The sequence below is a fragment of the Pempheris klunzingeri genome, chromosome 16, assembly GCF_042242105.1.
Source record: "Pempheris klunzingeri isolate RE-2024b chromosome 16, fPemKlu1.hap1, whole genome shotgun sequence".
In the NCBI taxonomy this organism is placed as follows: Eukaryota; Metazoa; Chordata; class Actinopteri; order Acropomatiformes; family Pempheridae; genus Pempheris; species Pempheris klunzingeri.
In genome coordinates, this window is record NC_092027.1 from 24080808 (window position 1) to 24151357 (window position 70550).

The 70550-nt window shown below is 43.9% G+C and overlaps 5 protein-coding genes and 1 long non-coding RNA gene across 7 annotated transcripts; 2 read left to right on the forward strand and 4 right to left on the reverse strand.

Annotated features, from left to right (window-relative positions):
- Window positions 1-4223: 4223 nt before the first annotated feature.
- On the reverse strand, window positions 4224-6953 carry LOC139215536 (uncharacterized). Of its 2 annotated transcripts, XM_070846524.1 has the most exons (5): window positions 6860-6953; window positions 6694-6716; window positions 6498-6609; window positions 6196-6369; window positions 4224-5188 (listed from the first exon to the last, which is right to left on the reverse strand). In XM_070846524.1, exons 1-5 carry the CDS (start codon window positions 6860-6862, stop codon window positions 4559-4561), a joined length of 942 nt encoding a protein of 313 aa, XP_070702625.1. In that variant the 5' UTR covers window positions 6863-6953; the 3' UTR covers window positions 4224-4558. The 2 variants fall into 2 exon arrangements, with proteins under 2 accessions (XP_070702625.1, XP_070702624.1); XM_070846523.1 differs by lacking the exon at window positions 6694-6716 and having other exon boundaries at window positions 6860-6876.
- A 3685-nt stretch (window positions 6954-10638) lies between these two features.
- Window positions 10639-13063, reverse strand: LOC139215727 (uncharacterized). The gene is made up of 4 exons (XR_011585528.1): window positions 12932-13063; window positions 12734-12842; window positions 12434-12607; window positions 10639-11773 (listed from the first exon to the last, which is right to left on the reverse strand). It is a non-coding gene; the product is annotated as an uncharacterized lncRNA (long non-coding RNA).
- A 2608-nt stretch (window positions 13064-15671) lies between these two features.
- LOC139215432 (uncharacterized) lies at window positions 15672-22692 on the reverse strand. The gene is made up of 7 exons (XM_070846395.1): window positions 22582-22692; window positions 21914-21979; window positions 21654-21691; window positions 18861-18907; window positions 18386-18759; window positions 18150-18279; window positions 15672-17630 (listed from the first exon to the last, which is right to left on the reverse strand). Exons 1-7 carry the CDS (start codon window positions 22591-22593, stop codon window positions 17617-17619), a joined length of 681 nt encoding a protein of 226 aa, XP_070702496.1. The 5' UTR covers window positions 22594-22692; the 3' UTR covers window positions 15672-17616.
- A 603-nt stretch (window positions 22693-23295) lies between these two features.
- Window positions 23296-26404, forward strand: rpl14 (ribosomal protein L14). The gene is made up of 6 exons (XM_070846301.1): window positions 23296-23370; window positions 23986-24087; window positions 24175-24269; window positions 24440-24539; window positions 25565-25618; window positions 26309-26404. The coding sequence occupies exons 1-6, from the start codon at window positions 23368-23370 to the stop codon at window positions 26366-26368; spliced, it is 414 nt and encodes a 137-aa protein (XP_070702402.1). The 5' UTR covers window positions 23296-23367; the 3' UTR covers window positions 26369-26404.
- Window positions 26405-28498: 2094 nt separating this feature from the next.
- LOC139215683 (SNF-related serine/threonine-protein kinase-like) lies at window positions 28499-49207 on the forward strand. Its single transcript, XM_070846714.1, has 8 exons — window positions 28499-28675; window positions 37405-37774; window positions 38098-38316; window positions 38949-39195; window positions 42924-43065; window positions 44564-44776; window positions 45116-45250; window positions 46443-49207. The coding sequence occupies exons 2-8, from the start codon at window positions 37652-37654 to the stop codon at window positions 47737-47739; spliced, it is 2376 nt and encodes a 791-aa protein (XP_070702815.1). The 5' UTR covers window positions 28499-28675; window positions 37405-37651; the 3' UTR covers window positions 47740-49207.
- Window positions 49208-56400: 7193 nt separating this feature from the next.
- LOC139215424 (1-acylglycerol-3-phosphate O-acyltransferase ABHD5-like) lies at window positions 56401-60233 on the reverse strand. Its single transcript, XM_070846385.1, has 7 exons — window positions 60176-60233; window positions 59311-59393; window positions 58690-59086; window positions 58220-58371; window positions 57324-57435; window positions 57051-57231; window positions 56401-56768 (listed from the first exon to the last, which is right to left on the reverse strand). The coding sequence occupies exons 1-7, from the start codon at window positions 60217-60219 to the stop codon at window positions 56601-56603; spliced, it is 1137 nt and encodes a 378-aa protein (XP_070702486.1). The 5' UTR covers window positions 60220-60233; the 3' UTR covers window positions 56401-56600.
- Window positions 60234-70550: the final 10317 nt, after the last annotated feature.

Below are 70550 nucleotides of genomic sequence, written 5' to 3' on the forward strand. Positions count from 1 at the left end.
GTGATTTACCAAAAGCCGACATTAGACCAGAGATGATTTGTCAAACAAGCATGACTCAGATTTTCCAGACATGAAGCACCGGGGGCAACTTCAGAGAAAATATTACAGTCTAACTGCAACCATCTGTGTTTGTGTGTGTGTGAGTGTGTGCACGTAAGTGTGATGCAGCATTCATCATCTGTGTGCACATTGTATGCGTGAGTGCTCACGTAGTAAAGGAGACGTACAAAGGCATCCGATTCCAGGCTAGGTCTTTATATTTCTATAAGGTACAGAGGATTGCCCATTCCAACACACATTAGCGCTGTGAATTACATAATGTTTATACGAACATTTGCATTCTGTCTGAACGTCATCAAATGCCAGTGTTTTCATCAAGACAGGCTGAGAGGTCAGACAGGATTTCCCACACCGGTAGCAGTTGGCTACACAAATATAGACCTGAAAACAAACATGTTATTGGATTGAGGGCCACAGGAAAAGCCAGACAAAGCGCCTGTGACGTCGCAGCTGAAAATAAATCACCTTTCCCATCACTCACCATACTTTTTGTGAAGAATGGCATTTTGTTTGGTTCTCAAGACTTCTGAGTCAGATATGATCTCCATGGCAACGTGAAAATCAACACACAACTACAGACTGGGCTACCTTATGATTAATTAGTTTGAGGACTTTTCAATTCAATTCAATTCAATTTATTTGTATAGCCCAATATCACAACAGAGTGTCTCACAGTGCTTTACAAAGTTCACTGAAATAAACAAGTGTAAGCGAACAAACAATCTAATAAAGAGTCCAGCAGTCGATGAGGCCAATGGATCAGTCCGTTGGATCAGTCCGAGGCATCACCTGCCCTTTATGACCCTCCTTCTTCGGGAAGGAAAAACTCTAAAAACCCAGTGGGAAAAGAGAAACCTCCGGGAGCACCACAGTGAAGGAGAGATCCAGCTCCCAAGGACGGACAGGCTGTAGCCTTGGACAGACGCACATCCATTGGCTGATGGAGAACCACATCAGCGGGACCAGGACCAGGATCCATAGGAACCAGGGAACCACATCAGCAGAACCAGGACCAGGATCTACAGGAACCAGAGAACCACATCAGCAGGACCGGGACCAGGACCCACAGGAACCAGAGAACCACATCAGCAGGGCCAGGACCAGGATCCACAGGATCCACAGGAACCTGAGAGATGAGAAAGTACAGAAACGCTCCGGGGAAGATAGCAAGTTAGAGGCAGACATTTGGCTGACATGAGACATAACGATGGAGAGGAAGAGGAGGAGAGAGAATAGAGGAGCTCAGTGCACCATAGGAGTCCCCCAGCAGTCTGAGCCTATAGCAGCATAACTAGGGGCTGGTCTAAGGCCTGATCCAGCCCTTAAATATATGCTTTGTCAAAAAGGAAGGTTTTTAGTCTACTCTTAAATGTAGAGAGGGTGTCTGCCCCCCGAACCCAAACTGGAAGGAGATTCCACAGGAGAGGAGCCTGATAGCTGAAGGCTCTGCCTCCTGAACTACTTTTGGAGACTTTGGGAACCATCAGTAGACCTGCATTCTGGGAGCACAGTGCTCTAGTGGGGTAGTACGGTACTATAAGATCTTTAAGATATGATGGGGCCTGAACATTAAGAGCCTTGTAGGTGAGGAGAAGGATTTTAAACTCTATTCTTTTGGCTTCAATGTGAATATTCACCAGTAGTACAGTCAAGATTTGTCCTGATTGAGTGTCTTTGGTCAGTCTATATAGTCTCTGCAATGGTATTTTACTTTTGTTTTGGGTGAATTAGTTTAATTAAAGTCAGAAAATGTATGTCCTCTAGCAGTGAAAAGGCCATAGCAGTTAATACCTGTTGACAGATGAATGTAAATTATTTGCTCTTGCTGTTGCACTCTGACTCCCGTCTTTCCCTTGAAGGATGGGTAATTATTCTGAGGAGCACAGCGTGCTTCTTGTCTTTGTTTGGTGTGAAAGACGCAGTCTGGCCTGTCAGGCGAAGGGTGACGAGGTGAAGTGGAGTCACAGCAGAAGAGACACAGTGTTGTCATAACTCCATTACTCCATATCCAAATTCCATTTAAACCCAGAATATTACAAAAAATGGGACTCTGCTGTTATTGGCCTAAAGTCTCTGGACGCCACTGTTGGACAAATGTTGAAACTATGGTTTGGATTTGGAGCTTGTAGCAGATTTTAACTGAGCATGGTTTTGCTGTCATCTAGTGGTGCATGTTTGCCACTGAGACAAACCTACTGGAAGATAAAGACAAAGTGAAATCACTTGTCAAAAGTGAGTTGCAGTGTTAAAATTTGGTGTGAAGGTATGGTTATCTTTCATGTGCATGTGCTTGAAGATATCTTACTGTCTCTGGGCATGTTTTGTCACATTGTGCTAATGAGGTTACTTTGGTCCAGTTCACACTGTAGTTTTATTATTGACTGCAGCTGTTTCCATTGCAGACCTTGTTTTCTAGGTCTAGGTTTCTATATATATCTATATATTTTTATATCTACAAGAGCTGCATAAGAATGAGGGTGTGAGCAGGTATCAATATGAAAAGAAAACTGCAGGACAGCCTCTGTGTCCGGCGCTGACACTTTCTTTTTTGTTTTCTTTTGTAACTATCCATCCCAGCCTTTAAGTAGCTGTATGGACATGTGATTCCATTCCCTAATTTTACTGAGTGTAGACCGTCAAAACATGTTTCTGTATGAACACATGGTTATAAAGTACAAAGAGTTGTCGTCTGATCATTCTCTGCAAAGCATAAAAACATTTGTTCCTGACTTCATGCTCATTTTGCTTTTGATGACTGCACCAAGCACACTCCTGATCAATAAGCCCCATTCTTAGAGGACGTGAAGACAAGTGTAATAGTTCAAGTTGCCAACATGTCATATTTGGCTCTACACTTACATTCCAGCTGGTATCATGCTTTATCAGGTTTAGATGCACTCATAAACTGGTTTATCTTGCTGATGTGTTCTCACGCAACGTCATACTACTGACGTTTTGATCTTGGGAAAGGTGAAGTGCATGGAGTTCTTGTGTGAATGTTTTTATTTTATACAAAGTGTGCCAATGCTAAAACAAGAGCAGTGGCATGAATACCTGATGTTAAACTCCAGAGTTAATCTGTGTGCACACTGTGCCTTTCCACAGCTGCAGTGTGATTGCCATTCAACGTCACCTCTGAATATGAAATGGTAAAATATGTTGATATTTTTTGCATAACTGCTAACACAGTAATTATAATACATGTGGGAGTTTGTAGTCATTCTGTGCAGAGCTTTGTCTCTCTGTAGGCTGCAGAGGCTGAAAGGTGAGGGGAGAAAAGACCGAGCCAAGCTGTGTAGGAAACAGGAAGGTCTGTCACTCTGAGGACTCGGAGAGAGAGAGAGAGAGAGAGCTTTATAGGTTTTGTGACTGTCATGTGGGATTAACAGCTGTGCACTACGTGGCCCCTTTTTGCAGACGTTTAGTGTGACGCAGTCCGCTGACAAACTGACAAGAAGCTAATTATTTTTAAAAAAATCCACGTCCTGGTCATAGGGTGACCTCTAAAATACAAATTTCAATCATAAATAAAGAACTTGTAATCAAAATTAACGAGTAGCGCTCTCAGTTACTAACAAGGCTCATGATGGCAAAGAAAAGTGCTTGTTTCCGTTACATTTCATCCTGCTGGGCATCTGTATAAACATGAATGATTTCAGTGATTTGTCGAGTCTATACGCTGAAATTTATGTTATATTGTCATCCACACTGCAACATGTAGTGGAAACTTGATCGTTGTTTAGGATGTGTGGCCTCATCATTATCACCTATCATCATCTATCTCTGCAAAGCAAAGAACAGAAGGACTCTAACTTCACTCAATATGCTTAGGATGAATATGTCAAAGACCTTCACATGAGACCTGTAGATGAGATGATGGCAGTTGCTGTCTCGGAGTACTTCACATTTGCCATTAAAAGCTGTTTTATTTGTTATCGTGAAGCTCATTGATGAAGGTAAACACTATGCTGTTTATGCCTTTTTCTATCTAAGACCCTTTCGGGGGATTTTAACTATCCTGCTGCTCAGCCCCCTCTCCAACAGTCCACTAGTGACTTGTCCTAGAGCTGGAGCCATCACAGCCTTATACGTAGGGAAGAGGAGATACAGAGTAAAAGAAATGATGAACCTGAGTTGAAATTGAAATTGAAATTGAAATTGAATTGAAATCACCATCACCTATATTTATTTGAATAACATGATCAATTCATCAACTTTTGCGTCTTCTGCATGCTTCATATGTCATAATATATATATATAATAGTTTTGGCTTTCAATTATTATTGAATATATCTTTGTTGTTACAGTAGTAAGTGTTACAGTAGTACAGTAGTAAGTGGCAGAAGCATTAACAAATTTGCAATGATAAAGCACAATATCAGCAGCTTTCCATGAATTCCACGTCCACAAAAGAGACCAATCTGGTCACTTTATATTAGAGGACTATAAGAATTGTCCTTATCATTGTTGAATGTGACATTGTTTCCCCTTTTTAAGATTAATCTCTTTGTGGGGTGTAGAATTCTCCATCCCATCTAAACTGCACTGTTTTCACGAGACCTGTAAGCTCTTTCATGACACTCTCCCTGGCCCTCTTCAAGTTCTTCTCTGTGTACGTATCAGATGTTGGTCGTGCTTGCTCTCTCACTTCGTTTTCACTTTTAAGCAGGTTGCTCAAACTTTCAACTTCAGCACAGTTGCCATAGGACCACTCCTTATGTTCACTTGTCTTCAACCCAAACAAATTCCCACATGATCTGCAAGGAGGCATTGGTCCTCTGTCACTTAAGCGGAGCGCCTGGCACCTGACATACGCTGGAAGTTTGATGGTTCCATCAAAATATGTCTTCTTCTCCTTTTTTGGATAGTAGGTCATCACTGCACCTGCAACGTAAGTTTCCCAGTTGCTAAGACAGGACGCAGCCACAACGATTCGCCCAGGAAGAGAGCCGGAAGTGGACATGGAGACTCCATAGTACCGGACTGATGTGGGGATCTTGGTATTCTGAGAGACACAGATGGTGGAGCTGACCAGATCTGTTGCTTGATCCACCTTCAGCTGAAGGATGAGCGTTTGCAGCTGCTTTATTATGGCATTTTCCTTCTCTTGTCCAGTCAGGTCGACGATCTGCGAGCAATCACAAATATTATCGAGCTGTGATCCCCACAAATGTTATATCATTCACTGAGGCATGGTCTGAGATTGTGAAATATAGTAATATACATTACTTTTGTTTTGTGTTTACCTATAATTATAAACACTTTCTCTAAATTGTTAACACAAGTACTTTCCTAGACAAGATTAGCCAACTAGTTGATTTTCTACTCAAAACCACATTCATCAAACACCAACTCTACATTTAAAATGCACAAACTTTCTCTACATACACTAACTAAATCATTCTCTCTGTCGTCTCTCCCTTGTCTAGAATTTCTTTTTCTCTCTGCTCCTCTGTGTTGTATCAACCTTGAACAAAATGTCCATGTAAGTGAGAGGATGTCTACTTCTCCCATTGAGATGGGTCTATTTTACACAACTTCCAGTAAACCAGCTATTTCTCAGTGCTTCAAATGCTTATCTGTTCTTTCAAAAATGCTTATCAGCTGTTTCAGTACTGCTTTAGAGCTGCTGTTGTGGCAGAAGTAGAGGCTGTATGTCTTATTTAAGGTTTTCAACATTAGGTTTTCCTTTCTGGCATGCTGCGTGCAAGCATTTGTAAAGAAGACGAGAACAGCACGCTTTGTGTTCCAGGTTTTTACATAATCACAGTTTCAAAGCACAATTAGCCCAACACTCGTCTGTTGTGTACTGTTAAGCATCGATACTATTCATGTTGCAGTCTCTGAAATGCCAGCCACTGTTGAAAGTCATTGTTCTATGACTGGACTGCACGTTCCTCTTGGATAGAAAACGTGCTAATGTTTGGTATTGAGTCTGTTTCTCCTGTTTTGATAGAGAAGGTTAATTTTGCATTTTGAAAGGTAGAGTTGATATTGATGACTAATTGCGTGAAGAGTGTTAAGCATTTAGAAATAGCGTCTTATGATATAGATAAATACTTGTTTGCAGTTACATTTGAGGATGTTCAGGTGTAGAAGCAGTTTTATACAATGTGACTTTGACTTTCATCTTACCATGTCGAGCACACAGGAAACTGGACTCCTCTTGGGTAGCTGAGAGGAATAGAGTTGAAAAGGCTGAGGGTAAATGCTCTTCAGCATATTCAACATGTTGTCATCACTCAGAATATCTTTTGGGCTATAGCGTGGATTGTTGATCTGTCCCAGGAAGAAGATGCAGTGAAGAACCTGTAAAGTCAAAGAGTGACTGAGAAGCATTATGTGTACGAAACACACCATGACACGGCCATTCAGTCCGTCCAAAAACGGAACAGGATGTAGCAGTCTCCATCAGACCGGACCTCCATCAGACATACCTCATCCACTAACTCGGTAGGATGTCGTTTTGCCTTCAGGGACACCATTTCATCGATAATTATGAATGCATTCCTTCTGAAATAATTCTGCTTTTTCAGAAATTCTTCTTCTCTGAAATCACAAAAATCAAGTACTTTTAGGCAATTTAAAAGCAGAACCGTAACAAGTTGTGGTTCAGTAAATCAGTTGACTCACCTTGTTAGCTTCTGTGCTGCAGCCTGATGTGATCATAAATAATACACAGTAGACATTTAACAACAATTACACATTTAGCTGACAACACATGCAGTTAGTCAAGAGGAATTTAATCATAATGATACAAAATCTTAACAAAGGAAACCACATAAAAACAGCTACTCACCATTGTAGGTAATGGGTAAATGAAAGAACCGAAGGAAGTCTGGCTAAACTGTTGGTGAAATTCCAGAGAAATAAAAGTGCATGTACACAAATACCAGCTGAGATCTTTTGTGCAAGTTGTAGGTTGTTTGTGTTCTTGGGTGTGGCGTTCAAAGCAGCACGTAGGTTGCTGAACTGAACTGAAAGTACTGGAGGAAACGAAAGTAATAAGAACGAAACTTAACCCTTTCACGCAAAGAGTTTTCTTGTATATGCTTGAGTTTTGATGGCACTGTGTATGGGCAGTGTGTGTGTGTGTGTGTAATATCTCTAAGCTGTAAGCGTCACTGTGAATTTGTTGTGGCACGCCACTTTGAAAAAGAGTTAATAAATGTTAATAAAACACACGTTCAGGTGTGCATTTGAACAAACAGCGAGCCCTTTGAGTTGTGGTTACCCTGCATAACATCACTGAACAAGATGCACAATGAGGACATTTTCTGTGCTCAGAGGCCCGTTACCTTATGATCTGTTCATGCTCCGCTCACGTAATGTGAGAAAAACATTCAAACATTTGAGAATTTCACATTTCTTCTATTTAGGATACTTTCTAGAGATTTTAATCGGGCAGATGCTTTTAAAACCCAGGCGTAGCCAATGTGGCTATTTACACCCGGGTATATGTTGGAAAGTATTTTTTTCTGTTTATGGTACCCTGCCTTTTATATTTGCATTTGACTTATGTTAAGCTAAACTAACCAAGTAGTTTTGTTGTCTAAACCAAATTGTGACTGAAAACTTGAGGAAAGTAAAACAGAAATATAGCCTCCTCCCCAACAGTCCACTAGTGACTCGGAGCCGTCACAGCCTTATACGTAGGGAAAAGGAGATTCACAGTAAAAGAAATGATAAACCTGAATTGACATCACCATCATTTTATTTTGAACAGCATGATCAATACATCAACTTTTGCTTCTTCTGCATGCTTCATTCAAACACTTTTGGCTTACAGTTACTGTCACAAAGGCATTTGTATCTTTGTTGTTACAGTAGCAAGTGGCTGGAGCATTAACACATTTGCAGTGGTAAGCACAATATCTTGACAGCTTTGATTATATGAATTGCACGTCCATAAAAAAAGCACTGATTTCAGTGCTGAGAGGGTCAAGAATCACATTAAAAGAGATCAATCTGGTCACTTTATATTAAAGGACCATAAGAATTGCATCATATTGAAAACAGATATATTAGATCACTTTTTAATGATAAAGGATCACATACATTTAACTCTGCTTAAAGACAATGTAGCAAAAACAACCAGGGTGGGAAATATAATCAGTGATTCAGATTGTGTAGTGTGTTTTTATACAATTAATACTGCAACTACCAACACAAACAAAAATTTGTGTGTGACAAAGAAATGAAGCGTTTGGGCCGTAATCGTCATCGTCGTGCTGTTTATACACCGTGCATTTTCTTACATTGCTATCATATACTCTGTACATAGTCTATATTTATATTCTATCCAGTGCAATATTAATATTTGCAAAGCAGCTCGGCGTCTTTTCTGTTGTATATACTGTATATTGTGTGTTTGCCACGCACCTTAAAGTGAAAGCCCACATTTTGTTGTATCCTGTGAGCAATGACAATAAAGTCATTCTATTCTATTCTAACCAGAGAAACTCATATTTCTTAGAGGAAACTTAAAAGTAATATTTGCTACACCTGCAGTGGAGACGAAAACCTTTAAGTTCGACCTTAATCTTTACCCTGCAGCAAGCTGGCGCTTTATCCAATGGATTTGAGATTCTGCAGGAATTTTGACTTTTTTGCTTTCACCAGTTGACAGTGCTCTTGGTCCAAACTCTTCCCGACAGCGCCCCCCCTCACTTTTGCCCAGTCCTTCTCCGTCTACACACAAAGAGACAAAAACACACACACACATAAAACAAACACGGGTGGTCAATCATCCGCATCAACAATCACAAAGTCCTGTTTATTCCCAGCAACTGAACAGTAACTTCTCACCATATCTTTGAAGGCCTCCCCGTGGTAATAGCTCCTGGATGCTGGATACTCTATTCCCTCGTCCAATAGCTGCTTGAAGCTTGAAGCCGCCACATGCAGATCCTCTCCATCGTAGGCATACACCTTTCTGTCCTCACAGGTCATCAGAACGAGCTGGTCACACGGGCACGAGGTCCCCTCCACTACGCCGACAACCTGCATGCTAACTACGTCGGGAAGGTAGAATTTCCCCCACCCGTCCACGTCATCATTTTTCCCTCTGTAAGTGGTGTCATCCAGGCCTCCTACTGCCCACTTTGCACCAGCTGGTTTATTTAACTCAAAAGTCTCGTGTTTATGTGTGGACACAAAGCCTGACACCCGCTTCAAGTAATCTGGACCTGCAACACAAGCCAGACAAGCATCTCTGAAGCTTTGCTGGAGACGGTGCAGATCACCCGCTGACCTGAAAGGCAGAGAAGTGACACCGTTTGGAACAGGGGTGTCAAACTCATCGTAGTTCAGGGGCCACATACAGCCCAATTTGATCTCAAGTGGGCCGGACCAGTAAAATCATAGCATAATAACCTATAAATAACGACAACTCCAAATTTTCCCCCTTGTTTTAGTGCAAAAAAGCACAAGTACATTCTGAAAAAGTTCACATTTAATGAACTATCTCAGTCTCAATGAACACCTCTTGTTTGTGATAATCATAGCATCTCGTGATTTCTCTACATTTCCACTGAATCAAGAGTTCAAACAAACAAGATAACTGGGAGGAAATGTGTATTACACAACACACCTCACTTCTCAGGTATCTTGTCACGTGTCAGTGAAGTGTCTCTGAACAGCTGAACAGAAAACTGGTTCTTACCTGTAGCTGCACACTGGAACACTATCCGTCATCCTGGCTCTCTGTCACCTGCACAACAAAATGCTTTATTTGTATTATCCTTGATCAAAATTTGCTCCTTTAGTCAGAATTCATCCGACGAATAAATTACTCATTATCACTTTCATTTTCAGGGCTCAAGGCTTCAGGTGTTGTTATATTTACTTATCGCTAAATAAATATTGCGCACAGAAAATTAGTACACACAAATCATTTCTCCGTAACGCCCCCCTAAAAAGCTCACATGTGTAATAAAAGGTGCAGAAATCAGAATCTCAGTCAGACTTTAACTGCGTATATAAGTCTCCCTTTGTGCTTCCTCTAAAACAGAAGTAAAAAACTAGTCTTTGTTCTTCACAATTATCTTCAATGTAAAAAACATAATCACATTTAATAATTTTGCATTTGAAAACAATGTTTGAAAGCATTAAAAAGCATTTTTACCGTCAACGTAACTAAAGTGTGTTAACGGAGAAAGTCCGCACCCCTGTGCTGCCTTCAGGTGCTCCACAAACGTCACCGTTACAAGCATTTTTTGGGACTTCCGATGTGTCAGTGAAGGCAACAAGACGTGACGCCGGAAGTTGTGTTTGACCTACGTGCGCGTTTTACGTGTGGTCCAAGTTAACTCAAGCTTTACTGCAGCTTCTACTGCAACGTGATGGGATTTAAAGGTTTAAATCAGAGCGCAGTTTCCTTCCGCTAATGTGTTTGCAGAAATCCAGTATAAAGCGCACACAACAAAAACAACGCGGGTATTCGCTGCGCTTCCTACGTTGGAATAGACGTCATCACGTTGTGAGCTATCACGTGATTTTCTTATTTAGAAAAATATGTGTAAAAAAACGATTTTCAGTTGTTTATGTTTTTATAGCGTTTATTTAGTTAGTCTGGACATAAGTCTATACATATTATTAGGACTTGGGATATAAAGGTTGTATTCATCAATACAACCTTTACGTGTTCATTTTCATGACTGTATTTAAAGACATTATTTCATAAGGTTTATCAAACGTGAGGGTATTTGGTCTAATGTGGTGGAGCACACACATCTGTTAAGTTGTCTGCATGGTGTCTTTGCTCAGGTCCTTCTCTCATCACTGTCATTTTTATTATCACCATAACATGGTCGTGAATAACGTGACCAACTCATCACCTTTTGCATCCTCTGCATACTTTATTACAGCTGTAAGAGTTAAAAATAGTTGACTCACAATTAGCTTACACATATTGCAAGAGTTGTAACAGTTTGCAGAGATAAAGAATGATTCACAAAAAAGTAGGAATAACATTGGAGAATCACATCAAAAGAAATTAATTAGTTCATTTTATGATAAAGGACCATAAGAATGGTACTGAACATTAAATAGGAGAAACAGCTTGTGGGGTGTAGAAATTATTATCCCATTCAAATTTCACCATGCGCAGCAAACCTATAAGCCTTCTCTTGACTCTCTCTTTGGTCTGCTCCAAGTTCTCCTCTGTGTATGTATCAGATGTTGGTCGTGCTTGCTCTCTCACTTCGTTTTCACTTTTAAGCAGGTTGCTCAAACTTTCAACTTCAGCACAGTTGCCATAGGGCCATGGCCTCTGTTGCTCCTGCTTCTGTTCACTTGTCTTCAACCCAAACAAATTCTCACATGATCTGCAAGGAGGCATTGATCTTCTGTCACTTAAGCGGAGCGCCTGGCACCTGACATACGCTGGAAGTTTGATGGTTCCATCAAAACATGTCTTATTCTCCTTTTCTAGATAGTAGGTCATCACTGCACCAGCGACGTAAGTTTCCCAGTTGCTAAGACAGGACGCAGCCACAACGATTCGCCCAGGATTAGAGCCGGAAGTGGACATGGAGACTCCATAGTACCGGACTGATGTGGGGATCTTGGTATTCTGAGAGACACAGATGGTGGAGCTGACCAGGATCTTTTTCTTTGTTTGACCTTGCTTCAGCTGAACGTTGAGCGTTTGCAGCTGCTCTATTATTTCATTTTCCCTCTCTTCTGGCTGACAAACTGTCCATTTGACAATCTGTAAACAATCAGAAATATTATTGGGCTGTTGTTAACCCCACATACACTTTGTCATTCACTGAGGCTGGCTCTGGCTCTGAAAAGCAATAATATACGTACACTCCATGGCCACGTTATTTGGTGCACCAATACAATTTATTGCAACCCGATACCACCTATCCTCCTCCCACAGTACAAAGACATGAAGCTTAGGTTAATTGGTGACTCTGATAGGTGTGAGTATGAGTGTGACTGGTTATCTGTCTCTATGTGTTGACCCTGTGACTGACTGACAGGGTCCAGGGGGTACCCCGCCTCTCACCTAATGTCATGATGATTAACTCCAGCCCCCCAATGACCCATAAGGATATGCGGTATAGACAATGGATGGATGGATAAACATTAGAAACACACCTTAATACAATGCAGTTCAACACTGCTGTAAACTACACCCTAACTAATAAACATAGTTACATTAATACCTCTCTAATACTGGACATTATTTTCTTTGTTACGGTAGAATTTAAGGCTGTGCTGTTGCACTGGATTGCATTATTAACAGGCCTACCTAAGAAAAAGAAAAACTGCCACAGAGAGTACATTATTCTGAAACTGTATCATTTGAGGATGTTTAGGTGAACAAGCAGTTCTGTACAACTCAGCAAGGAAAAACTCTTACCATGTCGAGCACACATGAAATTGGACTCCGCTGGGGCAGCTGAGAGGAATAGAGTTTAAAAGGACGAGGGAAACAATTCCTCAACTCATTAAACATGTCGCCATCAGTCACAATGTCCTCTGGGGAAATTGGTGGATCTTGGATTTTTCCCAGGAAGAAGATGCTGTGAAGAATCTGTGAAGTCATAACACATTCAAAGAGATTCAATATTTTCTGTGTTGTGTGTGACTAAGAAACATCTGCCCAAAAACAGAAAACTTCATAACAGTCTCCATCAGACCAGACCTCCATCAGACATACCTCATCCACTAACTCCGCAGTTTGTTCTGTGGCTAGTTGTAACATTTCATTGATAATTATGAACGCATTCCCTCTGAAAATATCTCTGTTCTTCAGACGGCCTTCCTCTCTAAAATAACAAACATCAGTAGTTTTTAGGGAATTAAAAAGCAGAATGCAGCCGTAACAAGTTGTGGTTCAGTAAATCAGTTGACTCACCTTGTCCTCCGTGCCGCAGCCTGATGTGATCAGAAATAACACAGTAAGACACTTTACAATCATTATACATTTCACTGACAACACACATGAAAGTAGAGTTTTAGCATTTAATCATAACGATACGAAATGTTGGCCAAGGAAACCACGTAAAAGCTACTCACCATTGTGGGTAAATGAAACAGAAAGAGATGAATGAAGCCCTGCCCCCTGATTTCTAGGTGCCGCTCCTTATTTGGCTTCATGTTAACAAATTTGAATACAACATGGTTTCTATTACATCCACTGATCTGCTCCACAACCAGCTTAACTTGTTCTACTGGGAGGTCTCAGTACTGGTTTACTCACTAATGGTACAGAGGAAAATCCTTTCAAGTACGTGACTGTACATAGAGAGAGGCGGGAAACACATGAAGCGAGACACACAATGAGACACACGTGGCAGATGCTGAAGTCAAAATTAAAAACTGCTTGAGAAAATCGAGTAAGACCCTAACATGAATGCAAAACATTTCACCACTTTATTGGCTGGAGAATGACATATCTCTTGAGCAAGTGACAGGATGCCTGTGCATGTAGGTGTGGTGCTGCAAATTCTGCAAATGTGTTGAAACAAGTTGCGTATCTGAAATCAGAAATGGAAAAAACCCACTCGTGCAGTGACAACTAACCGCAAGTACTAAGAGAGGAAGTGCATTGAGGTTTACATGTTGGCTTTCCACAATAGTTTGTATTGGTGTTTTTCACTGCGCACACAATAGTTGATCAACATGTTTTTTTAAGCATACACATACTGACAGTGAACACAACATGTATTACAAAACCAGTAGTGGGGCTGCCAGGCACATATTCATTATTCAATAATATGAAGTTAACCAGGTTTTTTCTTCACTCGGTGGTTTGCACATACACAAGGCTATTTGCTTTTCCTTTATAATATCTGTTTAATAATGTTTTCTTGACCGCATGGCTCATTCAGCTGGCCTGCTGTGCAGTGACTGCAGTTACATGTTTGATGAAAGTAACAAGAGTGTTGTTGAACACACATTTTCATGACTGTATTTAAAGACATTATTTCATAAGGTTTATCAAACGTGAGGGTATTTGGTCTAATGTGGTGGAGCACACACATCTGTTAAGTTGTCTGCATGGTGTCTTTGCTCAGGTCCTTCTCTCATCACTGTCATTTTTATTATCACCATAACATGGTCGTGAATAACGTGACCAACTCATCACCTTTTGCATCCTCTGCATACTTTATTACAGCTGTAAGAGTTAAAAATAGTTGACTCACAATTAGCTTACACATATTGCAAGAGTTGTAACAGTTTGCAGAGATAAAGAATGATTCACAAAAAAGTAGGAATAACATTGGAGAATCACATCAAAAGAAATTAATTAGTTCATTTTATGATAAAGGACCATAAGAATGGTACTGAACATTAAATAGGAGAAACACCTTGTGGGGTGTAGAAATTATTATCCCATTCCCATCCCCATGTGCAGCAAACCTGTAAGATGTTGGTCGTGCTCGTTCTCTCACTTCGTTTTCACTTTTGAGCAGGTTGCTCAAACTTTCAACTTCAGCACAGTTGCCATAGGGCCATGGCCTCTGTTCATTTGTCGTCAACCCAAACAAATTCCCACATGATCTGCAAGAGGCATTTTTCTCTTCATTTGTAGAAGCCATTCTCTTTTCAACTTCAGCTTTTTTACAGATGGTGTTATGTTTGCTTCCAGAATTTGTTGGAATTTAATTGAATCCATTCTTCCCTCTAACTTTTAAATGTTCCCCGTGCCATTGGCTGCCACACAACCCCAACGCATGATTGATCCACCCCCATGCTAACCAGTTGGACAGATGTTCTTTTCATGAAATTCTGTGCCCATTTTTCTCCACACATACCTTTACCCAAAGAATTCTATTTTAACCTCCTCGGCCCACAGGACTTGTTTCCAAAATGCATCAGGCTTGTCCAGATGTTCTTTAGCAAACTTCTGACGCTGAATTTTGGGGTGAGGACGCAGGAGAGGTTTTCTTCTGATGACTCTTCCATGAAGGCCATATTTGTGCAGGTCACTGAACAGATGAACAGTGCACCACAAGTCCAGAGTCTGTCAAATCTTCCTGGTGGTCTTTTGCAGTCAAATGGGGGTTCTGACTTGCTTTTCTAGCAATCCTACAAGCAGTTCTGATATTTTTCTTGGTCTTCCAGACCATATCTTGACCTCCACTGTTCCTGTTAACTACCATTTCTTAATTACGTTCCGAACTGAGGAAATGGATACCTGAAAACGCTTTGCTATCTTCTTAGTCTTCTCCTACTTTGTGGGCATCAATCATTTTCATTTTCAGAGTGCTAGGCGCCTTGGTCAAAGTTATCTGAGAGCTCAAATCTCCTGGGGTTCCCATTCTTTTGCAGGGTGCCGCTTTGCCTTTTTCACTCTAAAATTGTACAAAACAAAAAGAATACACTGATATTGCTTAAAATATTGAAAAGAGTGTTTCATGTTTAACTTTATACCTTTTGGAGATCATTTCATCTTCCACTTGCTTAACTGTTCACATTAACAGAAATTCTGACCAGGGGTGCCCAAACTCCAATCAGGAGTAAAATAGCAGTTTTTGAAGCATATTTCTTGATTTACGGTTAAGCCCAAAATTATTCTTACCCGTCTGTAGAGTAATCTGGCCAAACAGGTCAAGGAAGGTGGTAGGCAGGCAGACTCACTGTTTCAGTAATCAATTGCAAAGCCTTTATTTGTAATAACAGCCTCCAAATGATTCCTGTAATTGCTCACAAGTTTATTACAAAAGTCCATAGGAAGTTTTAGCCACTCTTCCTTGGCAAAAGCTTCAAGATCCTTGAGGATGGAAGGCTTCCTTGCTACAACCCTTTTCTTGAGTACTGTGGTATCTGGTGGGTGCATCAAAGGAGTGTTATTAACAATTGTGTCAGTTTGGTATTTGTGTCTGTTTATCTAAAGGAATCAGACCTGGGAAAGCATGACCTCGGCAGGAGTGACCTGACCTTTGCCTCCTTATCTGGACACAGAGAAAAGCAGATGTTTATGTTACATTCCTTTGCATTTTAACAAAGACACCAGATGCTGAGCTGGGTGGTTAAAGAGGATATATAAGGTGACTAGAGAATGAGCTCAGGAGGAGACGAGGACAAAGGCAGTAGATTTGGCTAGGGGTTATGCTGTCTGTTCCTACAATTGGCTGAACGTCTTCTCAGGCCTCCATGGTGCCTGTTAGACAACTGACCTTTTTGCAATAAACCTATTTTTATTCATTAAGTCGTTGTCAGCGGAAGTTTCCTTTCATCAACTGCTCATCATCATCATCAGAGAAGATACGACAGTACCACCCATACATTCTCAATGGGGTTGAGATCAGGACTTTGACAAGGCCATTCCAAAATGTTCAGGATGTTCTGCAGTGTCTTTGTTGTGATTCTTGGATTAAATTGGATTTGTCGCTGAATTTTTCTGGCAAGCCAAGTTGACACTGTTGCCTTTTGATCCCGTCCTTGGAGAGTTTTCACAGTGTTAAATTCTTATTGTATTTCTAGACAATACTTTGGACAGTTGAAACTGGCACTTTATTGTCTGACAAACCCTATTTAACTGGCAGCCCGACTTTCCAGTTTTCACTGTCTTTGCAAGATGGTGAGCGGTTCTAAAGTGACTGAAACCCTCCGGCAGCAGGTTGTCCAGATGAAGGGCAAGCCATAGCAAGAGATGTTGGTCGTTCCAAATCTGTGATTTCTAGAATATTGCATCTTTACAACATCACAAACTCATTCAAGTCCACAAGAAGGCTGGTTGTCCACGAAAGACAAATGCAAGAGAGGACAGGATAATGCGGAGAATCTCATTTTTTCAAAATGTTGGGTTAAGGTTGCAGTTAAGGTTGCAGACCCCTGGTTTGGGGGCTGTTTTCTGCAGCAGGTGTTGGGCCTCATACAGCTACATGGCAAATGTTTATCAGAACCTTCTTCGACAACATGTAACAACATACAGATTTTAAATACTGTATATACAGCAGGAAAGCATGGTTTCCCCATGTTTGAGCAGGTTCTCTCTGGGATTCCTCCCACAATCCATGGACAATCATGGAGACTTTAAACACCAAATTGCCAGAAAACAATTCAATTCAATTCAATTCAATAGCCCAATATCACAACAGAGTGTCTCATAGTTCTTTACAAAGTTCACTGAAATAAACAAGTGTCAGCGAACAAACAATCTAATAAAGAGTCCAGCAGTCGATGAGGCCGATGGATCAGTCCGAGGCATCACCTGCCCTTTATGACCCTCCTTCTTCGGGAAGGAAAAACTCAAAAAACCCAGTGGGAAAAGAGAAACCTCCGGGAGCACCACAGTGAAGGAGAGATCCAGCTCCCAAGGACGGACAGGCTGTAGCCTTGGACAGACGCACATCCATTGGCTGGTGGAGAACCACATCAGCGGGACCAGTACCAGGATCCATGGGAACCAGGGAACCACATCAGCAGAACCAGGATCAGGATCCACAGGAACCAGAAAACCACATCAGCGGGACCGGGACCAGGACCCACAGGAACCAGAGACCCACATCAGCAGGGCCAGGACCAGGATCCACAGGATCCAGAGAACCACATTAGCAGGGCCAGGACCAGGATCCACAGGATCCACAAGAATCAGCAGATGACTCCTGGGGGAGAGAGAGAGAGAGAGAAAAACCAAATTAGATTGTTAAGAATTTAATTAGATTGTTAGAATCAATAGTGTGACACAGAAATGGGGCAGTTGAGACATACAAAAACAATCCTTCTTATATATGGATGTCCTGGTATAGCACATGTTGGGGAGTTTGTTACAGACCCCCACACGAGCTCAAATATACCTCAAAGAGAGACTGTTGAACCAGGATTCTCTGAAGTCATTACTCAGAAAGATAAGATATTCCTTTATCAGTCTCACGACAGGGAAATTTAAGTAGATATAGAATAAAATATATATGTACAGCTACAGTAGAAAAAATAGAAACAATATAGTGTACAAGTGGGAGATATTACAAGGTCCTGTACATTGTGAGGTAAAGAGATCAATAAATTATCGCAGAGTGAGGTTACTCTGAATAAATATATTGCACAGTTGGTGAACATTATAGTGCCAGATTATTGGTTCTCTTTGAAAAATATGACCCAACAGCAAAGGTAAAGATACCCACCTGTGCAGGGTCTGATGGATCTGAGATTCTCCAGGAATCTCGACTTGTTCGCTGTAACCAGTTGATGATGCTCTTGGTCCAACCTCTTCCCCACAGGTCCCTCCTTCACTTTTGCCCAGTTCTCCTCTGTCTGCACACGACATGCAACATAAAAAAAACCCAAACACTGTCACTGCCCACAGGTGAACAATCACAAAGTCCTGTTTATTCCCAGCAAGTTAGCAGTAACTTCTCACCATATCTTTGAAGGCCTCCCCATCGTAATAGATCTTGGATGCTGGATACTCTATTCCCTCGTCCAATAGCTGCTTGAAGCTTGAAGCCGCCACATGCAGATCCTCTCCATCGTAGGCATACACCTTTCTGTCCTCACAGGTCATCAGAACGAGCTGGTCACACGGGCACGAGGTCCCCTCCACTACGCCGACAACCTGCATGCTAACTACGTTGGGAAGGTAGACTTTTCCCCAATCGTCCACCTCATCGACATCCTCTCTGTAAATGGTGTCGTCCACGTCTCCTATCCTCCATGTGGATCCAGCTGGTTTCTTTAAGTTCACGGTCCGGCGTTTCGATTTGGACACACGATCTAACACCTCTTTCAAATAATCTGGACAACACACAAAAGGCAAGAAGAGTTTAATGGAGTATGGAAAATACTTGTCATTGCAGGGTTTTATGATGTGTGCTGCAAAGATCTGTGTAGTCTACCTTTTATTCCGTTGCTCTGTGGGAAACCAAACAGCTGCTTTGCCCATCTGAATGGCAGAAAACATTTTTTTTTAAAAAGAGCTAAAAGAGGAGCAGGATACTCCCAGCAGTTTAAATTAGGAAAAACATAGCTGAAGCCAAATATAAAATGAAAATTTCAAGTTAGGACAATGGAGAATTATTATTATTATTATTATTATTATTAATTATACATTACTACACCTTCATGAAAATGACCAGACATTAAAAACACTCTGAATAAAGTTAAATTATCCAACAACATTTTATTGATTCTCAGGCAGTGTTTGCTCCTTTCTCAAAAATAATGTGTTGTCCGCAGTTACCATCTTCATCCTGCTTCTTCTCGCCTCCTCTCCCTCAGTACGTCATGGCTGGAGTGTAATTGGGACAGGATCCAAACATAGACAACTGAGGGCAGAACTGGTGCAGTTCAATGATTTATTAAGAAAAATATTGAAAAAAAAAAAAAAAGCCTTACGGGACTGTCGGATAGTGTTGCCTAAGGGTCTAAAACTAGTCCACGTATTAGTCACTTCCAGGTTGCATTGTAGCAACTCCTTATTATCAGGCTGCTCCAATAAGTCCTTAAAGACTCTCCAGCTGGTCCAGAACGCTGCTCGTGTACTGATGAGTACTAGGAGAAGAGACCATATTTCTCCTGTCGTGGCTTCTCTTCACTGGCTTCCAGTAAAATCCTTCTCCTCACCTTCAAGGTTCTTAATGGTCCTTCCAGTTTGGTTTCGGGGGGCAGTCGCCCTCTCTCCATTTAAGAGTTGGCTAAAAGCCTATAGTTTAGGGCTGGCTCAGTCCTGGGACCAGCCCCTAGTAATGCTGTCATAGGCTTTGACTGCCAGAGGACTCCCCATGATGCACTGGGCTCCTCTCTCCTCCTCTCCATCCTTATGCTTCATGTCCCTTTAACTGTACTTTAACTTGGCATCTCCCCTGGAACCTTTTGGTGGTTTTCTCTCAGGTTCCTGTGGATCCTGGTCATGGTTCTCCTAGCTGAGGTTCTGTGGTGAATCACTGCTGTGGATCAGCATGTTATTATTCATATATTAACTGTTGTCATGCTTTGCACCGTTCCCATATTGCTCATTAACTACTACTACTACAGTTGTTATTATTTTGTACAGTACTTCCAATTTGAATACATCACAAAAGGCACTATACTTTAAAAACATACAGGAAATATATATTAGTCACATCGGCAGCTTCCCCCTCAGACATAGTAGCGCCCAGTGTCGTTGACGTCACAGAAAGCTTAAGTGACTGAGAATTGCAGCCCAACTCCACACGACAGGTAGGACACCCAGCAGACAAAGGAAATTTTGAAAAATCAATAACTCAGTAGAACTGTACAATGAAAATAGCAATGCAAATAATTGGAATAACAACAATGTCTGTCTGACATTACTGAGTTAACCCAGATTTAAGGTTGATGAAAATCTGCAGTTAATATAATGCTAAGCACACACAGAGTATCAGGTGGAATTCATGGTTAAAATAACAGGTACTGAAACTGAACAAACAAATGGTGCGGCAAAGATCGTGGCTAGTGGCAGTTACATAAAGAGGCAGAAAATCAAATGGAAAGACACAAACAGGTTTGGGCAATCAGAGAAAAGAACAGGAACAGATGGGGTTGAAATGACTGTAACGCAAAGGCACGAGAAGAATGGAGGCAGACCGGTGGAAGGTGGGTGGGGAAAGCCAGATCACTGAAGAGCAGATGAGTCAGTCAGTCAATCAGATGACGGTGGAAGGAGATAAAATCTGAGGGCCTTTTAAGGTCTTCGTGGTGGTGGAGCTGGTTTTGTGTGCTTGGAAACCTCACAACTTCGTCTTTGATCCATGTTCTTCAGTCCAAATACTCAAGGTCACTTGATGGTCTAATAATGGAGGGTGTTGTATGTTGCTTGGATTTTAAAACCCTCTGATGCAAACTTGAAACGTGATTCATCATTATGTTGTCATCATTAAGTTGTATAGAAAACTTAACTTTCCGTCTCCGATGTCTGAAAACCTCCCTCACCACACGATGAAACTGTCTTTAAGACTTGATACAAACCAGAGAGAAAATATGGGGTTTTTTGTAATTCCTGTACACTGACTCATGAGGTATGAATCATGAGCATTATATGTAGATGTGACTTTATGTCCCCTTTTTTAATGGCATTTTTTGAGTGTCTTGGGACAAAGTTTGATATTACTTATAATTGACCCAAATTCATTAGTGTTCTCATGTGTGAAGTTTGTTCTTTAATGCATTTGTCATATTGTTCTTAGACGGTTTCCTGTGAACGCGGTAGTTTGGAGTTTTATTTTGAAAGCAGATTATACAGGTGGCAAACTTAAACTGTAAAGGAAGTAAAACAGTGCAAATAAGACCGAGGAAACGTAACGTAGCAGAGCACAGAATAAGTAACAATGAACGGTATGAATTTTAAATTATTTTGTATATTAGCCGACTTTTAAGGTACTCACAGAGTTTAATGTATTACTTTGCACTTTGTTTAATCTCTGTTTAGTTCTTGTGTTGGTGTATGAACTACAAAAAAGCTGAACAGGCTTAACAGCTCATTTTTCGCCTGGGACACTACATTAGTTTTCAGGTTCAGAGCATCTTGTAATTTCTTTACAGTTAAACTCAAGAATTCAAAGCACTCACTGGGTGTATTGCCTAAAACTTGCAGTAAAATATAGTATATCACTGCTCATCTAAGTCTCCCTGAACATAAGAGACTCTTCTCATAGAAAACTGGCTCTTACTGGTTGTCGCTCAGTGAATCATCCTCCATTCTGGCTCTCTGTAACCAACAAAACAAAATTTGGATTGTTGAAAGCCATGAGTCAAGTACTGACACAACAATGGATCAGTATGATAAAATGACCTTATTTAGCTTAAATAATACTGTGTATCCATCTGAAACGTGAAGGGTCAACAGCATGACATTTCACAGAGTGAAAGAACTGAAATGGACAAATTATTCTTCAGCTCACAGCACAAAAACACAGAAGGAGCTACTTACTTTTCTGCTGGTAGGCCTATGTCCTCGATCCATCCTCGAGTTACCTGTGGCGTTGCAGCAACACTCCTTTAAATTAAACAGATCAGATGGAGGAGTTTAAAAATTGAAGTGACAAATACTGTAAACTTTCAAGACAACCAAGCACACGCATTATTATTGTATCTTTTAATTAGTTCTGTGGGACATTGGACACAGACACACTGAGGTCCTAGCTTTATCTTTTTGAGGGTTTTGAAATATGAATGCATTTCTGAATTTCCGTGTGAGATGTATGGCCTTTTCTTGTGAAGAATTGTTCTTTTTACATTTTCACAAATTAAATCCAAGTAGTCTGAACGTCTGAATTTCCTCTTCCTGATTACAAGAGTCCTCCTTCGTGCTGCGCAGTTAGTAAAACTGTGGTTGTTAACAAACATGGCGCAGCAACACGGAGCTTGTATTTCCTCTGAAGACGTCAGTCTTTGTTCACCTTTCTCATCAACAAAATGAAAACTGCAGTCAAATTTAAGAATTACACATGTGAAAACAACATTTAGCTAATGTTACAGAAGAGGCACAAAGGTTTTCACCGTTAATGTTACTATATCGTCTTTAATACAAACTGCCTATGTTAAAACAAACCCTTGATAATGGACATTTATCAAACAGACTGAACTAAGAGTATTTACCGCTGGCATCATGAACAGTCTGAGGTCTTTGTCTTCTTCGAGAAAGAAACTTAAATGATCTCTTTCACAGTTTTGTGAATTTTCTCTGCCACCGCTCCCTGTGCTGCGTTCAGGCGCTCGTCAACTGACTCTATTCCGGGTTTTAGACACGGAGCGTAAAAAGTTCCCCCAGTGTCAGGACTCTGACTCTGACTCTGCAGTACTTCAGTACGACTAGTGGGCGGGTTTTGGTGAGACATGATACGTTGGCCTCAATTGCTGTCACGCAGAAAATGAAAAACATGTATCCCAGACTGCATGTTGAACAACATATGACACGAATCGTAGTTAGCTCGTTTTTCCTGGATGTTTTCCCTTTCAGAAACCAGTTTTATAAGCTTAAGTCTGTAACCTGTACATCACTCACAGTTTCCAAAAGAACACCTAAAGACCACTTTTGAGCAAGTTTTGATTTTCTCCGTCGTGTTTAGCACGTTCTGTGGTTGATATTTGAGCTAATTTCCAAATGACGTTATTTCCAATAGTTCACAGCGGCAGTGAAGGCAACAAGACAATGTGACGCAGAAGTTTAAATCTGACGTATTTCACATGTACTGCTCAATAGATTTAGCACACATTGTGGACAGCTTGAAAATATTGAATGGTTTTGATTCCAAGCGGTTTTATTGCGATGTTTTTGTGTTCGTGTACGGCGAAGACAGACTGCGCATGCGTACCGGAATAGGCGGAAGCCGTATCTGCAACAGCCGGAAGCTGTAAGGTCCTTTCTGCTCCCGGACTGCCATCATGGTGAGTTCGCCATGAGAGTTTCAGGATTTCTAAGTCGAATATCTTCTCATATATCACATTGTTGTGGGACGTCAAGCGCCACACGTATTGTTAACATCCTTATACGTTTATATGTGAAGTGTTTGATATGAGCATGTCGGTTTATTTAGGGTTTTAAAGATATCTCTGTAAGATGTCGGCTAATGCTTGCGCTACAACGTGGCCCTTCAGACTCAGGGCCGAGAGCGGCTCGGTTAAGCTCACACGTTTCTCTTGATTTGTCCCCTGAACATTCACTTAAAACATTTATCATGATCTTGCGACTTTGGTTCATTTGACTAGGTTTTGCTTGTTCCGTTGAGTATGGCGCCATTACGTGAACGCAGCACGTTCGCAGAAACATTAGCTAGTAATTGTTAGCTAGCCGAGGCGAATGTACGAGCTGGTGCTTTGCAGGGCAGTCCCTTCAGTCGGGCGGCTCCTCAGCCTCCAGACAGATCTGTTGGGCTGTCACAGAAATAAGTCTCTCGTATTGTCCATCTGTAAGTTTGTTTAGCAGAATGAGATAATACTGAGCCAGCCTCAGCTTCACCCCCCACCCTCTTCTCACGTGCTTCTCTCTGCTGTCTCTCTCAGGTGTTCAAACGCTTCGTCGAGATCGGCCGCGTTGCCTACGTCTCTTTCGGATCCCATAGTGGCAAGCTGGTGGCCATCGTAGATGTCATCGACCAAAACAGGGTGAGTGCTCTGCAGGAGAGTGGATCGATCAGTGTTGGCCTCGCTTGTTAGACGTGTTGACCCTGATGGGTGCCCTGTACTTCTCAGGCTCTTGTTGATGGTCCCTGCACAGGCGTGAAGAGGCAAGCCATGCCCTTCAAGTGCATGCAGCTCACGGACTATGTCATCAAAGTACCTCACAGGTGAGTGGGAGCAGTAGTCAGGTCCTTTTACTACCCAAACATCCTGTGCTAGATTCAGTGGCAGTCACTCAGGTCCAAGTGAATATACCTAAGGATGTATGTATCCTCCAACATTAAGTCTTTATAAGGTAAAGCAGATGCTAAATATAACTGACTTTGACGATTCACAGTGCCCGCCAGAAGTTCGTGAGGAGAGCCTGGGAGAAGGCTGAAGTCAGCCAGAAGTGGGCGGAAAGCAGCTGGGCCAAGAAGATCGAGGCAAGACATAAGGTAAAGGCAATGTTGCAGCTTCTGGTCGCTGGCAACACAATGGATATTACTGTATTTCTTGACTTCCGGTATTTACTTTAAGTCACCATACAGAAGATATTGGGAATATCGAAAATATGGTTTGGTTCTAGAAACACATTGTTTGGCCATACAAGAGTTCACCTTGTATTGCTGGGACAGCAGTTGAACTGGTTTTGTAAACTGTAGATAAAGTCAGTTTAATATTTGTGAGAAAGTGGTACACACGTGTTGAATTTGAGTTCTGCACACTGAAAATGTTCATGTCACATATCGCCATGAGTTGTGTCATAATCAAACCCTAGTGACGTTGACAAGCAGGTGAAGACATGGGCTCCCATCTCAGCTGAGTGGGTAGTGCGAGCAGCTGGGTGGCGTTTAGGGCAGGACGACTCTCTGAGGATTTGGAGTGTGCCGGTTGGCTGACAGGTGCACTGTTGGATTGCACCACATACTTAAATCTCATTGTGTATGCTGCTTGTGCGTCAAGACTAAAGGTCATGAGTACCAACATGGAAGATGATAGACTGCAGGGTGTCCTCCAGAAAACTGCTCTGTTTTAAATTACAAATTTTAACCCAGTACTAGACGTGCATCCAGCTGGTATGTATGCCCTCAGTGTTTGGCAGCAGGTTTTCCATTCTCTTGTGATAGTTATCCCCTTTTTTGCTTTGCTGTATGATATACTGCCTCTGCACCTGAAGGTTAAGGTTGTGTTTCATATATCAGTTCCTCTTAGTGTCTGCAGAGACAGTAATTAGTTCAGGGGGTGCAGAGGCAGCCCACCTCCCCATCAGCAGCTAAAGGAAATCCTGGAAGGGTCAACACATCTGTCACATTGGAAGGGAGTCGTACTGTCTCACCAACACTCGTAAGCTGGCCTGAAAGATGCCACCAGAGACAGTCGCCCTGTTAATACTCACCAACTTTTGTTTTCAACATTGTTGGCCCTTCAGAAACAACTCTGGTTTTATCCCCGAACATAATCGTCTTTGTTATCTCTGCAGAGGGCCAAGATGTCTGACTTTGACCGCTACAAGGTGATGAAGGCCAAGAGGATGGTAAGTGCAACAGACACAAATCATTTAGGCAGCTTTCGTGGACACAAGACCCCAGGGACAGCACGACTACGTGACCTCAGTCCTGGCTGTTCTGTACGAACAAATGAAGGGAAAAACTAACTTGACCTTTAACATGCTTTAATAGTGAGCAGCACGTTTACTCCTAACGACTAATGATTCTCAGTCAGTTTATATTCTACACAGTTGCCTTTTTTTAAGCACAGCTTTTGCAACACCAGTGGGACTAATTGTTACAATATGGCGTAAATACACCTATTCTCAATGCATGATTTAATTTATCCCAGTGCCCTCCATTTTTAATAACAGTTATAGATGGATATGAATCAAACGATAACTATAATCCACTTTTGAGTTGGGTGAGCATGGTTAGTTTAGAGAGGCCAGCACCTCGTTCTATTAGTGTTGGACACAGCTGTGGTCGGAGTCTCCTCGCAGACTAAACCACTGCGGCTAATAACATGAGCGATGGGTCATTTTGATGTAGCTGTTCTTGGTGAGCAAGCATTGACAGTGGTTGGTGTCATTGTTAATTTTCAGAGCTGCAGCTTGATTTAACACCAATTGTTGCACATTTTAAAGGGTCCATTAGTCTTAATGACTGCTGTTAGATAACCACGCATTACACTTGAGTGTTTTTAATTAATGCACTGCATCTTTTTGTTTTTGCAGAGAAACAAGATCATCAGGCACGAGGTGAAGAAGCTCCAGAAGGAGACAGCAAAGAAGTGAACAGTTTTCCCAAAATAAATCTCCTGTTCAATTGTTCATCTGTGTCTTTTCTTCTTTTCCTTCCCCATGTGGCAAAACCTGCAGTAGCTCATTTACATAGTTTTGGTCTCATAACTAAAACAGGCTGCGAAATGCCAACTTCCAAGTGTTTGCAGATCATAGAAGTATTTAAAGCCTGTATCTGAATGGTGCAGGAGAGCATACCTTGACCCAGGGTCACTGTGCTGAAGCCTGCTCTGTTTATCTTTAATTTTTACTTTTTATATTGAACAGCATCTTGAAAGTCATTCATTTACATTTACAGCTGTGTTTGATAATCATGAAGTCAAATGAAGCGTTTGTCTCCACTGACATTCAATCAGCAAGTTAAAACAAGTTTTTTGTTTTACTCTTAATATTCAAAGCTGTGGCCTATGACTGAATTTGATCAGGTTTAAGAATCGATATGGAATCCATGAAATTGGTCTTTACTACAGCACAGATGGCACATTAAGAGTCAGCTGTTTGATTTGAAATAAGATGGATAATCTATTGCTTTTGTTGTAAGAACCATGTTCTTAAACATCCACTAGATGGCAGTGTCTGCTAATGGTGGACCACGACCTCTGTCTTAGATGTTAAAACCTAAAAGAGAGCAGAGAACTAAGGAAATACCTTTTTGGGTTCACATAGGCTGGTTTGGGTCATCCGAATGCAAAGCTAAGCCCTCTCTGTAATACATCTGTATATACTGTTTGCTGCCAGGCTGTGGGGATTGATGGAAATCAACAAATATGTAATTGAACTAGTGTCACTTGTACTGACCACTTTGACCAGATGATCATTTAAAAAAAAAAAGGCTTTGTGTACAATAGGTGCAGTCTACAGGAGCCCAGTGGTGGGAGGTCCTGGCCCTTACTTCCAATCTCAGAGAGGAGCTTGTAAATATTACATAACACACTTGAACATTGTCCACCTGGCTCGGTGCAGGGAAGAAGAAGAACAGGGACACACACAGCTAATGCCAGCACAGCTCCCCCCCCCCCCCACACACACACACACACACACCAGGCGGTGGATTCCTCCCTGGCAGGCCGAGAAATGTGGCCTATGGTGGGTGAGTGGTGAAGGAGGCCCAAGGGACTCCCATAATGCTCTGAGTGACACTGACTTCATATTGAAGGAATTGTAGCTACTAATGACCCATTGTTCTTTTCTAACCTGATTCATATAATAAACACCTATTTCTTTTCACCCTCGCTAAATTAAATACGTCAACACAGTTTAGATTAATATGATAAAGTACATTTTGGGGCGTTATAATAGGGCCTCATGAACGCGCTTTTCTCTGAGCGTAGTTCTGACGTCAGAGATTATTGGTACCGATGCGCCGTGACGAAAAAGCCGTCATTGCGTAGTAACGACACCGGAAACAGGACAATTTTCATTCAAAATAAAAGCACAACACATAAAGGCTGGACCATTTTATATTCTGCTGGGCATCAGAAACAGTGGTGATATAGATGATATAGATGTTTTTAGGGATCTTAAAAAAAATGCAAACTATAAATTGAGGCCATTGTTTACTCTATAGACTGATATTAATAGTATGTATGCCTTGCGTACACATACCTGGCCAATAGAGCTGATTCTGATTTACAGTTTTGGTGATTTAATTCTCTAAGCTGTTCTTACTTTAACATGAAGTAAGATCCCCCCAGGTATAAATAAAGTATTTCTATCTATCTATCTAAATAAGGAATACATTTTTCAAGGTCTGCATCTGTGTTCCTGTCCAAATTGTTCATTTATCTATTGGTGTGGGCCACCTGACTTCATTGAACAGGGGAGTGTATACATGCATTTAGCCTATTAACTGTGAAGTCTGCTCATTTTCCTCAACACTTTTCCAAAACTGTAATATTTAGTTGACAGTTCATGCTCCGTATCAAATTATGAGGCGAATCCAAGACATGCATTCATAATCTAATTAATTTAAAGAAATGATAGAATCGTCAAATTTTTTCATTTTTTAAGTCACTAAAATAGTTGTGACGGAGTTGCTTTTATTATGAAAGCGCCACTTCCTGCGTCCTGCTGCTGCCTGTGTGTGTTTGACGCAGCCGAGGGGGAGAAAGAGGGAGGCAGAGTTGACAGAGTGACAGACCCACACTGGGACTCGCTGGACTTACCGTCGGCCGGTTTGCTGTCAGTCGGTACCGAGAGAGGACCCCCGCCGGGTCAAACCCCGCCGCTCACCGCCCGGAGCTCCGCACCGCCCGGCAGCTTTGAAGGCAACAGACAGGCGCTGCTTCAGCCTGCCGTGGGGTGAGTAGGACCGGTGTAGTGCGGTGTAGGGCCCGGGGAGTAATATGTGTCAACTTAGCTGCGCCGTCAGCTTTCAGCAGGGGACTCCTCTTAAATGCGCATCTTTCGAGGCGCAGTTCAGCACGCTGGCCGGGCGCTCACAGCGCTCAGGTGTGTGCTGTTGGTGCAGCCTGTCAGGTCATTGTGGATGCGGCCAGCAGGCATGTTGACAGTAGAGAGAGAGATCAGGGCTGGGGGGGGGGTCCCATATGGGCAGTAGCACCTATGCAGTGAAAATGTAACAGATACAGTGGCAGCTTCAACACTATATCCATTGATAATTAGTTCACAGTGCAATTAAAGGTATATTTATCATACTAATGATGCTACTAATACCACTATAAGATCCTACCAGGGACTTAAAGTGTTGCTGTGTTCTGAGTGTACAGTGACTTCTTGATGCTATCAGTTCTATACTCCTACTATAAACGTGCACAGACAGGTTAATGTAGTGCATGTTTCAGTGCTGAAGAAATGCACAGGACAGCTTTGAAGCTTTGAAACATAAAGGTACTGAATCCTACAGGAAAAAAATCACTATATTGTTCCTGTATAGTTTATATAGTGATTTGCCATATGTATCTATCTATACTCCAGTGATGTATAGTGTTTTATATATATATATATATATATATATATATATATATATATATATTGTAGCATCCCTGTTGTTGTTGTTGTGTTAAATGCTGTTTTGAAAAGTCCCACTGTTCCTGAAGGTGTTTTGCTAGGCATGTGAGTGGCTGAGAATAGGAGGAGGGCGGGGCGAGAGTGTGTGCTTCATTGTGGTGTGTGGCATGTCTCGTCCTCTGGTCGGCGCGCTTGGTGAGAGAGAGAGCTGCTCAATTGTTCCGTTATTGTTATGTTTATGTTGGCGTGGTTACGGCCGACAGTAACCGAAGATTAGTAATAAATTACATTACTAACAACTGGGCTCGTTATTCCACCATCCTGCTGAACGTTACATTGGTGTCAGAAGTGAAACACTGGACTTCTGATCTCGGCTAGCAGCGACCCGAACCAGCTAACTCTGCTCGACCTACGGTGGCGATGGCGGCGCAGCGGGAAATGACCGGTACTCGTCCTAAAGTCAAGGTTGAGGCGGTGGACAATGAGTACGATGTCACACCGGGACATGACGGTGGCTTGAACCGTGCTGCGGAGCATAGAGCCCGCCTCAGGCAGACGGCCAGGAGGCTAGCAGCTGACGCCGGCTTCAGCTCGCTGAGTGCGGAAAAACCCGCCAAAGACGCGGGGCCATGTCTGAATAAAGATGGCGGCGCCCAGAGTCACCAACTGTATGGGAAGACGCCGAAATACTCCGGTAAGGCGGACTGGGAGGCCTTCCATGCCCAATTTGAACTATTGGCAAGGGCCGCTGCCTGGTCGGAGGACACTAAAGCGCTCCAGTTGGCTCTGTGCCTTACGGAGGAGGCCTTGGCATGTTTGCTGCTGCTCAGCCCAGCCGATAGGGGGAACTACGGGGCTTTGGTTGGAGCCCTGCAGCGGCGGTTTGGACAGTGTAGCCAGCCCGGTGTCCTGCGAGCGGAGCTGTCCAACAGACAGAGAGGGCCTGGGGAGCCGCTCCGTGTGTTGGCTAATGACATTGAGACCCTGTCAAGGAGAGCATATGCCCACATGCCCATTGATGTGCAGAATGAGCTGGCCAGAGACCAGTTTGTGCGAGCCATCACCCCGAGAGAGCTGCGCATACAGACACAGCTCGCACGCCCCCGCAGTCTGCAGGAAGCACTAGAGCTGGCTGTGGAGAGAGAGGCAGTAGGAGCTACTGCGGAGAATGACCACAGTGGGAGCAGGCCGGTTGGGAGGAGTGTGGAGCTGGTCGGCCTGGGCCAAGAGAAGCCGGCCTGGGCTGCTGAATTGACTGAACTGATTCGGGCTGTGTCACTACAATTGACACGCCGCAGCACCCGTCCTCGCCGAGACCCCCCTGTGTGCTGGACATGTGGCCAGCCTGGTCACATCAGCGTGCGGTGCCCAAAGCAGGCTGGTGTTCAGGGAAACGCCTCAGGGCCTGCGTAGATGGGATGACGCAGGCCCCCTCTCCTGTATCCCAGCCTGTCGTGTTTCCAGTGGACGGAGCCCGACTGAACAGCTGGGGGAAAAGAGCTCCACTTTCCCCAGAAGCTGATGACGGCATTGAGTCCACAAGGGTGGTGGGGTGGACCCATGCAGGAAGCTTTTGCCATGTCCCCATCACCCTGGCGGGGGCTTCATGCACAGCCCTTGTTGACACTGGCTCCACTGCAACACTGATGAGACCTGACGTGGTTCCAGCAGGGGCAAAGTTGGAACCTACTGTGGTCAAGCTGCGGACAGTGACTGGTCAGTTAGCCCCCATGCTCGGGAGAGGGGTAATAACCATCCAGCTGGGGGGACTGTCCGTGGACTTTAAGGTGTGGGTTGCAGCAGTGCAGGACCCCTGCATATTGGGTCTGGACTTCCTGCGTGCCACACAGTGTGTGTTAGACCTGGGGAAGAACACACTGGTCTTTCCTGGGGGCCCCACAGTTGAAATGGTGCACCCCGCACAGGCCTCAGGACCGCACCTGCCAACCATGAGAGCAACAGAGGAACATCATGGGTCACACCCCCCACCCCAAGCAGCCCCCCCTACACCCCAACCCCTCACCCCTCATTCTCCAGCCGTTGCGGGCCCTCCTGCCCTGGACCTGCAGTCCACGGTGGGAAACGTGGACAGGCTGACAGTGGTGAAGGAGGTATGGAAACGCAGCTGCCACAACTTGGACCCCGCACAGCAGGAGGAGCTGTGGCAGGTGTTATTGGAGTATAAGAACATTTTTGCACTGACTGAGGAGGAAGTGGGCCTGACTCACCTGGTGCAGCATGACATAGACACTGGTGATGCACGGCCCATTAAGACACGTCCCCGCCGTCTTCCCTTAGCACATCAGGCTGCTGCTGACAGTGCAATAGATGAGATGCTGAAGGCTGGCATCATCGAACCCTCTGACAGCCCCTGGGCCTCGGGGGTTGTGATGGTAAACAAGAAGAGGAGCCCAAAAATGAGATTTTGTGTCGACTATAGACCACTGAACAGCGTGACCAAGAAAGACTCGTACCCGCTGCCCCGCATCGACGAGTCTCTGGACTTAGTTTCTGGCTCATCCTGGTTCTCCTCATTAGACCTGCGCAGCGGATACTGGCAGGTGCCCCTCTCCCCTGAAACTAGGCCAAAGACTGCTTTCTGCACTGGCAGGGGGTTGTGGCAATTTCGTGTCCTCTGCTTTGGCCTGTGCAACGCCCCGGCCACATTCGAACGGCTGATGGAGAAGGTGCTGGCTGACATTCCCCGACAGGAATGTCTAGTTTACCTGGATGACATCCTGGTCCATGGAAGCTCCTTCGAGGCAGCTTTGGCGTCCCTGCGGCGGACTCTGCAGAAGATAGCGGCGGCAGGTCTGAAGCTCCACCCAGACAAGTGCTGCTTCATGAGAAAGGAACTGGAATTCCTGGGGCATAAGGTTGGAGGTGAGGGTATCAGCACACTGGAAGAGAAAGTGCAGGCTGTGAAGGACTGGCCAACCCCCGCCAACGTGAGGGAGCTGAAGAGCTTTATTGGACTGGCATCCTACTACAGGCGGTTTGTGCGCGGCTTTTCTTGCATTGCTGCACCCCTGTTCCGCCTGCAGCAGAAAGACAGTGACTTTGCCTGGACCCCAGACTGTGAACAGGCTTTCAACCATCTGAAGAAAGCCCTGATGGAGTCTCCCATTCTCATCCCCCCGGACCCCCATCTGCTATTCACCCTGGACACAGATGCCAGTGACATTGGGATGGGAGCAGTGTTGAGCCAGGTGGGGCCAGAAGGGGAGAAAGTGGTGGCGTACTTCAGCAGAACCTTCAACAAAGCTGAACGTCGCTACTGTGTGACACGCAGAGAGCTCCTGGCCATTGTGAGAGCAATCGGCCATTTCCGATATTACCTGTGTGGCCTGCCCTTCACTGTCCGAACTGACCACGCAGCTCTCCAGTGGTTAATGTCCTTCAAGGAGCCGGAGGGGCAGATTGCACGCTGGCTGGAGGAACTAGCACCGTATTCCTTCACAGTGGAGTACAGGGCTGGAGCTCGCCACACCAACGCTGACGCCATGTCCCGGCGCCCCTGTGCCACTGACGGCTGTCGATACTGCGAGAGGAGGGAGGTCCGGGAGGAGGAGCTCCGCGCAGAGGAGGAGCGAGACACCAGGCACCTCAGAGACAGGCCAGCCTGCAGAGCAGCACAGGTTGTCGACCCGATAGAATGGAGAGCGCAACAGGAACAGGATGCTGACCTCCAACCAGTGCTACGGTGGGTGGAGTCTGGACAGAAGCCTCAGTGGGACGAGGTCGCTGGGTGCTCGCCTGCCACAAAGGGGCTGGTTGAAAAGTTTGGAGCTCTCCGAGTTAAGGATGGAGTGCTTCAGAGAGCCTGGAAAGAGCCAGCTACAGGAGAGGAGAGGTGGCAGGTGGTGGTCCCCAGGGCCCTAAGATGGGCGGTTCTAAAGGCCTGTCACGGAACCACTGGGGCGGGACATTTTGGAGTTTCCAAAACCCTTCGTCGGCTCCGGCAGAGTTTTTACTGGGGCCAGCTCAGGAGGGATGTTGAGGACTTTTGCCGCCGCTGTGACCTCTGCACAGCGCACAAAGGTCCCCCAGACAGGTCCCGTGCCCAGCTCCAGCAGCTGGCGGTGGGGGCTCCAATGGAGAGAGTGGCAGTGGACATAATGGGTCCATTTCCCCGCACAGACAAGGGGAACCGTTATGTCCTGGTCGCCATGGATTATTTTACAAAATGGCCTGAGGCGTATGCCATACCAGACCAGGAGGCGGAGACTGTGGCTGACACGCTGGTTCAGGGAATGTTCGCCAGGTTTGGGGCAGCTGAGACGATCCACAGTGACCAGGGGAGGAACTTTGAATCTGCTGTGTTCTCTGCCATGTGTGCACGCCTGGGCATGCACAAGACCCGGACCACACCCCTACACCCGCAGAGTGACGGACTTGTTGAGCGGTTCAACAGAACCCTGGCACAACAACTTGCCATCCTCACTGCAGAACATCAGCGTGACTGGGATATGCACCTCCCCCTCGTCTTGCTAGCCTACAGGTCAGCGGTGCAGGATTCCACCGCATGCACACCTGCCCTTCTTATGTTGGGCCGAGAGCTGCGGACACCAGCAGAAATGGCGTTCGGGAACCCTCCAGACACACCAGCTGTTCCACCAGGACCAGAATACGCCAGGAGGCTCCAGGACAGGATGGAGTCTGCTCATGCTTTTGCCCGTGACCAGCTAGCAAAGGCTGGGATAAGGCAGAAAAGGAACTATGACATGAGGGCAAAAGGGAGAGACTTCAGGACTGGGGACCTAGTGTGGGTGTATAGCCCCAGGAGAAAGAAGGGCCGGTGCCCTAAGTTAGATTGCCACTGGGTGGGGCCCTGTGAAGTGTTGGAGAAGCTGGGGGAGGTGGTTTACAGAATCCAGTTGCCACCTAGGGGGAGACGGGTGGTTCTCCACAAGGACAGGTTGGCACCATACAGAGGCAACGCGTGCCCACTTCAGCCCCCAATCAACTCCCGGAGAAACAGAGCAGCCACACCCCCAGACTCACTGACTGTGTCCCCCTCCCACTCCCCACATTCTCCCCCACCCTTAAACGCACCCTGTGTGCAGCAGCGGGGCACTGCAGGACTGCAGACACAGCCTCTTGTGTCCGCTACGAGGAGGCCCCAGAGACAGACAAGACCCCCAGGTCACCTCAGGGACTTTTTATGTGATCTCTCGGGGCGAGAGAGTTAGTAAGAGGGGGGCAGTGTAGCATCCCTGTTGTTGTTGTTGTGTTAAATGCTGTTTTGAAAAGTCCCACTGTTCCTGAAGGTGTTTTGCTAGGCATGTGAGTGGCTGAGAATAGGAGGAGGGCGGGGCGAGAGTGTGTGCTTCATTGTGGTGTGTGGCATGTCTCGTCCTCTGGTCGGCGCGCTTGGTGAGAGAGAGAGCTGCTCAATTGTTCCGTTATTGTTATGTTTCTGTTGGCGTGGTTACGGCCGACAGTAACCGAAGATTAGTAATAAATTACATTACTAACAACTGGGCTCGTTATTCCACCATCCTGCTGAACGTTACAATATATATTATCTATATAGTGTATTTGTATTGTGTTGTAGTGGTTCTAGTGGGTCTGTAGTGGATATCAGGGTCCTTGCAGAGGGTTTCAAGTAAGTTCTGAGGGCTCTTATATATAGCAGAAGGACATACTTCTGCTCCTTTCAAATTGTATTACTTTGTTCTGAATTTCCTGTCATGCCTTTTAATTGTATTTTCTTTGGCTTTTTGGTAACTGAAGTATTAAATCTTTAATTGCTACCATCTACCAACCGACCTGGGTACCCCCTGATACATTGATATCTTAATCAAATGTACCAGGAACTCCCAGTTTGTGTCTTGAATCTCACAGGCTATGAGAATTGAAACAGATCTCTGAGGCACACTACTACCTTTTAAATAAATACAGTACCAACACCTTGAACAGTTACACAACCAGCCTCAAGGCGTGCGTGGCTGCTGCTCATCACTCTACTGCATGTTGACATGTCACAAAGACTTGAGCTTCGGCTGCATCAGGTGCATTTTCTCCACTTGTAATTTCACCCATCGCCTGCTTTGGACGTATGAAGTGATTACTGACCCTCTTGAGGTGAATAAGAGGTCTAGATTTAGGCTGCCAGATCCTGGTTTGACCCAGCTCACCATCACATTACAGCCCACACCGATCTCACCTAACCGGCTCACTGTGTGGAAGCATCCGCGATTGAGTGTGTGTGTGTGTGTGTGTGTGTGTGTGTGTGTGTGTGTGTGTGTGTGTGTGTGTGTGTGTGTGTGTGTGTGTTTTGAAACATCAACACCTACAAGTTGTCAGTGTTTGGAGAGGAGTTTAGCAGAGTTGAGATTTCTTAAGTGTGTGTGTGAGCAGAGACAGATAGAGATGTGAGCCTCCTATTCTAAGAAAAATGACTCAGTCTTTTCTCACAGGTACAATCCTCCAACTGGAGGATCACATAAAAACCCAAAGAGCTTTTTTAGGCTTTCATTTTAGCAACCACAGAGTGCTGGTGGGTTAGGGTTCGTATTTTTTTTCATCCTACTGTATCTAGTGTTGCCTGCTTAGGGACTCTGACATGTTTCCATCTCATGTTTTTATACTGATGTGCTCCGTCCCTATCAAATAAACAAACAAATGAATAAAGTTATGTTGATAGGTGTGTTCCCTGGTGACAGTTATTTGGTTTCCTGGTGTCTGGAGTGGGACACACCTAGACAAGGATCACCTCTCAGGAATGTTCTTTGCTGGTGTATTGTCTGTTTGTTGCCGTCTCTGTGCTCTTGGCACGCAGGTAGATTCCTGGAAGAGGAATGCCATGCCTCCCCCGGGGGTGTTTCGTAATCAGGGCTGTGAAGCAACATAGTGTACTGTATGACGGTAGTGGCTTCTGGTGAACAGAGCAGAGGGTCAGACGTGAGTTCTGCCGTATTTGAGTAGTGTGAGTTTAGAATAGTAGTTTTGTCACTCTGGATGGGCAGAAAATAGCAACTCTGACACAACTCTGATTATGAAAAAAATCAAGCCAGAGCAGAGATCATCGGACAATGATGCAATATGTTAACAGAGTTGGAAAAATTCTTTTTTTTTGCTTTTCTCTGTTTGATATCTTTAATTTTTATTTAATCGTTTGGGCTTTGAACCGTCTGTCAGAAAAAATAATACGATAGAAGATGGGACATTAAGAATAGTTTTGCTCTCTCTTTTTGACATACCCTCATCAAGGGTTAAGATTAGTCTATAAAACAAAGACAGAAGTGTCTCGTCCACACTGAAATAAGTAAACTGTGTCTATGCAAGAGGACTCTGAGTCAAACATTATTCTTGTCCAATGCCAGTGATTGCCCCAAATATCCATGTAGAGTACTGAATCATCAGTATATTTGACAAAGTAGGCCATATATTGGGTTGTACAGTCCTGGGACAACAGTTTGTATTAGTTTTGATTTAGCTTTTTTGGGTGGTAAATTAAGTTTAGACTTTTCTTCTTTGATTTCTCAACTATAACGGATTTCATTGTTAATTAATCTGCTAATATGCCCCCAGATGTCACTGTCTAGTCATGCTAACAGCATGGCTCTAGAGTTGGTAACAGTCAGTGTTTAATGCTAATAACCAAAGTGTTAGCTTGCTAACAGACTAAAATAATAAGACATAAATAATAATGTTGACCATGGTAAACATTATTCATTATGTGAGATATCAGCATGCTAACATTGCTATTACGAGCATGTTAGCATGCTGACATTTGCATGTTGCTCAAAGCATCATTAAATACAGCATCACAGAGATGGCTTCGTTTTGTTTTTTAGTTTCAGTTGCAAATTAATTATAGAAACTCTTTGAGTTCCACTATTTTGACTAAATCAAGTGTTATATCATACAATAATATGCAGAGAATGCATTCATGAGGACAAGAGTTTGTCAGACAGGTTCATGGCCGAGGGTTTAGCAAAGGTGCCTCTAAAGCAGTGACAGCTTATTCTACAGATTCACTGAAGTGTTAGTTTGTTATTATGAATGGGTGTGTTTTGATTCCCTCTCTCTTGTTGTGCCATTTTCTCCCTCAGATCACAAGAAGATGGGATTGAATTGAGCGGAGCACTGGCAGCAGGACAAATCTTGTTACTTTCCAGCCAGGGACCTCACCTTCAGTTACCTCAAGGTACCCGGAGAGACCCACAGCTCGTCTAGAATCAACCAGAACCACCACCAAAAACCTCACCTAATTTTAACTTACTCAGGAGAAGATGGAGCACTGACCGGAGAGCAGCAACCAGCAGAAGGCAACCCCTCGCTGTCCGTCCACCAGCAGCCATGGCGGGGCTCAAGCGTCATCATGATGGGAAGATCGCCGGGCTGTATGACCTGGACAAGACGCTGGGCCGTGGACACTTTGCCGTGGTCAAACTGGCCCGACACGTTTTCACTGGGGAAAAGGTAGGCTTGTCCATGTCCGAACAACCAAGATATTCATATTCATATTTAAATAGCTTTAAATAGAATTCAGCCTCACCCTTAGAGACGGACAAAAAAGGGTGACTAGTAACACTTGTTGTTGATCTTGGCTTTTGATAATGTTTTAGCGCCATCATAATGTTTTAGTTTGAAATTGCGGTATCAGCACTACACTTCAACAAGTAACCTCTTCAGTGGAAAAGTGTCCGCTACCTCCACAGTATGCTAAAGTTGCTGCTGATAGCTGTAGATTGGGGCAGATGTCCACCATCACTCATTATTTCCTCACTATGCTGCTTTTCTAGGTTGCAGTGAAGGTAATAGATAAGACCAAGCTGGACCCAGTGGCGAGGGGGCACCTTTTCCAGGAGGTGCGATGCATGAAGATGGTGCAGCACCCCAACGTGGTGCGCCTCTACGAGGTCATCGACACAGCCACCAAGCTCTACCTCATCCTGGAGCTGGGAGACGGAGGAGACATGTACGACTGCATCATGAAGCACGACGGAGGCCTCACTGAAGAAGTGAGTGGGATTGTGGACAGCAGAGCGGCCATTAGGTCGCATGGACTCAGTATTTCACTTGGCAGTTGAAGGTTGAACTCATCTGCAGAGGTTTCCTTGAGTGGTGCTCGAGATAAGGCAAGAGAAATGAGATCGATTAAGTATCATATCAACATTAATCCTGTTCCGAGTGGATGAGAATCACTCAAGTTCAAGTCTCTAGAGAACAAAATGTGGATGTTGTTCTTTTGTGTGTTTCCAGTTGAGACTGTTTTGAAGAAGTGCAGTGAAGGACAGTTCAAAAGTACTCAAAAGTAACTGAGAGTTGTAACAGCGCAAGTCGAGCAGGGCAAAGGGATGAAACATTGTCAAACTGCATTGGCAATAGTGCTTTTTTATTGACTTTAAAGTAAATTAAATGGCTTCTTCCTTAAGGCACTGCTAGTTGCTGATTATCAGGAGTTTGCATGTTCTCTTGGTGCTCATCCCACAAGCCAAAGTAGAGAATCTAAATTGCCCATGGATGCGACAATGTGGGTGAACAGTTGTCCGTCTTATTGTATTTGCTGTTTTATTAACTCACAAACCAACATAATTATTATATGAAGATAAGTTACTATTGCTTGCTACCATTTCTGTCTCCCGTCTCCAAGGTGGCCAAGTGTTACTTTGCTCAGATTGTCCACGCCATCTCCTACTGTCACCGGCTGCATGTGGTGCACAGGGACCTGAAGCCGGAGAATGTGGTGTTCTTTGAGAAGCAGGGTGTCGTAAAGCTCACAGACTTCGGCTTCAGCAACCGCTTTCAGCCCGGGAAAAAACTCAACACCTCCTGCGGCTCACTGGCCTACTCGGCTCCTGAAATACTGCTGGGCGACGAGTACGACGCTCCTGCTGTGGGTAAGTCTAAAGTGCTGACAGAGAGGGAGTCCTGGGTTACGTAGCAGGGAGAAATCTATGCTGATTTATCAAAGCCAGGTAGTTATTACAACTTTAACCTTCACTGTCACAGTCCATAGTCCACTGTGTGTTCCCAGCAGCAGAACATGGTACAAGCCGTCCTCTACTTTATATCAGCGTGGTTAACTGATGCTTTCACATTCACATACTGGGTATTTACCAATAAGACCTACAGATAGCTCCGCATACTGTTGACCACACTATTATGACCTACAGTACTTTGGATGGACACTGTACACAACTTGGCACACTGGCAGCTTTATCAACCAGCTGATAGAAGGAGAGGAGCTGCTCAAAGTTCAGAATGTGTACCCGACAGTTTGGAAATTAGATTATAACTTAATCCACAGTCTTATACCTGCAGTTTATTTTTCTCTGCAGTTAAGTTCAGTAAAAGTCATGGCCTTTCTATGTATGATAAAATTCGATATCAGATCAGGATGAAATTGGTCCCCTCAGCCTTCTCAGCATTCTCTTCTTCTGTGGTTGCAGTGTGCACACACCTTAAGCAACCTCCCCACCACCACGATAGCGGCACAAATCCTCTCTGAGCCACAGCTTAGATATTAAATTAAAATGTAATGGAAAAGAAATGAAATAGAGGCAAGCAGATCCATGGGAAAAAGGGGGGAAAGGAGTGTAGAGGGGAAAAAAAGGACAAGAGAGAAAAGAAGAGTGAGAAAAGGCAACAGCGGTCCCTCTGTTTACCCACAGGCCTCTGCGTCAGAGCAAGGGAGAAGCATTCTCTATTTTTCTGACTGAGTGGATTTGCTGTGGCTATTTTCTTCTGTCTGCCTTCGCTCCATCTCAGTCTCTTTTGTGCAGAGCAGATGAGACTCCCAAAAACTGAAAGTGGAGCAATAATAGTGTCTGTTGTTGGACTGCATGTGTGGTTTTGCATGTTCGTTTGAGTGGCTCGACATGTGAGGTCAGCTGTCCTGTAAAAGCCTGTCTGAGCGCTTGACCCAGATGAGAAATCAGATGTTTGTGGACATTTTCAGTGCATGTGCGTGCGTTCTGTCCTCTCTAACGTTCATACTCCCCGTGCACTGTTGTTCATTCGGCTGAGATGATGATGTTGTGATTGGGTGGATTATCCACCCAGCCGGGATGTAATATTGTGTGATTCTATCAGCGGTGCAGTTTGATGTAGAACAGGCTGAATGGAGGCCAGCAGCCCTGACGTGCGGGGCTTTGAGGTAACCTGGCCTGGGATCACATCGCTGCCAAGGAACCTGCTGACAGTCTGTAGGGTGCTGAGTTTTGCTGGTGCTGTGCCAGGTGGCGGCAAGCCCAGTTCGTTGCAGAGATAAAGAGGCTGTCCTTGCTTGGCTCTCTCAAGTCGGGCGTGTTTGGAGTTCGATGCTGTTTTGAGGAAGTGCTGAAAATAATTTGATTTGATGAAAAGTCATCCGAAAAAGAGAGGGGAACGCTGCACCAGCAGCCTACAGAGCTTACAGAAAGAGCCAATTAGCAGGAGAACACTCCAAACTGCAAAAAAGCAGGGAAAAAGCTCAATTTATTTATTAATCCAAGGTATCGAGTGCTTTTACTGGCAGAAAAATGGCATTTCTTAATCATTCTCACATTCTTACCTATCAAGGCTAGGGCTCGCATATAAAAGTGATTTTCATTATAATAAATCGTTTGGTCTATAAAATGTCCAAAAATAAACTAAAATGAACAACAAAACTAAAATAAACAAAACTCCAGCTTCTGATGGATAGAAACGAATGATTAAAAACAAACAGCAAGTGAGTAAAAGAAATGCTGAGGATGGAATAATCCAGCGAAAGTATCTTATTCTTTCACAGTAGATTTGAAGGAAAGGAAGGAAATGACAGGTTTAACAGCGTGCAAGCATGTTTGTGCACTTTTGGGAGCAGATGATGGACTAACAAGCGCTGTGAAAATATGTCTGCCTCCTTTTGCCTTTTGATGTTATGCAGTGTGTGGGCTCCCTCCTTTTTGTCTCCAGTAAATGGAAAGTTAAATATAGATGTCTGCTTGCTCTTAGAGAAGCACAAGCTGCTCTTCAGAAAAAAATTAACTTGCCTAATAGCAATTACAAAGAACATATCCTGGGCACATGCATAATTCAGAGCATATCTGTGCGTAATGAACATGCACTAGTGGAAGAACGAAGTTGCATAATGCTCAGCAGGACAGGATGCTGGACTTGGCCCACTCACCCTCGGGGGTTAACAGTGTCAAGACACGAGGGAGTGGCTGTTGGTCGTCTCATGGAAGCAATTGGTGTGAAAACACAATGCAGGAAAGCAGAGAGGGATGTTTACACTCCCAGCTGTCACCAATAAGTAGCCGGCGTCGTTACCTCAAGTGATGCTAATGTGCAATGACGTGAACGGCGTTATCCAGAGATGTGTCAGCCATCTGGTTTATAAATAAAGTTATCGAGGAAGGAAGTTTGGTGGACCGCTGACGCAAGTAATGAGGGAGAAGGGTCATGGTTGCTAGGATACGTTGGCTAGGGGTAAGATGGTGGTGGGGACTGCAGCAGCGTTTGCTCCCTCCATAAGCAGTATGAGCCGCTCCTTCACAGCCTCAGAGCAGTAAATACTCGCCACCCACGGTAAACTGGCACATTTACTTCACCAGACTGAAATCTCCAGCAAATTCCGGCAAACTGCAGCGATATGAAGACATGTGAAGAAGTATCACCAGGCGTGTTGGGGAGGATAAACCCCACTTAGGCTCATTTTACCACCTGTTTCCAGAGCAAGTCTTTGGTGTATCAAAGCAATGCAAGTTCCACAAGCACAAGGATTGTTCAGGTACTAACTGACTGGTTTGCTGTTCTGTCTTTGGAGAAAAAGTTATCTGCTTCACAGGAAGTGAGGTGTTTTACATTTCTGGTTTGGTTTTGACATTCAGAGGAAGAAGAACACATATTTGGCCTATGCAGCTCAGCAGCCATGGCAGGGAGGAAAAGAGAAAAAGTCAAACAGTTACTTTATGTGATCAGTGATCTCTGGTAAATGTAGTGCACGTGCACATAGTACCAAAAATACCAATAAAAGACAGAAAAAGAAATGAGCATTTAAAGCTGCACTGATCAATATTTACGCCACATTTGTCTTGCACTTATTTTTCCGTCGTCATTGTGAAAAAAGGGGTCAACATGCTGACGGAGAAATTGCCTGCTTCCCCGTCGCTGTCTGTCTACAGAATGTGTGTCAGTGGACCATCCTGCTGACCAGGGCGGCAGACAACGCCCAGAGCAAAAAGTTGCTCTTTTGAAACGGATAATCGGACCAAGAGAAGTGTTCCATAAAATTAGCATTTGTATGAAGCTTTGAGGGATGAACATGTTAACCCACTTTCCCATGGCCGCGTGTTTGTGTGGGAGTGCGTGTGTGTGTGAGCATGACGCCGGCGGCAGGCAGCAGCGCAGAGCCTCATCCTTGGTTAGACAGATGTGTCCTAAGCTAGCACATATTTATGGAAATGACTCTGATCGAATATGATTCATGCTTCATTTGAAGTGGAGGGGGAGAAAGCTCTTGTTTTTTAGGTCACTAAGCAGAAAGGTCACATGTGCTTCACTTTGTTGGTCTGTCATCCTTATTCATTCATTTATTTATTTATTTCTGTGGCGTTTGTCCGTATAAACCCATGCTTAATTCTCTTATTCTGTGTCTCTGCAGATATCTGGAGTCTGGGGGTGATCCTCTTCATGCTGGTCTGCGGTCAGCCCCCCTTCCAGGAGGCCAACGACAGCGAGACGCTCACCATGATAATGGACTGTAAATACACAGTGCCTCCACACATCTCCGATGCATGCCGAGAGTGAGTAACACGCACGCGCACGTACCCACACAGATGGACGGAGTACTCTGCAGGTGCTGCATATTTCATGTTTGTGGATGTGTGAAGAAAAGAGGAGCGGCCTCTCTTCTGCTGCTCCTCGCTGTCCTGCTTTCACTCGGTGCTGCAGTCAGCTGCTCCACCAGAGATGCAGTGCCGCGTTAAGTGTATCTAATGCACCCTTTTAAATCAGCCCTCTATTTTTAACATTGGGAGGGTTTAACGATGCGTCGAGGCAGAACAGAGCAAAGGTGCCGAATACATTTTGAATGACTGCAGGTTTTGAAAACACACATTGTTTCTGGATATGACTTCATTAGTTTATGTTGACTCGCACACAGTACTTCAAATATTTGCACTCATCCTGGTCCGTGTGTTGTTTGTTTGAACCCTTCGACAAACTGCTCACCCATGTGGCCTTGTAAAAACAGCACTGCTTCCTATTTTGTGTGAACTATTCAGCCAGAGGAGTTCGGCGTAGCACAACTATCTTAGCTAGACTGCAAAAACAAACAGTCTGGGTGGGCAACTTGTTTCCTGGAGTATCCCAGGAAGGGTTGACTGATCGGGGTTTTCAAGGCAGACGCTGGTAACGGTGCTCTTAGATTTCAGCTGCTGAGAGGTGATATTCTGTGCTGATGTTTTGATATATGACGATTTGTCGTGTCAGCAGTTATTGATTTAATAAAATGCATCATATTCCTCTTGTTGGAGATAAAGGGCACTAATAATATAATATCTGTTGTTCGTTTTAACTTGCGTCTTATTTGCTAACTTTTAACATCCAGTCGTATAAATGCAGTTGCACAGCAAGCTGTTGTAATTATCTCCAGTTTGGCAGAACCTGGGTTTTATCATCTTTTCATGGGCGTTTTGTGGCTGATATCTCTATCAGTTGTAACATTGTATTCAACAGTGGGGCGTGGGGCAAGAGACATGAGCATTCAGACAATCAGACGGGTTGTAAGCAGTTTATCTAACTAGTTTATTTAACCCACTAACTAACCCATTTAAAGGTAAAACTGAAAGTGAGCACTTGGAAATGATAATACCTCAATTTTCTGGAAAACTTGACACGTTGGATTAACTGTTTACAACTAAGGCAAATACAGTGGGTCAAAGTTCCACCTGAATTTGTCTGTAAACTGTGATGGATGTTTACTGTTTGGGTAATTGTACCATTCTCCTTCAATTTCCCCTCCAGATAAGTTTGTTTGTTTAAAATCCGTCTAAATGTCTGACTGCTCTTGTTATTTGCTCTGTCTAACTTATTTTTGCTATGATTTCAGGAGTTAACTCACTGAGTACAATGTTATGATTGTTGATAGCTTGTGATAATCCTAAATGCCAGCTCATGAACGTGATAGGATTATCTCAGATACTGTGGGAGTGTCAGTGTGTATCTAAACACAGCGACAGTACTCACCAGATGTTTCTGTAGCTCCTCCATGACCCTGATCTCTCCTGTGACTCCCTCCAGTCTTATAGCCCATATGCTGCAGAGGGATCCCAAGAAACGAGCGACCCTAGACGAGATCCAGGGCCACGAATGGCTCCAAGGTGTCGACCCCTCACCGGCCACCAAGCTGTCAACCCCTCTGGTGTCGCATCGCAGCCTGTCGGAGGAGGAGCACGGCTCCATCATCCAGCGCATGGTGCTGGGGGGCATCGCAGACAGAGACACCATAACTGAGTACGTGTCCCTCTATCTCACACACGCCTAAATAAACATGCAGCTATTCTTTCCTGTGTAATCTCCAAAAATTCGCCATGGTCCACAAGTCCAAATAAAGCTCAACTGAGTGTCATTAAGAGTTTAATTGTCATGTTAGCAACCAGCTGGCAGTCAATCGTGAGCTGCTGCCGTGTCAAATTAAATCTCCACCCCCGCCACTTCCTTTTGACTCACGGTCAGTTTTGTCGCTGATCTGAGTGTTGATATGTGTGTGTTTGTCTGGCTGTGCGTGTACCCGTGGAACACACACACATTTGAATATGGAATTCAAATTGATTTCTCTGTCCATCTTCTCAGGGCGCTGGAGTCCAATCAGTACAACCACATCACAGCTACATACTTCCTGCTGGCTGAGCGGATGCTGAGGGAGAGGCAAGAGAAGGAGCAGCACAGCCAGACACGATCACCCAGCCCCAGCAAGGCCCAGTTCAGGTACACACACACACACACACATTTCTGGAGATAGACAGAGTGCTGCCTCTGCAGTGTTGCATACTGTCAGTTTCAAGAAGACAAGCTTGACAGCAGATGGACAGACGGAGTCTTTTTTCAGCAGAGAATGAAGGACAGACTGAGAACAGAAGAGAGGGTGCAGATCAGCAACACTATCAGGGAGGTAGCAGTGAAAGCAATCTGACCCTCATACTCTGTAGCATTTGCATCGAGATATATGGTTGGTGATTGGCCCCCGTTCATAGAAACTAAGGGGCAGCAGGCTGAAGAAGCTAACACTGAATTATAGAACATATAAAAAATATAATAGTAGGATTTTCACTATCAGTTCTTGCTTCATATCTTATACACCAAGCAAGACTGCCCGTCTCTGATTGGTCAAGCAGTCGCTGTCATATTGACTCTCTTTACCGGTTATATATTCATTGGTCAAAGTTCCTGCTTTAACATTTTTGCTTTAAAAGTTGCTTGTAATAAAGGATGGGAATTAAATGAAATTACTTGCAGCTTTATTTACTTTATTCAAACAGAGAAGAAAATAGCTTGCTGTCAGTTAAAGGGATAGTTCAACAATTTTAGAAATCCACTCATTCGGTTTTTGTGAGGATTTTTACTACTTTGTACAGCAGTCAGTTAGCTTAGCTGAGCATAAAGACTGGAAACAAGGAAACAGCTAGCCAGGTAACAAAGGTAACCACATTCACCCACCAGCGCCACTACAGCTCGCAAATGTACACACTATATTGTCATATTACTCTTGTTTTTTGTATGGATTAAACAAATGGAGTAAGTACAGAGCTGGAGCCAGAAGGGGATTAGTTACGCGTAGCAGAAAGACTGGAATCAGGAGGAAATGGCTGGCCTGGCTCTGTCCAAAGCTTTTAAAGGTTCTACTAACACTTTAAATCTTACAAAATTCAATGAAATGTACAGATGACAATTTGTGGCATTAGGCAGGGTTACAGTATGTGCTGTAGTTATTTATTGGCAATACAGTGTTTTCATTGATTGATTTGTACAGAACCAGGTTCTCTTTATGCTAAGCTAGGCTAGGCCTCACTCAGGATCAAGTGAGGCCTAGCATTCAACTAAATGACTGTAAACGTATAAGTATAGTTTTACTAATTCTGTCCAATCCACAAAACCATGTGTTCTGTGTGTGTCTTCACAGGCAATCCTGGCCCACCAGAGTAGATGTTCACCAGGACGTCAGTGATGGCTTGGGGGGCCCATCTATATCCCACCCAGGGGGGCCACAGTCACCTGCCCGCAGTGCTGAGAGCCTCCACAAAGGCCCCAGGCCCAAAACAGCTCTGCTGGACCTCAGCCAGCAGCAGGAGAACCGCAGCAGCCAGCAGCAGCCGCCACGACAGAACCAGGAGAGGGGGCTCCGGCCTCTGGTAAAGCCCCACTCCAACCCCCTCAGGCTGGGCTCTCTGGCCTCAGTTGGCCCTTGCAAACCTCGTAGTCCCAGCCTTTTCAGCGTGGAGGAGGACGAAGAAGAAGAGGGGGAGGAAGACAAATGCGTATCCCCTTCTGCGCTACCTGCTCAGGTGGTGCTTCGTTGCAAAACCTCATCATCATCATCTATGTCTTCTTCTGGTAATCGGCTGACGTCCCGTATGAGTGCTCCACTTCTTAACCAGATTCATGAGGAAGATAAAGAGGATGAAGAAGAGGAGGAGACCAAGGAGCTGCGTGGACTCGGCTTGCCCAAACCCAGTCTCAGCCTCAACCTGAACTCTAGAATACCATCACCGTCAACGCTCATGTCATCACCTAAAACTGTTGGTATATCAGCACCGGTAGCCGCTTTCACCCCCAGCTCAGAGACTAGTGACGATGAGACTGAAAGTCCACATAAACCAGACGTGGCAACTGTGGGTGGACATGGGGATGAGAGAGGAGGGAGGAAAGAGGATAGAGAGAAAAGGGCGGCAGGGCAGGGCAGTCCCTCCAACTGTGCCAGTCCTGGATCAGGTTCAGGCCAAGGCAAGGGCACAGCCAAAGCTGCCAGCGGCTTGGTGGAAAGCCTGAAGCTGATGAGCCTGTGCCTGAGCTCTCAGTTCCACAACCTGACGGGGGGAGGAGGGGGAGGTGGTGGCGGGAGCAGTGGCGGTGTTGGGGGGGACACCCAGGACCGTCCCATGTGGAGGATGTGCATGGGCGGCTCCACCGGTAGCCTGGATAAGGTCTCACTCCTGGGTGGCCCTTCACCGAGGGGGAACCTGTACCACCACCAGCCCCCGCTGGGAGACGCGCTAGCTGACCCGCTGCTGGACGGCCCCTGCACGGGCACGCTGAGGCTGGGAGAGCTGGACCTGGCCAGAGAGAACCACAGGAACATGAAGAATCGCGTGCTGCAGATGCCTCTGAGCGACAAGACTCTGTCCGTCAACATCCATCGGAGCCCCAAAGAGGGTCTTCTCTGTACCCCCACCCCACACAGCTGCTGTCAGGTGATCTAGGGCGCAGACAGCCGCTCTATCAGCTGCTGCACCTCCACACTACTCCACTCTCATCTGCACATCCCTTATCATCTTGCTTTCGTTTCAGTCATGTCAGCATGGGCTCATGAGTTCACGCTATGTTTTTGCATTTTATGCCGTTTCCTATTATTTAACACTTCTGGTGGATAACTGGGAGAAAGTCCAAATGCCAGCCTTGCACATTTAGAGACGCAAAAAGTCTCCATGGAGGAGACTGGGTGCCATGCCAAGTATGTGAAGCACTTTCATCAAATTAAACGGGACACTAAGGGGACAGTTTAACCCGCTGGTGTGTTTTAAATAAGAGACATAAAGTATGGAATCGGATACAGGAGGTGCTCACATCCCTGCTCGACACACTGACGTATATGTACACTGTATGTACACATTTTGTGCACATCTGCACACACACCTATGTCACTCTCTGATGAGCTGATCAACGGGAAAACTGAGTTTTAGAATCATGTTACATATCGTCTTTGGTTGTACTTGATGCTGTTTTTTTGATATTTTTTTTAATTGTTTTTTGAGACAATCATTTTATCAGCTTTTTTTTTTATTCTGACTGAAAGAGTGAAGTTATGACTGTGTTTCCATTCAAGTGAGAACTAATATCAGGGTGAAAATGGACGGCAGCACTTGGGTGCTGTATGATGGTGGCACTCAGTATTTTGTAGTCGATCACTGTTTTATTTTTCTATCTCGAACGTGCTCCGCAGACTCAGAAAGAAAACGCACACTCACTTGTCAAGTCTCTGCGCAGTTACCTGACAGAGTTTGTACATATGTGAATAACCTCCTAGCAGTACTCTGTACCTGTAGTGTTGACGGTAAAGTTATATTGCAGTAGAAACCTGAACACTAGATCCTTCTCCACCATTATTGTTCACTCCTACTGGATATTCAAGGTTTTGGTTGAACCCAGAGCTAGAAATGTATTTGATGGCTGAAAAACAACATTGAAATAGATTTGTAATCTCTCCTGAAATTAAACAGAGTAAATTATCATACATGTAATGGCAGCTCTTTAAATTCAAAGACCACTGGGTGGAACCTAAACCATGCACATCCCGTAGCTTTCCAGGATCACGGTAGCCACTGTTGTAGCGTATTCCAAGACAAAAACAACAAAGGGGTGTAAGTAGAACATAACAACGCCGCCCCTTCAAGTATCGGTCTGTGTAACTGGATGTGTGACCCACCCCTAGTGGAATATATAACTTGACAGTGCATGTGTTTTGCTGTAGCAACCTTACTCTTACCCACCGAGGTCAATCCACCTGCTGTACCTACCTAAGTAACGGATTCAGATGGTCACTTTACTGTAGCCTCACAGCAATACCAGCGACTGCAAAATGTACAACAAAAATGGATGTGCCATAAAATCTGTCTTGAGCATATTGTACTGTATGTATATGATAGAGATCTATTAAAATAAAATGATGTGAATGATGCCTGAAGTGTCTGTCTTTACTTTTGTTGAGTGAAAGTTGATGTGCGCAATTTCTAGATAAATCATCCATGAGTTGCTAATAAACTGTTCACCAAGACCCCCCCCCCCCACCCACCCACCCACCTCAATGCCAGAATGATAACGGGCTCAGCCAGACCTCTCCAAGTGTGGAAATAGGCCTAGCTGTGCAAGACCTTACTTATTACTTAATTTCTTGTGAGTTTTGCCCCCAAGACCACCACTAAAATGAGCATTGCCTAACCTTTTAATTTAGCTTCACACATTGCTATCAGTGAACATACTGGCTAAACAAGGGTATAGCATCAAGTACCAGAGACGGTGCCTATGTTCTGATGGCACTACAGTGTTATGCCATCCTGTCTAAAACACAAGTTTTTGTTTCTTTATTTGTGATGTCTGTAAAAAAAAAAAAAAAACTGGGATTGTCTCTCTGGAGGAGACCTGATGGAGTGGAATTGGCCTGTGTGCAGAACATATTCTTCCATTGTGTTTATGCTCCTGAATGGTCTCGTAGCTTCCCCACTAACACTGTGGGGAGTTGTAATCCCTGCCACATCTGGGCTACTGTTCCACATCAGCCAGCTGGGAGGAAATCAGATCAGACCAGATGAGCTCGAGGTCAGCGCATAAACCCGTGTGACCCACAAGCTTACATGCACACACACGCACACAAGTGATGCTAACGTGCCGACAGCTACGCACAAACAAGCCGGGCCTCATGAGCCACGTGGGATAACACACACTCAAATGAGCAGGTGACAAGGCTGTCATGCGTGTTTCAAAAAGTGAATGGACCACTGAGGATGGTGTGTCAGAGAGAGGACGTCATGTGTGCGCCGAGGCACGTGCTGGAATCAGATCCTATCATCTACCCACAATCCTCTCAGTGCAGCGAGTGACATCACTGCCATCTGAGCACTCCACCTCTCTCTACATCAACAGTTTCATTAGCTACACAATATATACAGAATACCACATATTTAAAACATGTATATCTCGTGGTGTAAGCGACCCTGTGAGTCCTAATTCGTTTTTACAGTCGATGCTGTTCGGTTTGCAGGGGACCGACCTGGCAGACAGTCAGGGAATGACACCATCTACAGACACCAGGCTCACAGCAGCAGACAGATTATCTACTGCTGGCAGGTCAGTATGCATTAGGAGTGGTTAACCCCCCCCCCTTTAAATTGGTATAAGAACTACAATATTACCATCTGAAATATAGTAGTGTGGCGGTAGGAAATATGACTAAATCGAACTTAAAGCTGCATTTATCAAATTATTTGACACTAGGAGGCAGAATAACATCAAAACCAGCTGACACAGCCACCTCCACATCCCCAGCTTTAAATGCTGTTTTAATTAAAATGTTGGCTAGCTGAAAAATTGCCATCCACCTGACATGGAGCAACTTTATAGAGTTATTTTCGAGGTGTATTTCTCTCCACTCAGTGAATGTAGGTCATAGACTGTGTATAAAGATGGCTGAACAGTCTCAACTTCCTCCCAGTGTACAGAAATGACGCCCAAATATCCCAGATACAAACGGTCAGGTGAGTCGTGCTCGTTAAGATAGATAAAATGATTCAGACACACGAGCCGTTGTGTTCACTGTATGCATGGCCCTGTATTTTTACGCTGTATGGTCTCTATTAATTGAAGGGTGTCAGCAGAGCATCTAATCTGACCGTCAGTGGAGATGAAGGCTGAACTCCTGCCAGCAGGCTGTCAGCGGCGCTGCTGAGAAAACTGCTTTAAGGAACAAAGCCCCCAAACACACACACACACACGCACAGTTATTTTAAAACTTAATTTCTTCAAGACTATACCACCAACACCCCCTCACCAACACCACCACCACTACACATAGTACACAATACTGTTTGGCCATCTGATGGAGGTTTTTTCCATCTGACATTGAGAAGTGTGTGTGTATGTGTTTGATGATGCTCTGTATCTGTGTGTGTGTGTGTACATTTGATTTCACTGTGGGCTTGTTCAGAGTGTTACTGAAACAGTGTGTTTGCCCATCTCACACAATGTGAAACCAAGGACTGCCAGAGAGCAGAGGAGAGAGAGAGGAAGAGAGAGAACATGACTAAATACAGTCAGTACGTCTGATCTGTGAATAATTCCATCAATAGATTTCACCATTATAACCTGGTTTATATATCAATATATGCTGTGATATATGTAATATGTTTTTTTTAATCTGTAAAGAACTATTTGATGATTATCGAATTACTTTAATAATTCACTGCTTTTAGAACAACTGACCCTGACACACACAGACACACACACACACACAATCTGACGTTTTTATTCTTTATCATTATCATTATTTTGACTGTTTTCTCGATTTCTTTTTACAGTAATCTCTAATGACTTGTGCTGCTGTTCACATTATTTTTTGTTTCATTCAGTTTCATTCATTGATCTTGTCTTTCTTTGTGTTTGTGCTTTGGCGACACATGTTAAAAGTCATGCCAATAAGAGGTGGTGGGGGTCGGGGGGCCAGTCAATTAATGGCACATTTTCATTAGCCGTGACAGCCTGGGAAGAGGCAAACAGGAGAGAGGGCAATCAGCACAACAGTCATTATAGATACTACATAGATGGCAAGAGAGGCCACGTCAAGTTCATGGCAAACAGCCCTGTGAAACTCAAAAGGTATGACCAGGAATAGAAGGTGCAAACAAGAGCGGGGAAAAGAAAAGGAAATGGATGTGAATAAAACAACAGCTTTTGCAGCATTGTGAGGAAGGCAGGACACAGCTGGGGAGCAAAGGGCACCAAAGCTATAACGGGCAGCTACATCACTGCTGCTAAACAGGAAATCACGCAGCAGCACTGAGGCAGAGATGACTGCAGGTTAGCTTTAAAGCTGCAGCTTTAACAGAATGAGAGTTCCTCAGATGTATTTCTGGTGCAAGGATATGAACGGGGATGGCAATCGTCCTCCCAAGACACGTCCCTGAGGTTCTGAAGGACACCGTGAGAAGGGACTTTTGGATGCTACCCAAACCTATTCTGATAAGAAATCACAGAAAGCTCAGCAGAAATTCTGCCAAGAAAACATTTTTTTTTTTTGTAAGTAACAATCGCTGCCTGCAGTCATTTCCAAAGAAGGTACAATAAGCTGGAGGGTGACAATTAACAGTCAGTTTGTCACTCCATTGATTTTAAAGTCAAATACCTGGTCATGGAGAGTATTACTCCGCCTTTGAAAACAGCTGTATTGTGTTTTCTATTGCTCTGTATGGAGTTGGTTTAACTGATAGCATAGGTTTGGAGAATACATGTTTCTAACAGGAAGGCCGCGCTACAAACTGTGTACGTAATGGTCTAACAAGAGAATCTATTCTATAAATCACATGGTTCAGGATGACCAGAAACCTGCAATCACTTTGGCCACTTGAGGGCAGTGGAAAAAAGCTATGCACACAATACTGACATACCTTTCATACGGTGAGCTTGTTAGCACCATTTGCATATTCATACATCTAGCCGACACAGAGCAACATTGGCATTCATTTGGAGTCATGTTTCTGGTCACCTGCTCAATTTATCCCCAGTGTTCACTCTCTTTTAGCTCTGTTTTGGTCTCCACCAACTCCTGAGGGAAATATCTGGCTCTTTGGCCACGAAGCTAGTTGCCAACTCTAGGTAGTGTTTAGTGGTCAAAATAGATGCCGGCTCCCAAAAATGACGCTGATCACGGCAGAATGCACGAGTAAAGCCTTAAAACTAAAACGATGAGCTGAAAGATGCTAAAATGCTCCATAGAGCTTTCACATTCAGGCAACCATGTGACCCACTGCAATATAATAATATTGATTATAGCCGCTTTAAAGTAAAGATAATTCGAACTTTACTGCATCAAATTTGTTGTTTGTTTTTCTGATCAGTCCTCCTACTTAGTGGCCGTGCAATAACAAATCATATCGAGTCAATTTCATTTGTGTAGCCCTCTCCATATTGCACTGCGGAGAAGCAGAATGGCAATATGAGAAGAAGAAGAATATAAGAATTTACAGAAGACCCCGGAAAACACAAAGCAACTTACATCGCTGAAGAGTTTATATCTATTTACAGTTTCAGTGTGGGGACAAGAAACTATAAATTAGCCGCCTACATACAGAATGATAATGATGAATGTAAATAAGTGGATGAGGAAGGCCCAACTACACTCTTAAATGGATGTAAACAAACAGCTGAAATATGCTTGGTGACAGGCTGTGGCTCAGAGACCAGATTCAGTTCTGCACAATCAATAGTTTCAGTGAAGAGAGAAATCAGACAGCTTTACAGGATTTCATGAATCAGTAACACTTCAGTATCAGCCGCAGTGATGTCACAGATGAGATGCCGCTGCACGAGGCTCGATGTAAAAGTCTCAATGCCTCCGTGGCTCCGTTTCGTTCCCTCTGCAGGGTGAGGAGAAGTCATCACATCCACAGCTTTTCCCGTGCTGTGTCTGTGGAGAATAACCAACTGGCTGGCAAACTCCAGCTCCAACTCTGTTAGTCTTTCCTGATGCTCTCAGTCAGACTTGAAATGCTGTGATCATTACATTCTGACGCCTTTGGTGTAATGTGAGGCTGTGAGGTGCTGTGAAGTGCTCTCACTGTATGAAGACTGAGCAGTTTTTGGAGTTCTGGGAAAATGCCTGTGCCTTTCCGTAGGATACCGAATTAACTTCCTAGATACATATTCCTTTAATTTACCAAAGAATAGTTGTGCCGCAAAGACGTCATTGAAGTATTTTCCTTTTTTACTGTTCAAATGTCAGTCTGTCTGCCAACTCTGCTGTAAAAATAAATCTCTGGACTGCAAATATCACCAGTCACTCAAAAGCAGACAGTAATTGTTTGGTTCAACAAGACAGGGGGGGGAGCTGCCTGTGCGTGATGCATGCATCTCATTACACTCGTGCATTGTCACATGAAAAATGAACACAATTGCATGGGGCTTCTGCACTGAGGGTGGTGGTCCAGGACTGCCTTCTGTGGGACTTCCATGTTCATTAATATCATTTGCGTTCATGTTCGAGTATTAAGTACAGTTACACTTCTATTTGATTCTAATACGACCGGTTGGGACACAAAATGAGATTTGACAGAGATATCTGTGCTGGCTTTTAAAACTGAGCTGCTGATGCTTTGGCATCACAAACTCGTATGCTGATTAAAGATAAACTTAGAGCTGATAGGCTGCCAGCAGTGTGTGTGTGTGTGTGTGTATTCTCGTGTGTGCACACCTTTTATGCGCAGTTATTTCAGCCTTCAAGCCTCAATTATATCCAAACCCAGTATGAAAGCTTCTGTCACTTCCCTCACTCGTTTCACGTTTCCTAATGAAGTGGTTTCATGCCCATGTGACTGAGTGGGTGACACAGAGAGAGAGACATACGATGAATAAGCTTGCAAGCTCATTAAGTGAGTATAATGGACAGGGGCCTGGGCACACTGTGTGCGCACGCTTCAAACCCCAAGAGGCTGCGCACATGTAGCTCCTGCTTAATGTTCCTCGCTGTGTCGACAAGCAGCCAGCCAGCGTCTTCAAGAAAACAAACAACCCATAATTACCCGGTCCAACCACAGCATCACTTCCTGCAGGTCGACAATCCAAAAGACTCAGTCTCCGTGGCTACCCTGTTGCCGGGAGACAGTTCGGGTGGGCCAGGCTGATGTCTTACAAATGACGGAGACGGGCAGAGGGAGCAGAGGGAAGGTGCTGGTAAAGGCCAGAGTAATGAATGCTCAGAACTAATATATCTCCGGCTTACTGACTCTCTCCTCCGTTGGTTTACCAAGCTGCCGCCTTTTATAGCATCTTCTGCCTTCTGCCTCCTGCTGTTGGAGACATTCATTGGACATAAAAGTCATGGTACTAAAAAGGGGCCCTTGATTATTCTTGTGAGCAAACTCTAGTTATCTTTGCTAACAAATGCATGGAATGCATTTCTGATTCTGATAAAATGTGTTAAATTACTTAAATATTTTAAATCAAGCAATGCTGACATCCATGTTTGCTAGCTAGCAGCCTCCTTCTTCCTTTCATTTGCTGTCATGTTGCTCATCAATGCTGCTGGTGGAATAGCATGAAACTGATGTGTCCATTGGAAAAATAATATGTATTAAATGACCCAGATGAGGCCCAAACCCCAGCATGTGTTGGCCTGAAAATAAAGTTGTTCTTTATACTACAGGCATTGCTGGAGTTTTTGCCTCCTCAGACCTTTTCTCTTCTCTTTGCTCCTTGGACGTAGGTGAAGTTGTGCCAGAAGTACTTTAATAGTGCCATATGGTAACTTCTATGTTGCCTTGTAGTAACCTGTGAACTTATCTGATTGTGCTCAAATTAATGAAAAAGATGAGGTTTGAACAATCCCAGTGGGAAAATGGTCAATTGTTAAATGTCAATTTAGTCTATTGAGTGTCTGAGTGCAACTAACGATTGTCACATAATGGGACAAATGTGCAATTAAAATAATGGCTTCCTTGCTCCTGACAGCTATTTTTGCAGACTCACATATCCACAACATTTACGTCTCCAACTAAAGGACCATGTTGTTTAACTCATGTCAACCCCCTTGAAACAGAAGGCCTATTTTTAGTCACACACACACATCTCTGACCCTATTCTGTCACTGCAGTTGTGACTTCGCAGAGAGCCGGGTGTCGCGCTGCTCTTAAAGCATCACTGTCCAGGTCTCCTGAGTAGGTCACTCAACTCAATATGCATGTGAGGACGCTCTGCACGGGACTCACTGTAACCCTTCTGCAGAGGAGAGGGGAGGTAACGTGCGCTCCGTGTTCCTGTGCTGCCACCTGCTGGTTGCTCTCCATCAGAGCTTCTCTGGAGAAGCGAGGAGGTTTCCTGAAAAACACACCGGCCCTTTGCCCTACTCACTTCTCCCTCATATCTCTCACAGAGTGGGTGAAGGGGCAGAAAAAAAACATTCTGTGCACTTTGCCGAGACCTCCACCTAAAACGAGATATCCCCACGAGAGATGATTTCTCTGTCTTTTTTTTTTTTTTTTTTTTTTATAGAGAAGAGTTGCCCAACAGTTTCTCAGAATGGATACCAGTTTGCACAAACTGTTCTAACCACACGAGGACCAAAAAAAACACTAAGTGAGCGACGCAGACTGCATCTCACATTTATTTACAAAACGTCTTTACATGAGGCTGCATGAACAGACACGTGGCATCATCTGACCTTTGACCCTGAGCCTCGGGGAGTGTCAGACTGTGGAATGATGAGTAAAGTGTCCTCACTTGGTCTCTATTAAGAGTAAAGTGCATGATGTAGACGAAGAGGTTTAAAGTTGCACTGCTGTGGACGTGCGGTGGGGGAGGGTCAGTCAAACACTGCGCCCTCCTGCGTGTTGTCGGGACGAGGGAGCTCTCGTCGTCCCCTTCCCTCGTGCTCGCTTCTCCTCTCCGTCCTGGCGAGGATCTGCAGGACTGTCTGGTTGAAGTCATCAGGCTGGTCGGCGAAAACGTAATGGCCCGCTCCTCTGATCACCTGACAAACACACATTTGAACAAAAAGAATCAACTGTTACGAGATACCGCTGTCGTGAGCCGCACGTATGCATTTATGTCATGATCATTTATGGCAGGTAGATAAAAACGTATGCAAAATGAGCGTATTCCTCCATGAGACAGCCAACACAAGAGGTTTTAAATTAATCCTTCACATCCAAGTTGTGGATAGACTAAAACAAAGCAAACTGAAATCTTATCTTTCCATGGAAACTTCCATCAAACCACACACTAAAGGGACCTGACATAAAGCTGAACTTACCTTGATTTCTACATCTGGTCTGGTTTTCTTGAACGCATATCCAGAGTCACTGTCGATGCTGGAGCGCGATCCATAGATGAAGGAAACGGGGATGTCAGCCTGGACCTGGCCGATCCTCTCCAGCATGGGTCTCTTAGCCCAGCCATAGGGAATGGTCATGTTCTTAAAGGCCGTTTCTCCACTGAAATGCAAAGAAATGACGTTGAAGAATGCACAATGTGCTGTAAGGGAAAAAAAAAAAGGGAAAACATGTTGGCTTAAAAGATTCCTCACCTTGGAGACTGGGCGTTTAGATGGTAGATGTAGTCAGATACCGTGTTGTCGACGAACACAGAGGAGTATTTCTGCTTGAAGTCTGACCTGATTGTCTGGACCAACATTGGACCTGAGAGAAAAGAGAAGATATAAAGAAAAACCAAGGACATGCTGCAAACACAGCAGACCATTGACAACAGCACTGGCAGCCTCATCTAGCATCTACTCTGCATTTCGCATTTTCACCAGAAGTATGTAGGAGAAGGACACCGTTCCTCTTTTAGAAAGACAGAGATTGAGTTTTGAGAAATTCTTTCACCAGCAGATGATTGAGAGAGAGAATTGCTGATGGGGGGGGGGGAAGAAACTTTTAACATCTTTTTCAGTTGAGTGAAAACAATCAGAGCGATGACAACGCAGTGCCAGGGGGCCAAGCGGCAACATCCTTTTTGTGTTAGGAAACAAAAAGGTTTACAGGAATGTATTTTTTATGTGGGAAACCATTTCAAAACTCCACTGACATGAGGAGGTGCAGTCCTCACAGTCACGCTCTACGTTTTTACACTAACTGAATCTCAAAATGTGTTCACTGAATATGAAAAAGACGGAAGGACACAATGTGTTAATGTGCTAGTGGGTGTGCATTTTTCTGTCTTTGTTGGGACCGTTTTCCAATATAGCACCACACTTTTCAGGACCAGCAGCCCGGTCCTCATGAGACAAAGCAACATTTCTAAGCTCCTGGTTGAGGTAATGGGTAAAGTGTGAATTGAGATTAGGTTACGGTTAGGATTAAGCATGAAATGGTTAAGATTAGGGTTTGGGTTAGGCATCCACAATGAATCAAAGTCAATGTAAAGTCCTAATAATGACAGCATGTGTGTGTGTGTGTGTGAGTGTGTGTGCGTGCTGACCTAGAGGTCCAGCCAGTCTGAGTCCAGCCAGAGGGTTGAACGGGCTCATAACAGCCCCCACGGCTCTGATCCACACTGGGATGGAGCTGTGGTTGGGGTTCTCTGGACGAGCAGGAAACCCCCATGGCTCCACCAGCAGCAGATGTTTTACCCTGCGTGTGTGCGAGCACAGACACACACACACACACACACACAGTTACATGATAAATGTATGCACTAAATGTTACATTTCAATCATGAACCCCCACATTTGTTTGTTTATGGGGTTGTAGCTGATTCAGCAGATGGTAGATCTTAAAGTATGTAAAAGGACAGCAAACACAAATATTTCAGAGTTCACGACTGGAAAAAATATTCAACTAGAAACAAATGTATTTCTCACATAATTTATTCATAAATTAATTTAAACAAGCTCTTGCCCGTTCAGCCCCCCCCCCCACACACACACACACACACACACACCAAAGCACCTGTGTGGGTATTGGAGTGTGTAAGCAGCAGACAGGTATCCTCCGAGGTTGTGTCCCAGCAGCACCATGTCCTCCAGTCCTACCTTCTCCCTCCACTCCTCCAGGGACGCCACAAACTGCTCCTCAGCCCCCTCTGGGTCCGTGCTGAACTGGGGGCGGCTGCTCCTGCCGAAGCCCAGCAGGTCTAGGGTGTAAACCGGTCCACTGCTAGAGAGAGAGTCCAGGTTTTGGGCCCAAAGGGCAACCCCACCTCCGAAGCCATGCAGAAGAACCAGGGGGGGCCTGGGCTGGGCACGGGGCTGGGGGAGAGGCTGTGGCTGAGTGGAAAAAGCTAAGGTCCATAGATAGTTCCTGTTGGATATCTGGACGTGTTGCCTGGAGAAAGGCCGCTTCACACCTGGAGTGCAGTGGAGAATTATGGGAAGGGGACAGAGGGGTGAGACTTATCCTAACAGCTTCAGATTCATTAGACTGACTCGACTGACATCAAGAACCACATCTGGTATTGCCGACAATTATGCAAAGAAAAAAAGCCCACCTCTCTGCATCTAAAGAATGCAACTTTAACTCTTTACCTCCAATTCTTTTAAGCGGTCCTGCAGCTCTTTAAGACACACTTACTCTTGAGCATTTTTTCTTCTGCATCTTTCAGCTGAGAGGGAGATGTGGGGCACCAAGAGGGAAGCCAGCTTAAAATCCAGGAGCTGTGATTCAGACGATAAACCAAGCACGTAGACAGAACACACAAAGAACATGCAAACACAGACAAACCATAAATTGAACTCTGACCATTTGTCATACCTGCTATCAGTGCTGCTGGAATGCAATCTATACAGAAACTCCCTCAAAGAAACTAGAAACTAGAATCCAGCTCACATACTTTGTATTGTAAAACCTTTACGCAAAACGCTATTAAGAATATGTCAATTTAATGTTGTCTTAATCTCTATTACACGTGTTTTCTTGGTATATGATGACTTCAGATCTAACAGAAACCAGTTGGAGCCACTGCTCAATTCGGCATACAAGTCAGAGAGAGAGTTACTAAAACAAGATATTAAAGGAGAACAACTTTTCCCACGAACGAGGTAAATAAAGTTGGGTGTTTTTTTCTGTTAGAATAACGATCTGCCATGTGGAACATTTTGTACCCTGAATTACCCAGAAGACACTGGTGCATCTTAGCAGGTATTTGACAGTGACCGTGAACACATGAACATAACAGTTTTAGTTTATAGTGTATATATAGTTTAGTTTATATATATATATATATATATATAATAGTTTTAATGGAGCTTTGGCCTGTGTGTGTTGGGGTATGTTAGTGAAGAAAGCTCCCTCTGGAGTTGGAGCTCTAGAGCTGACTGAAGAAAACAGTGCTGCCGAGTGATGTTAAAGTGTCCTCGCGAACCGAGCGGCGTTCACGGCGGAAACTAAAGGGAAACGGTGTGAGGACAGTTCAGGTAAAAGCGTGTTTAGCACCCACCTCTGCTCCATGGGGGGTCTGATCTCCTCCGCCATCCGTCTCATGGTGTGTTGTGATGGCCTCGCGACCACGTGAAACACAAGTTAGAGTGTGTTATGAAACGTTCAAGTACATCTCGTAAAGAGTTAAAGCCAAACTTTGATATTAATATGACTACAACAACAAAAACTTTGTCTGTGCGCAATGTGAATTGTTTGAATTGCAATGCCTTGAGCAGAAATATGTTAGCAGAAGTTCTCCTGAGAGTTTATCACCCGGTGAACTCTTGTTGCACTCTGCGGAGTTGTGGGGGGGGGCTTCAGAGTGCTGATCTCTTGTATGTCCAACTGTACGTGAAGGCAGCAGCATGGTGTGAGCTCTTGCTGAGCCAAAGTTACCGAGCGGACTCCCAGTGGCTTCAAACAACACAGGTAATGTGCTATTTACTGTACGAAAAGTCTGGCCCTCTACGACTGGAAGCAGAATATTACGAATTAAACCATTTGACGTGTGAAGAATAAGCGTCAAATACACGAACAAGTGTGGTTTTGGTGGGCTAGCGCATTAGCACATCAGTTAGCATGCCGACCTGACTGAGCCAATCAGAGGCACAGATTAAACATACAATTAACAAAGGTAATTATAATCAGCAGTTTATGCTCTAAAAAGACACATATTTGCAAAATATCTTTGGCAAATACTCAGTATATTTTACTCAAATATTACTTGAGTAAATGCCAATTTTACTCGCATGCTAAATGTAGTTTCTACGCGTAAATATAACTTTTTAATAAATATATGTCTTGAGGACATGGTCTTCTGTCGAAAACTACATTTCCCATTTTTTCAATATTAGTTTTCACTAAGCAGCTTTTGAAAGCTCTTGCTTAAGCTGCTGTAGAAAAAACAACTTACAAAACATTTAAGGTTAAGGAGAAATAAATACACCAACAGAACTCCTCCCTGCACTGCCTCCAAAGGCCTCTTTTTCTGCTTTTGAAATATAAATCTATTTGTGTCCTCAGCAATGACAAACCAATGGAGATGACTTTGGCTTTCCTCAAACTGATATCTAGGCTAAGGTAGACACCATTGCTGGCGCAGAGATTAAACCTTTGCCCATCTGCATACATTCCTCACCCTAATTTAAGATAAGGGCAGAGATTAAAGGCAGAGTTAATTTAATTCATTATCCTCAAGGAATAGCACTTTTACTATCTTACTTACTTACTATCGCACTCCTACTGTGAATCTCATTAATTCTTAAAAGGAGGTTTATCTTATAGATTTACAGAGGTATTGTCCTGGAAAAGGTCAGGAGCATCCTATGAGAAATGATTCTGTAGTCAGCGAACACTGACTACAGTTTTGGAAGACTCAGGAACTGGGGGCTTCCTAATGAACTCAGGATGGTACGATACTTATACATTATATACATTATGTATGTCATTTAAGAAAGAAAAACATCAACATTTTACAAGCTGGGATTTAAAATTCCAGTATGCACAGTAATGAGTTGCAGATCAGTCACTCTTTGTCATAAATGATTTGTGATTCTCTCCCACAGGTCAAGGACAGTGTGAGTGGAGCCCTGCCGGTCCTGGTCCACAAGGTGGCATACTTGTGTTTTATTAGTACACACACACACACACACACACACACACACACACACACACCAACTCTACACACACTCTCTTGCTACTTTGTCCTTCATTCCTCAAACACAATTTTCCTCTCATACCACCCACTTTTGGTGGCTCTCGGACTCTGGGCCGACTGAGTGGTTCCTGAGTGGTTCATTTCCTTTGCTCTCACATTCTTCCTCCCTGTGTGTTACTGTCCATTCTCCGAGCACTCAAAATTTCATAAGCCAGTAGACAATGAGGCTGTAGGGAGTCCCATAGAGGGGAAGCGGTAGTATAAGGCCGTGGCTGTCTGGAGACCAGTAACTGGGTGAAGCTTTTAGTGAGCAGACGGCACAAAGCTGCGGCATGGAGCCAGCCTGCTCACTGAGTCTCACGACTAAATGCTGGTCATGCTAGCTAGATGTTGAGCAGTATATCCTCTTCCCCTTGTTTTATCAGATGCTCAAAATCAGTAACCCGTGGTCTGGCAGTAAATTGACTTAACAAAGAGTCTGTTCAGTCTCATCAGTCCTGGGACAATCAGGAGGGAATTTCACAAAATAGACAAAGCCATTACGATTTGCTTTAAATTGTCTGATTGTGAATCTAACTGATTGTCCCTGGAGGTGTGCGTAGTGTCAACTCAGATGCTGTGGCACTTTATGGTAGTGAGGGAAGTTATCCTGTGGGGACAGAAATGCTCACCATGCCACGCAGTGCACTGTCAGGCTTTTATTCAGTGATAATAATACTCAAAAATCTTAACAGATGTGTCTTTAAGCGATGTATTTGTCACTAACTTGTCAACCTGAGTACATTTTAACACAGAGAACCAAATGCAGTGTCCGTGTTATTAAAATGAACAGGGCTGAGGTGGTGGGGAAGAGAGAGCTGCTCTTGGATTTCAAGTAGTTCCTGGAATTTGATCAAAAAACTGTTTCCCAGTTCCACACTACAGACTACTTATACACATATTGAGTGGAGTGTGTTAACACTAGAAAGGTGACAAAATTAAATATACTGAAAAAATCCAGTGTGCACACTAAAATGTTCAGATTTCGTGTGTGCTGTTAATGTACATTATTGCACCACAATGTAGTGCACAAAGGAAACAAGAGCAAAAATAGTGTTGAAACAGCTCTGAAATGTACTTTCAAAGAAAAAAAAAAGATTAAATCATTTTTATTTGGTTTCATTGGCAGTGACACTCCAAAGTTGCAGTTTGATTGACGTCTGTCTGGGTGAATGTTGCATCATTTCCTGTTACGGTAAGGCCACAGCAGACATTTTGACATGAAAAGCAGGGGTAACATTAATGACTGCTTCGTGCCATTCATGTGTCTTACAGTGCGCCAGCATGCACGGTACCAGGACCCTGCAACTGAAACAGCTAAATGGAATTCAGCCCTCATTAGTTTGATTATTTACAACTGTGTGAACATGTGAACATGTCTTCCTTGAATATAAATCAATATAAATCACAAAGAAGATGGTACAAATTGAATCCACACGGGGGTTTTCACTTATGCTTTGTCAGACCTAGTTGTCACTGCGTGTGTGTGTGTGTGTGTGTGGGTGTGTGTGTGTACAGACTCTACCTTGTCTTGTTGCACTTGTTTAGGTGGAGCAACTTAGGCCTTCATCATCCTTATTAGTACATAAAGTTTGGTGACCTCATGTAGTTTCAAGCATAGCTGCACCCAGCTGGGTCCTGATCAATCGTAATAAAATAAACTTGGTAATCTCATCTCATCTAATTTTCTATACCGCTTATCCGTCAGGGTCGCGGGGGAGCTGGAGCCTAACCCAGTCTTTGGATTGTGGGAGGAAGCCGGAGAGAACCCACGCTAGCATGGGGAGAACATGCAAACCCCACACAGAAACACTGGGATTTGAACCCGGGACATTCTTGCTGTGAGGCAACAGTGCTAACCACAGCACCACCATGCTGCCCAAACTTGGTAATATATGTTCCATATATCATAGGACATCGTTGAAGACCTCCTCTGGCATGTAAGTGGGGTTATGGCCTGCTACATGTGCTTTTTGGTTGTAATTTGCTCAACATAACTGAGGGGAACTAAATTCATTTCTTAAAACTGTATTGTTTTGTGTGAGCATGGATTAGCATGCGAGTGCAGTGAGTCAGACCACAAAAAGGACAGAGAGAGATGGAGATTGAACATGTCACCGAGATATTTTTTTGATAATTGTGTGTGTGTGTTTGTGCTTGTGTGAGGGACCAGGGTCTGCAGTATGTCTATTAGTCCTGGGGTCGGCTGCTATTAGGTCTAATTAGAATAAGGTTAGCACAGACCCACTGCAGATCAGCCACTTAGCTGTAAGCACAAAACTGTCATGAGTTTTTGGGGCATGGCCCAGTGCAGTATGGGTAATAAGAGTGACCAAGCTGTAAGTGGAAGATAGAAAGGGGATGAAGGAGAGGCGGAGGGTCTGTCTGGTTGCTAGGATACGTAGCCGGCGCCAACAGCGGATATGATTTATAATGGCCAGTCTCACTGTCTCGCTTTCTCCGCTAGTTTCCTCCTTCCTCTCCTCCCTCTCACTTTTCCACTGACTCTCTCCATCCTCTACCCTCATTTCTATCCTCAGCATCTCTACGGGTCTATTAACTGGCACTGTCTGACTGATCTGAGTACTTACTGCTGGCATTAGTAAAGGCTATTATTTATATGGGTGTTCCTGATATTCCTTCCTGTGTCCATCAAGAGCACATTGAGATGAATTTGAAGCAACTTCAGTTTATTCGACAATAACGACAATGACTCTTCTTGATCTGATCTCTTTTCGGCCTCGGTCGTACACACAGAGTGCAATTATATAGGCGCTGCAACTGTGTGTATGTATGAGCTGCCTTTCCACATGAACATGCATGAGCTGCGCCCACATGAATGGGTGATATTGATTTGCAGAGACTTGATCCACCTTGGGATGTAAAAATCCTCAGGGACAAATACAGCGTGAGGAGGAGGGGGCACGAGGCCAGATGAGGGAAAGAGACAAAGGGGGGACAAGGACGGACCAAATGTAGGATGAAAGGATCTCTCACAAGGATGTAGTGATGGGCACAGTAATATTTGATAAAAATGGGTCTCTGAAGGTAGATAAGATATCAGCTCTCAATTTTTTGTGCTAAAAGCAAAGGAAGTAAAAATAGTGTGGATGACTGTTTGTGTTTGGTTGGAGTTTAGCATGAAAACAGTCTTCAGACTATCATGAGATCCTGAAACGCTCTACTAAAAGACAGACGAATAGAATTACAGAGAAAACAATTTTAATGGCTTAATTCTGGAGTCTAACATTCGGGGCTACCTGTATGAGCCCGAATACAATGTAGAGGAATTACGATGTGTGGAGGAGGACGAGGCCGCCACAGCCAGTGAGGATAACGGAGCAGTGCATTGTGGTTGCTGTAGGTTTTCTACCTTCTGAGCAAAAGGGAACAGCATGGCCCTTTCTCTCTCTGTTTTCTCTGGTCAGGTAGCACCAATTTCAAAAATGTTTGCAACTTTCTACTGCATTTTTTGCCATCTCTCCAGCAGAGAAATACATCTTTAAGTGGAATGGCACAGGTTGGACTGCAGATTTTTACAGATTTTGGCTTCCGCTTGTGCAGTAGATCAATACAGAGACAGATGACATTGATTTCCTTGAATATAGTTTTGGTTGTATCTGTTAACATCTGCCACTTTCTTTCAACTTTGAATTCAACCACAACACAGATAGATAGATAGATTGTATTGAACAAGGGATTCCGATTGCACCACCGCAACACTGGACACGTGTCTTACGTGAATGTGCTTCGATTACTTTCGTCACAGTGTTTATATCATTTCATGTACTCTGTGATATTGAGCGACAGTGGGCTACGAATGCACTTACACAACTGGAGTTACACCCAGTAAAAATATATGGCAACGTGTATTGAATCTGTGTTAACTGAGCAAACGTCCTCTTCAACTTCCTTAAAAGACAGGTTCACATTTTTTCAAGTCTATTTTTAAACCACACCCACACACCTATATGTACATTGCACCAGGTCACAGGTCAATTATTCCTCCTGTCCTTACATGCTGTGGAGAGATCACTTTCTAAAGCAATTCCAATGTAAGAGATGGGAGACAAAATCCATAATCCGTATTCTGTGCAAAAACCCAATCCTAAACCCGTTCTCCAAAGCTGTCCTCACTTTTTCACTCACTGACATTAGAGACTTGTAGGCGAAAACACATGCACCCCGTGTGGACCAAGCGCACTTGGAGCAGCATTGGACGTAGTCTACGACGTAGCTAAGGTGGCTACATGCTTCACAGCTATGTCATGACCTCTTGATGCGCAACTGTAAATCCAGCTGTAGTGCTAATGTCACATGAGCATGCCATGTGTTTTGTGTGGTTCTACAGAGCCAAAATGTCTATCGTGGTTAGCTGAGGTATCACCAGTTTATCAGACTTAACTTATTAGATTATTTGATGAAGCAAGAAGTCTGTTTGTCTCTCAGTTCTGCATCCATAAGTGATCCAGGAAGACATTCAAACTAGAGTGTCCATATTTCTCTTTCTCTCTCAGTCTGTCCAGTGTCTTCCAGTAAATGGAGGATAATTTTAGAGCGATAAAGAGCCCAGAGGATATCGAAGGGAGGGAACACACACGCACACACACACACACACACACAAATACACAATGAGATGGTCCCTCATTCCCTGTTGCACCTGCTGAACCCACAGGATCCACTGAGATCGGCTACTGCTGAGTGTGCGGCTTCTACACACACTCAGACACACACACACACACACACACACACAGGAATGCGTACGCACTTTGACTAATAGGCCTAATGCTTCCTGAAGAGGGCCCAGCACTGCATTAGCTACGGATGTGGGATTGATTTAGAAACTGAAAGCCTTCTTGTATGTGTGTGTGTGTATGCGCGCGTGTATGAATATGTTGTGCTCTTGCACAGATGTTGGTGTGAGTTTTTCCCCATTTCACTCCTATAACATTATCTGTTTAGTCACAAATGATGCACACATGCAGAAAGAAACATATGAAGGAGGTTCGGCCAAGTTTGAGGATTGATATTTAATATGTCATTGGCCATTTTTATTACAAAAAAGAATACAGTATTGTACAGAGTTTCATTCTTCTTTTCAGAATGAAAAAGCCTTTGAAAAAACATGTAGACCATCAAACTCTCTTACTAATTTCAGAGTTAGCAGTAGGGCTAATTAAGGCAGTTTGACCCATCACACCAATTAAACAGTAGTGAACACTGTAAAAACCTTAGTTCTTCTAATGCCGGATTAATTCCTGACATTAGTATTAAAACAATTAAAATATGTAATGGATTAATGAAATTAAGTCTGTTTTGATGTGACTGGGCCGTTATTTCTGCAGTGGATGATACTGCCTGATGGCGTGGAAAATTTAACACATGAAACAGCTGAGCTCTTTCTGCCACTGATCATGTCTATAAACTGCAGGGGGGTAACATGTCACCATTTTCCTACACTGATTCTTTGGCTACTGTGGTGGAGCACTATGTTACAACACCAGAGCCATTGCTGGCATTTAAGAGCTATGTTGACCTTGACTATTGCTACACTGGCTGTTTGGAAACGCCACAGATCAGTATTCTACATCAGCTACTGATAAAAGCTGCATGCTGCTGTGCAGATGTGCCATTGTGGTAATTGGTAAGAAATAGATAATGGTATAGCATGTGTGTCAACACCAACACTGAATATCCGTGTAAATGTAAAATTAGCATATATCCAAAATTAGACATTGCTACTTTCTTGCTCGTATCCCAACACTTTCAACTTTCCTTAAACTTCCGATTGTTTCACATCCATGTTAGTACACTACTCAGACACCATGCCATGATAGAGTTATTGGCTGCTGTAATTATCCCTTTGCTCCATACTGGCAGAGAACTGATACATTTGTAGAATGACTGCAGTGTAAAGGTGGGGATATACTCAAAAAGAACTAGTATGTGTGACATGTTGTCCGGTCACGCTGGAGCGTCAAAGTGTTTATAACTTTTGGAACGGCCATATGTCGAAAACAGAGTGAAAACCCTTTGGTCAGAGAGAGAGATCAGACATGACAGTCATTAAAACATGAGGATAGCATTATGATAAGATAACTCCTTTGTACATACAAAGTGACAAATATAATTGTGTAAAGAATGAAAAAAGAAAGCCTGAGGGAGAAGCTCAACCCATGGTTGCTCCCTAGGGTTTACACTTTTAAAGCGATACCAGCACTTGGACTGCAGCACTGGTACATAACAGTATCTTTTTTCAGTACTTTAGTCTCTCTGTAATAACAAGAATATAATGTCAGTTGTAAAAAATCTGTCTAAAATTCTTATTTATTTAAAAAATTGTATTTATGTAGAACATTTTTTACACACCACACAAACCCTTCCCTGTATGCAACTCACGTACTGTTGGTTTCATATTTTGGGTTTTGGACTTGAAAAATTCTCACATACTGTTTTAGCATACTAAGTTCCATGTTGGCAAGGAATTTTATATGCAGCCAATGACTGAGTGTTAGTTAACATCAGTAAAAATGCTGAGGTAACATCAACCAAGAAAGTGAAAAAAGCCAGATATCTTCAACAGTAACTTGTCCAACTAGCTAATTAATTACCTGAAGATGTCTATTAAGTTGCTGGCGCCTCACTTAGAGTTTCGTCTAGCTGGTTTTAGGTGTGCTTACATTTCTATCGTATGTTTGACCAGCTGTTTCCTCAAGTAAGACATGTTTCTCATCATCGCTCTCCCTGTGTTGCACTACAGGTAGCAGGGGTGACATAGTCTCGCTCTCTCTCTTTCCCTCATATATGCACATATACATATACTTGCAGCACAATTTGGCACCAATTAATATAATGTAGCACCGTTAGTGCCAACGTAATTCGGTCATTACCCTTGAAAATACAGTTTGGCATTCCTCTCTCTGTAGAAACATGGATTCCAATTTTGTAGCCAAAGATAATATGAGGCTTCAGCAGGCTGAGTTAGTTAATTAACTGGTTATCTTCCACCATCTTTTTTGTACACAATTCCCTTCTTTTTGCTTCCACAGAAAGTACTTACTTACTGTGCAGCATTGCAGGGATACATCCTGGCAGTTGCATGTAGGTTTGTCACTGACAAAACAGCAATAATCCGACATGATGAAGATATCCTCTCGATTTGTCTAACCACTGAAGCCTCATATTGGTTTGAGCTAAACTAGGACTGCAGATGTTGTCCCCCATTTCTCACATATGAGTCCCACTATCAACATCAATCGCTTTTCAGATTCAATTTGGCATGTGAGCACTGCTTCAAGATAGACTGCTGAAGCTACGGTTTAATATGTCTTTTGAACAAAAAATGATATCATATCGAACAAACTCAGCCACCTCCTGCACGTTGCTGTCAAATGCTTGCTGGGAAATGTTGGCAAACTGAGATTTAACCTTATCAAGAAGCCATGTGGAGCTAAACGGAGCAATAAAGAGGCCACAGTGCGTGGGGGAGAATATTGGTAGAGAACCAGGTGACTGGCAGAGGATGCTGGTAGAAAGAACGAGAACGAGGGCAGAACAGGAACGGGTTAAAGCGTGTTGAGAGCAGAGGAGAGGGTGAGGTGGCCTGGGGGGAGGAGAAGAGAAAGAGCAGAGAAACAGAAAAGCAGACGTGGAGGAGGTGGGGAATTGATGAAGCAGAAAGCTGGGTTATTCCTGCTGTGAATCTATGTGTCTTTGCTGTGTGTGCGCGAATGTGGCAGTGTGTGTAAGTGTGAGTATGAATGGTGGGCTTTGGCAGTAAATGAAACTGTTTATCAGATCAATACGGCCATCATCTCCCAGATGACTGTGGCCTCTACTGAAGAGCAATCATAAATCACAACCAAATACAGAGGACAGCGATCTCTACCAGCTGTGTGTGTCGCTTTTTGTGTGTGTTTATGTGTGTGTGTGTGTGTGTGTGCAGGCATTTTGCTCACAAGCATACATGCACCTCTCCGTTGTATTTGTGGTAACCCGTTTGTGTCTGTAGACGTTGCTAATTGTGTGAGTCTGTGTGAAATATTCTTCTGTTACCTGATGTGCTGCACTGAGATTTCAAATGGAGCAATCAGAAAATGGAGATACAAGACAGACAGACGGACCACACCTTAGTCTGGTCCTATCTACACAGCTTCCCGGTGCATAAAAGGATGGTAGACAATACGCATACGCAGTATCAGCCATACTGTAAAGTGTGACATATCCTCCGTCCTTCCCCATAGGGTTAACAGCAGCGCTCTTGTTCTGTGTCTGACGGCCCCCAGTGCTCTCACTCTGAATAATGTAGCCTCCCGATATCAGTGACAAGAGTCTCGAAACCAAAATAGCATCTTGAGCTCCGATAAATATAGAAGGTAATTAAATCGGCAGCAGGAGAGAGAGAGAGAAAAGCCAGGAAAAAGGCAAACTACAGCGAACTACAGGGGATCGATGGGACGGGAACGAAACGCTGTTTGTTGTGTGGTCTGTTTTACTCACCCCTGTATTGATATTATCAGTAATCGATTTTCAGTTTTGAATAGACTTCAATGAATCTACTGGATGTAGAGGTTAATCTGTATGTGTTTCAAGGCCTGCCGGAGTACAGTGAGTCAGCAGTATTTCACCGGTTAGCTCTCAGGAGACTCGGCCGTGTGTGAGCGCTCGCTGCCATCTGCCTCTTGCCACTCTCTCACCC

Bases quoted from the DNA above. Each gene is read 5' to 3' on its own strand.
- LOC139215424 (XM_070846385.1), bottom strand. From the start codon at position 60,219: ATGAGACGGATGGCGGAGGAGATCAGACCCCCCATGGAGCAGAG. The intron at 59,087-59,310 runs GTAAGTGTGTCT...ACTGCACTCCAG, and splicing joins AGAAGAAAAAATGCTCAAGA to GTGTGAAGCGGCCTTTCTCC. The intron at 58,372-58,689 runs GTGCTTTGGTGT...GCACACACGCAG, and splicing joins ACACTCCAATACCCACACAG to GGTAAAACATCTGCTGCTGG.
- LOC139215683 (XM_070846714.1), top strand. From the start codon at position 37,652: ATGGCGGGGCTCAAGCGTCATCATGATGGGAAGATCGCCGGGCTGTAT. The intron at 37,775-38,097 runs GTAGGCTTGTCC...CTGCTTTTCTAG, and splicing joins ACGTTTTCACTGGGGAAAAG to GTTGCAGTGAAGGTAATAGA. The intron at 45,251-46,442 runs GTACACACACAC...GTGTCTTCACAG, and splicing joins CCCAGCAAGGCCCAGTTCAG to GCAATCCTGGCCCACCAGAG.
- LOC139215432 (XM_070846395.1), bottom strand. The intron at 18,908-21,653 runs GTAAGAGCCAGT...TCTGCCATTCAG, and splicing joins GATTCACTGAGCGACAACCA to ATGGGCAAAGCAGCTGTTTG. The intron at 18,280-18,385 runs GTGAGAAGTTAC...TGTCGTGTGCAG, and splicing joins GGGAGGCCTTCAAAGATATG to ACAGAGGAGAACTGGGCAAA.
- LOC139215536 (XM_070846524.1), bottom strand. The intron at 6,610-6,693 runs GTGAGTCAACTG...TTGTGATTTCAG, and splicing joins GCAGCACAGAAGCTAACAAG to AGAAGAAGAATTTCTGAAAA. The intron at 5,189-6,195 runs GTAAGATGAAAG...GATTGCTCGCAG, and splicing joins TTTCCTGTGTGCTCGACATG to ATCGTCGACCTGACTGGACA.
- rpl14 (XM_070846301.1), top strand. The intron at 24,088-24,174 runs GTGAGTGCTCTG...TGTACTTCTCAG, and splicing joins ATGTCATCGACCAAAACAGG to GCTCTTGTTGATGGTCCCTG. The intron at 25,619-26,308 runs GTAAGTGCAACA...TTGTTTTTGCAG, and splicing joins TGATGAAGGCCAAGAGGATG to AGAAACAAGATCATCAGGCA.